The sequence below is a fragment of the Nelumbo lutea genome, chromosome 1, assembly GCF_056320005.1.
Source record: "Nelumbo lutea isolate HS-2025 chromosome 1, American lotus-T2T, whole genome shotgun sequence".
Taxonomy (NCBI): domain Eukaryota; kingdom Viridiplantae; phylum Streptophyta; class Magnoliopsida; order Proteales; family Nelumbonaceae; genus Nelumbo; species Nelumbo lutea.
Genome location: NC_142684.1, coordinates 102,078,090 through 102,150,178, shown reverse-complemented (window position 1 = coordinate 102,150,178; position 72,089 = coordinate 102,078,090). Strand labels below are relative to the sequence as shown.

Genomic DNA, 72,089 nt, shown 5'->3' with positions numbered 1-72,089 from the left:
TCCGACCTCGAAGCCTATAGGGAACTTCATCGCTAGGTGGTAGGTGGAGACAAATGCTTGTAGGACATGGGTGATGGGTCGGCCCACTATTGCGTTGTATGGAGAGGGGGTTGCAACCACCAGGAACTCATGGTTGAGCCTTACCACACTGGGCCAAGTACCGACCTCCACCGGCACGGTGACTTTCCCTAATGACCTGACCTCCTCGCTGCTGAATCCCACCAGTGGAGTGCTTGCGGGATTCAGGTCACCCTCTGGGATCTAAAGTTGATCGAAGGCTGTCTTGAAAAGGATGTCTGCCGAACTGCCTGAATCCACCAAGACACACTTGACTACGAAGTCATTAACCTTGATCTTGATGACAAGCGCGTCATCAGGGGGTGGTGGACCCCTCGCGCGTCGTCTTTAGTGAAGAAGATTGGCTCCTCCACCTTTGGCCGCTTCGGGGGGTTTAACTCTTCTCTGGCGGTTTCGTGGGCTGATGACCGAGCTGCTGTCGAGGTACAGCCTGTGACAATTGATCCTCCCACGATTATGTGGATAGTCCCTCGGACTGGTCTCTCGTCTGGGGGTTGTCTCTACGGTTGCTCCGCCTGTCTGCTGGACTCGGGGGTTTCTTTATTCTACGCCCCGTGCCGACTTGGTTTATTATTATTATTGACATGCTGTACAAAATTTCTTAAATATCCACGATGGATGAGCTCCTCTATCTCATCGCGGAGGTTATTACAATTTTCGGTGTTGTGACCGTGATCTCTATGGAAACTACAGTACAAGTTCTTATTCCTAACATTAGGATCGGCCTTGAGCCGAGGTGGCCACTTTACATATGGGGCGTCCTTGATCGCCATGAGGATCTCTGCCCGCTTTGTGTTGAGGGGTGTAAACACCCTTTCTGCTGCTAGAGCTCGGAAAGGCTGAATTGGGCTTGCCCCCGAGCTTGATCTTTCTTCTCCTTGTAGTCGTTAGAAACCAGGGGTTCCGGTTCCCTTCTCCTTTTTTTGGGGGCAGGCTCGCCATTCTGGTTGATCTCTTCCCTGTCCCTATGAACCGATCTGCTAGTTCAAGGAACTCGGTCGTGGTCTAGGGTTGGTTGACAACCACATAACATCTAAACTCCTTGTGGGTGATGCCCCGCTTGGCCGCAGTGAGCCGAACTGCAGGGTCTAGGTCGGGTATCTGCAGGCAAGCATCATTAAACCATTTGATTTAGTTCCGGATGGACTCCTCGTCTCTCTGAACTACGCTGAGGAGGCTTTCTTGGGTCCTCGAGCACCTCTTACTAGTGGGAGGTGAAGACCTTCATGAACTGCACCTAGCTCCTTACCGAGCCCGACGAGAGGTTTTGGTACCAAGTGCGGGCCACTCCTTTGAACGTAGTGGAGAAGGCCACGCATATGCAAGATTCACTCACCCTAGCCAGATGCATCTGGGTCTGGAAGGCGTTGACGTGGTCGTTGGGGTCGAAGGACCCATCGTATTTGTCCAATGGTGGGAGCTTGAAGTCTTTGGATAGGGGGACCGCAAGGAGCTCTAGGGACAGAGGAGAGGGGACCAAGAGAAGTGGTGCGGCCCTTACCTCTCCCGAGCTTATTTCTATTTTTCCCTTGAGCTCGGGCAGATTGTAGACGGTGGTGGTTCGGCGAGCCCGACGATGCCTCCGTTGCTTCTTGGCCGGCTCGGCATTGGTGCTGCTGGCTTCTATATTGCTGAGCTTGATGGGAACAGGGGGAGGCAGGGATGGCTGCTGGTAGCTGTGGATAGAAGGACCTTGTTCCAGGTCGTCAGCTAGCACCTCAAACCTGTTCCCCGCGAGTAGAGGCTCGAATTGCGAGTGCTGGGGTGACGCCGGCCTAACCGGCTGGGAAGCCGCTTCGGGGGTAGGGAGTCTTCCCTTCCTTCCGTGAGATGATGCTGAAGTCTCTCCCCGGCGGGAAGGGAGTTAACTGCAACGCTGAGGTTTAGCTGGCTACGTCGCCAGATGCCGAGGAGGGAGTGGTGGGAACTCTTGCTGGTATTGGTACTAGGATGCTTGGTGCAACACTTGCTGCTGGTGAAGCTGGAGCTGTTGAAACTGCTGCATCTGGGCCTGCATGGCCCGCATGCACTGCATTAGGTCTTTGAATCGGCCTTGGCCGACCACCGGAGGGAGAGTGGTGGGTTCGGCGAAGGTCGTATCGACTGCAGGGGGCAACGGTATAGTTACAGGTGTCACTGTTGCAGGCATGTTCAGGCTAGGAACCCCGTCCGCAGAGAGGGGGACGGTGATCTGCTCGATGCAAGCGGTGGGCATTTGGAGCTACTCCTCTGGGGTGTTTCGGCGTTTGGAGTTGCTAGAAGAAGCCATGGACGTCGGTGAGTAAGAAAGAGAAGTTTCACAGAGATTAAAGGGAGGCTTTCCGAAGCATTTCCCATAGATGACACCAAATGATGCCACACGATTTGGGCACTCCTAGCTAGCTATGACCTGGCTTTTGACTGGAACGAATGACACCTAAGAGGAAGGAATAAGTGAAGGGTTCCCGAGGAGTTGCTTCATTACCTTTTCTCTGTGTGGGTTCGAGTTCTTTTATGTTGGAGTTAGGTCATATTTGGCATAACCGCCACCGCTTTAGCCGTTACCGCCATGACAGGCGTGGTAGGTGCAGGTGGCCGCCACACGCTGCCATCGCCAGGTACGGGCTTGACAGACATGTCAGGCTTCCTAAAGGCGGCAAACAGAATGTCGCCTGGCAGGCAGAAAGCCGCTTGGAAAGGGATCAGAGCCCTGCCACCTGGTCTAGAGAGTACAGACGTCAGGTAGTGCTCCCCATAGCCCACGGGGTTGTTAGGCACCGGACTGTTTGGGGTAGGCCTATCCCGGTACTGAGGTGCCGAGGTGCCGGCACTGGGGCGAGGCTACCCCGAGGTGACCGGGGTACTTAGCCAAGACCAGGGGTGCTTCTTCCTTGGGAGGGAAGAGCCCCGAACTCCTCCTTAGGGGGAGTTCGGGCTCTTGGGATAGCTTGGGACCTTCCACACTTGGTGGGAGTAAAAAATGGGCCAGGTTCAATCCCCGGCGAGTTGCTTAACTCCCCGAGTGGCCAGCGTTGGACTCGGCGCGTCTCTTCCGCCGAGTTGCGGTCGTGCTGTCAGGCTGAGCTGCTCACTAGGCCAAGTCACGTACACGTGTCCCCGAACTACAAGGTCGGGCCAAATCACCCTTCATCAAACAACAAGTGGAAAAAGCGATGTGCTTTAGGAAGTTTCTCGGGGTGTCTTTACCAGTGGACCAAGAAACCCACGTTCGAGATTGGTTTAAAGTTTTCCGAAGAGTTGAAGACACCCCTCTCGGATTGACCCCTGTATCGAGACATACATAGAAGAGGAGATCAAAAGTTCATGGTCAGGTTACATGTTTGAACCTGTCATTTCCTTTCGGGAGTAGAAAGTCCAAGCTAAGGTTCAAAGTATCGACACATATGGGCTCGTATCGGCCGATACGTATCATTTTGGGACCCCTCCAATACGCCCCTAGAATGGGTGTATCGGAGGTCTGACCGGTTCAGGGGTAGAGGAGACCTAAACTGGTCCCCTGAACTGGTTGCGAAAAAAAAATAAAGAAAAGACTTGAAAAATTGTATTGATTCGCCCGATGTTCCAAGCTGCAGATGGACTGTTATGACTTACCCTTCATCCATTCTCCTTCTTTTGGGACTTGTAGCTAGGAGTGATCATTTCAGCCTGGCCCGGCTCAGCCCGCACATTCCTGGCTTGGAAATCCTGGGCTTGGGGCTGGGTTTTGTGTTCAGGCCCGGCCTAGGCTCGGGCCCACATCAGGTTTGCAAATTTTAGGGCCAGGCTTGGGTTTAATACTTCAAGCCTGGCCTGGCCCGCATATATTTAAACTTATACATTTTGTGTGTAATGTATACATATATATACATGTTATTTTACATTATATTATATATTTTCTATATAAATATATAACATGACATGTATAATTTATATTATATAATGTATAAAATAAGCTTATATGCATGTTACGTCATTTAATATATAGATATATAATGTTTTATATATAAATGACATTGGCTCGGAATCAGGCCCGGCCCGACCTTAGCCCGTATAAACCTGGGTTAAGGCTTATATTTCAGGCCCTGAACCCCAAACTGAGCCAGGCTTAGGCCTAAGCTGTAACCCTTATCATAAGTGTAAAGCCCGGCCCGGGCCCAAACTGGCCCGGCCTATGATCACCCCTACTTGTATCACCAAAGGGAGAGGTAGGTAGAACCATAGAAGAGGCAGAGGTAGAAGCAAAAGCAATTAGGCTAGCCAGCGAGGTTTTAGTTGCCTTTTCGTGTTTTGGGCCTCTATAGGTACGTTAGCCGACGTCTTTGTGTTTCGGTTTTCTTGTTTAAGTCTTGCTCTCATGACCTCAGGCTGCTCATTTTTGGAGCGGCTTATGGGGTCTGCTTATCATATACGTCTTGTATACTTTGTTTTTTCTTTTTTAATAAAATTACTGTCTTATTAAAAAAAAAAAGAAGCTCACACAACCAAGTAGAAAGGCTTTCAATCAAGTGGGACCCACTTATAATTTTTCACATGTTTCTGAATTCACAAGTGCCTCATCAACATTTCTTATTATGTTCCTCATTTGTTTAATGAATTTGTTAATGGCATCTCTAACATCATGTGTTTTTGGATAAAGTTGGCATTTCCAGCATATTTTGAGGTTCAAAATAGCCCTTTTAATTCTTTAGGGTCTAAATTGGGTTGTCAGAACCAAAAATCCAAAATAATAGTGCCCAAGTCTCCATTTGGAAAAGGTACAAATAGAAATTTACATTGCAAATACATTAAAAATAATACAAAATATAGGGTTTTACACTCTACATATTTGTATTTATACTCCTTCCAAACTGAGCCTAAAATCCTAGGCATCAAAAGAGTTTGTGATTAAATATCAACAATCCACTGTTTTTGCTTTTCAATCACATATTGATATTGGGTTTATACTAGGTGAATCCAACCCAAGTGAGCTGCTAATAATTCTCAATTTCTATAACTTAACCCTTGATCCTATGAGAGGTTGTTCGAACCCCTCTCGACTTTTTAGTTTTTTATTTTCATTTTATCTCCTTATTATTTGTTGATTGTTATTAGTATAATTTCTTCAACATATTTTGTTTATTATTATTTTCCTTTTTTCTTGAAATTGTCTATTATTCTTGTGGTTATTTTATGCTATTTTGTTTTATCTTTATTAATTTATATTTTGTTTAATTTTTCTATCATTTTCTTCTATTTTATATTTCACTTTATTTTCAATTATTTTCTATCTTATTTTTATTTTTAAATGTTACCATTATCTTTTTTTTTTCCATTTCTAATTATTAACTTTAGTGGAGATTTTGGAAAGGTCAAAATTAAAAAGGGGGGTTTTTGTTGAAAACATTAAGGGGAAGGTTAAGTAATTAAAATTATCTAGGTACCCGTATTTTCTATTGGTGGTTCGAAACCGATAATTCTTTTCTTGGCAAAAACAAAAACAGGAGGAGTTGCACCAAGGTGGGGGGTAGCTTGGCCCCAATAATCACTACAATATATAAAACTTAATGCACTAGAAAGAGAATGAACACAGAAATTCAAAGCGGTGGGGGAAAAGGATAGAGCTTGATGCGGCAACCAATCCATTGCTTGATTTGCTTCCCTAAAAGTGTGAGCGTAAGAGAGATTGCACCCCAAGCATCTGGCCAACTTCGAACAATCTTCAATAATGGTCTTCAAGCATGAAATCACCAACAAAGAGTCACCTTCAATACAATGGGAAGATTTCTGAAGGGGCTCCCCAGTCTGCCCATGCTTCAACAACATTTATTGTGGAAGTGCCAAACTGCCAATATATAACATGCTTTAATCTTAATCACCTGCCCTAAATGATCTCTAGCAATGCAACCAATTGCACAATCATCACTTTCATTTGTAGAGGCATCAAAATTAATTTTAATGACACCATCACTTGGTGCCTTCTAAAGAATAGGCTTCTATATTTTTTGAGTGTTTGAGTTTGTTACATTCGCACTTCCCTCAATAAAATTAGAGAAAGAGGAAAGACTTTTTTCAATGATGTTTTTAGGGTGAAGGCACCTAATATTAAACACTTTTTCATTTTGGTTTTCCCAAGTTTTTCAAAGGATAAAGCTAGCTTTTTCAAAATCAAATGGTTCCACTGGTGTGGTTTTATCTACCAAACTTGACCGCCACTTTTGAATTGATATAACATTCTCTTTAGGACCCATAATGGTAGGATTTAAAATATCCCATGTTTGACAAATGAACAATTTTAAAAAATATGATCCACATCCTCCATTTCATCACAGAAATAACATACCCATCAATGGGAACACCCCTATTCATAAGGAAAGACTTAGTAGGCAATCTCGTGTTTAAAAGAAGGAAGACAAAATCTTTTAATTTTGGGGGGATTTTGAGCCCTAGATTTTACCAACCGACATATTTGGACCACCCTCACCTCTGTACATCACAATTGCCTCTTTATAGGCTGATTTAATTGTGAATACACCCTTTTGGGTCCAATCTCCATATATCAGTTTATCCTCCCCCGGGTTGGAAGGAAAGAAAAATAGATCTAATTCTGTTCCATATATAGGTAGGGACTAAGTTGTGAATCAAATTCTCCTCCCAAACATTTCTATCATGGTTAATTACATCACTCATGAGAAGCTCATTGATATTAATTGTTTCACCTAAAAGTTTTTTATTAAACTTTGTTTCAATCAGGGTGGAGTCAACCTACTTATCTTTCTAGAAATTGATATTTCTACAATTGTTAACAATCCATCCCACACCCCTCTTGAGCAAATTTCTCGAATTCAAAATTCCCTTCAAGCCCAAGAGATTCCATTCTTAAGAATGGCACTCCATAAATTTTCTTTCCTTAGGTATTTGTGAGTCACCACTTATACCCACAAATTTTTCCTTTCATTTAAATTTTTTCATACAAACTTTGCTAAGCAAGCCTCATTAACCCAGTGAAGATTCTTAAGACTTAATTCCCCTCATCTCTTGGGGTAACACACTCTATCCCAACCCAATAAATGTAAAGGCCTTTTACCATTACATTACTTGGAATTTTAAACAATCACATGACAAACTGAGGCATAGAATTGATTGTCGAATTAAGATGGGTAATTCTACCAGTAATAGACAATGTCATTTTCTTCCAGTTGGTGAGCTTATTGTTATTTCTATCTCTAATATCATTGAAGCTTTTTTTGGACATTCTACCATTTAAAATAGGAACTCCTAAATAAGTGGTTTCTTTTTTCTCTAAGGCCCCGTTTACTTTGGGTAAGTTTTTCTTAGGAAACACTTACCCGGGTAAATGCATTTACCCATGTTCTTTTATTTCTCATGTAAATAAGGCAATGACCATTTTATCCATAAAAATCCATTATTAAAAATGGCATTTTTGTCACATTCAAGTGTTGGCAACTTTCCCCTAGGTGGGAAAGTTATTTAACCACCTAGGAGATGGGCATCATTTACACAGGTAAACGATACCCAGGAAAATAAAGTTTCCCTAGTCCCCACATAAATCTGAAAAAAGAACATGAGATTCTTGGTCAATAAAAACCAAAATCCTATTTACCAACTTCCCCCCTTCTCAAAATCCGAAAAAAGAATACTCTCTAAAGGAATTCTCATCATTCTAACAATAATTTTTTTGGAGCTTGGTAGGAATGTTATTTGAAAATTTTAGAGAAGAATTAGCAAAATTAGGGTTCTGACCTAAGGCTTTAGCAAAATTCATAAGGTCCTCTTTAATTTTCACACAAACTGGGATAGTTAGATTTTGCAAAGATCAAACAATCATTTCGGAATTGTAGAATTAGAACACAGGGCCTACCCTTTTGAAGCAATCTTCGGCAAATCGATAATTCACAATCAGTGTCAATCATCTTCTTCACTCAATTCAGAAACCAGGTTACTAAGTTTGTTTCTTTACATCGGTTTTGGTGCATAAAGGAGAAAAGAAGATGAAAGTTGAACGCAGTTAGATGACTCAAAATTAAAGTAATCATCACTACTTGCCAACTAAGTGAAAGAATTCAGATGCTTGGTAAAAAGATCATTGTTTGACATTGTTATTTAATTCTAAATGGAGCATGCATTACAAAACTAATAAAGTATGTGTTTGGTTCCATTGGCTTTAATTGATAGGCAATTTACTTGTACTTTTTCACTGTAAATGTTTTTTCACTTTATAAGTTTTCTTTTTTTGTTGTTTAGTTGAACTTCACTTTAAATGTTTTTTATTCTCCACCTTAAATAAACACCCATTAAAGTGTGCTACATCAGCATTTAGTTTTAAAAAACTTGGGATATTGGGAGAAACAAGAATTTAACATTTCCCCAAATATCCTATACACAAAAATCAAATTATTCCAGTTTTCTACCATTTATTTGATAAACAATGAAGCCAACAATTGTTTCATTATATTTCATCTGCAATAAACGACAACGTCTATGTGACACTGATATGATAACGTTTTTTCAATAAATTCTCACGATATCAAACACAACCAAAAAAGAATGCAAAAGATGCACCTAACTACTTAGAACCGTGCGTGATGAATCTATCTCCTTTAATCTTACGTCAAAACTGATACACCATAAAAAGATGTAAAATGAGGAAGGGAACCAAATCTAACAAATATGTTTGATGAACATAACCGAAAAAAATAAATAATTAATCACACTGAAACTCTCTAGAAGATGGCAAAGGGGAATGGTGGAGGTCCATCTCTTGATGATTCCAAATAGAAACATAACCCAATTAATCAAGTGCTGAGAACAGTATTTAGCCAATTAAAGAAAAGGCCAAAAGGCAGCTAGAACGTCATCCATTACCAACACATGCAGCTGACAGCTCAAATGTTGTGGTTGTTGTTTGTTTCTTTTTCTTGAATGAAATTCTGGCTTTACCAAAAAAAACAATGTAATTTTGGTCTTAGTTTTGGAAACAAATAGAGAGTTGTAGGCAGGAAATTGGGATCAGTACCCCTCCTTTCAAGTCGAGTGGGTTGGGCCAAGTTTTGGTAAATCCAAATCCAGGCCCAATCTTAAGATTTGGGCCTAAGGCCTGAACCCGAATCAATCCTGATGTCAAGTTGATCTTTTCAATCTGAGTCTAATCCACATTATAAATTGATGTATTCAGGTCAGGTTTGGGATCAGACTGGTCTCAGGTTGGTCAATAAACTCACTTTATATTTATATTTATGCAAGTATATATACATTTATAAAAATATATATATATATATATATATATATATATATATATATAGATGTATGTATAAATGTGTATATGGGACCGGACTTGGATTAGGGAAGTCAAACTGGGCTCAGACCAAGTTTGGATTATCATAGGACTAGCCCGAACCCAACCTGAAAAAAAAAAAAAAAAAGCCTGAATTCTTGGCCCGTACTCATCTGAATGACCCAAAATCCAAATTCAGCTCATATAAAATTTTAGACTGGATCAATTTGGACTTGGGTTGGGCCCACCCAAATCACACCCTTACGTATTTGACATTTGAAAATAGTATGACTGAGTTTGGAGGTGTGGAATAAGCCTGGAAAGTGGGGTAATACTTGGCTCATACTGGGTCCGAAGACGTACTTCTGGTTTGGGATTTAAAATTTAGGATTGAGATGTGAAAATCCAAGCGGTGGTGCTGCCGGGGCTTCCCATTGGTCTGGTGAAGCAAATCATGATCTCATGATCATGGACCTTTACTCGATGCAAGTGGATAATTTTGTATGTGGTTTGGTGAAAGGTGGTTGAATGAGTCTACCTGAGTCGAGTTCTTCCCCGCTCATTCAGACGCAATATCTAAAGAGCGACTTATTAGCCAGAAAATACTAGCAAGGGCCAAGGAGGCAATTATACCTTGTTTATTTTATTTTATTTTTTTCTTTAAAAATTTCAATTGTCAATTGTCATATAGACCATGTCGGTTCTTTCCGAATAAACGGTGCATACTCATCTGATACCAGAGATCAATGTCGGATTTTCCATTTTTTTTTAGAAAGAAGGGTATGTAATCCACAATTTTTGCTACGTGATGTGAAGGAATCCTGTAACAGTAGTTGATTTCATTAGATGGGGGCCTTTGATTGCAATGTGCAGACCAATGTTTTAAAAACATGTGGAGTTGGAACTGTTCAATTCGAATAAATGATTTATTTTGACAAAAAATAAAAAAAAAATAAAAAATGACTTTTAATCAAATGGATTGATAGTTCAATTATCTGAATCAAATTATTGACAAATTCAATAGTTTTTGGCTAGAGACTGGATTTAGGATAAAATTATAAAACGGAACTAATTATCTGAATAGTCCTGAGCCAAACAATTCAACCGTCCTGACCAATGATAGTTCGAAAACATTGGTGCAAACATCTCTGCTTAGACTCTTGAAACACCTCAAGAATCTTCGTTTGCAATTCAAACTCAAGACCTTTTATCCTTTTTTCTGGGTTTCAAATGAAGATAACTGACAAATTAATTCTATGCGTTAATTACATTTACACTTTCTTTTCAAACTAATAAATTGTTAACTGTTAATATAATATTGCCAAAACGTGCATATAGTGATATAGAAACGGTCTTTGTGAATTGTGATACATGGTAGAAAGTAGAAGCAGGTTGAAGGGGTAATGCATTCCAGGCTGTTGCTTGCTCGTACAGCTAATTCTCTGAGCTTCTCTAGCCAGTTGGGGTTGTTTAGGTTACCTTCCATACGTATGCAGGTCGCTTTCAGATTTCGACTAATTCGCCTACTATATGCATGAACCAAGTCTACTCTACCAGGCGTGCCTAATTCTGTTTCCTGGGATGGAGAAGAGTGGGACTTAATTAGTCGAAAATAGTCGGTCAGTCAGCTCTGTTCAAAGCTAAAAAAAAGGAACAACCTTATCTAGCTAAACACTACGACTGCTTCTAAACTTGCCAGCTGTTGTCCCATTTGTTCTCATTTTGACATTGTTATTTTATTACGCAGGTTTGATAAACAACTCTCACATAATTTTATGATTGGCCTTTCATGAATTCTCAGGGATAGTGTTTGATGAGTATCACACAACAGTTGAAAGTTGAAACTTCAAACCATTCCTTTGGCTAGAGGTAGTTTAGTTGCAAGTTCAATATTTTTACTATATATTACAATTTTTTCCTGGTAAGGAAGATTCTACAATGTATTGGCTGAGAAAGAGAAAGAGAAAGATTAGATTGTTCACCAATTAAACAAAGGTCAAATTTTTTAAAGTATTCCTAAGGTTTAGTTAATTAATTAACTTGACTCTTGTGTTAAAGTATTTTTACAATTTGTAATAATTGACTAACACTACTTAATACCACATGACATATAAATATTTTTAAAATCCAATATTACCCTCCATCCCTCTTCTCTTCACCTCCTTCTCTTCTTTGACAACACCACCGTCTGAGTCTTTCTATCTCTTTAATTGATGCCATTCTCAACGTTTGAATCCAGGGGACTGGGCTCGCCGGCACTTATAATGGCTTCAGCGATGGAAATCCCACAATTAGTTCCAGTGTTAGTCACCCTTTTTTCTCTCTACCCCGCTGAGTAACAAGAAACTAGCCAACAAGCCCTCCGGAATCAAGATCACTGCCATTACCGAACCCAGCAACAACAGCAATAAGGAAGCTGACAGGTTACGAATAATTGGAGATAGGTTGGGGAAATTCGCCGAAATCAATTTCAGTCTAGCAACTCTATAACTTATTTAAGTAAAAATATAGTCCATTTCAATATTTAAGCTTTCAACCTAATTGGATCCTCTGATTGCTTGAAGTTCAAATGAAGAAAAGAACACAAGAAACCTATGAAGAATAGAAGAAAAATGTAGCTCTAGCATCGCAACTCACTCCCCTTGTTCCTTGCCATTTAGAAAGCCGTCAGCAGTTCCCTGAAACATCGGTCTGACACAGATGGATTCCATCTGCTCGGTAACCAGGACTTTTGATTATTCTCCAATGGGTCTTGAATCTGGGTTCTGGCGCTGGCATTGTCATTTGGCCTAGAACATAGTGACTGAAATGGCTACCAATGACCGAACACCTGGCCGAACGAAACCAACATCTAACTCTCTCCCTCCCAAGGTTTCACCATTTTGCTTTCAAATTCAATACTCTAATCCCCGTCCCCTGTCATTTGCTCTCTAGTTCATTCCTCCGAGACCTACAACAACATCCTAGCTTCAGTTTTGTTAACTCATAGATTTCACAATAGGACCCTTAAACTGAGTAGAAAATGTTCAAGGGTATGGATTATTTATTTCAAAAGTGTTCTTACCACTTTTTTTTTGTATAAAAAATAAAATTGATCAAATAGGGAAAAATAGGGTGGTAATCTGTATTTTATTAAGGGAAAAAATAGCATTTTTATTTTTAGTTTATTTGAATGGACATTAAGGTTAAAACTGTCATTTTCTATTTTCATCTAATGGAAGGTCAATTAAGTAAATTGATTGCAAACTATAGGGGATATTTTAGTAAAATGCAAAGTATAGGGTAGGTCTTAGTAGATTCATGAAATTATAAGGGTGTTTTAGTAAACAACCCTATAAATAATTATTAATTATTTAAAAAATTAAAATATAAAAACAATTGTCTAATTTTATGTGTCTATAATTGCACTTTCACTTAACAAAACCCATGCGTCAAAACCTTATTGTATATACATGATATATGGATAAATATACCCAAGCTGGGCTTGAACACAACCCAGGCCCAAGCCCAGAAAGTTCTGGGCCAGGCTAAGATGACATGGTTGGGTTTGATCTCAGGGTCATAACTTCATCGAAACCTGATTGAACTGTTGAACCATTTCTGTGGAGTGACGACACCAACCTCTGTGACTATTAGACAAAAATGAACAGTAATGAACAAGCAAGCCAATAGGTTCATTTTGCTGTGCTTAAATCTAGATTTCGATAAATCATGTTAAAGATTACTTTTTTTTTTTACTTTTTATTGATTCACACTTTCAGAAAGTGTATATCCACTTTTTATATTTATGATCAAGAGTTTACCAACGTAAAAGGACTTGGCTGTGACATTATTTTACTACTGGTTTACGTACTTCAATTGTTTTTGGTGCACCATAGACTTTTGTCCCATTACTAATATTATATATTGTTTTCTTTGTTTAAGCTTGCCGGTTCAACAGGTTAAATCGATCTGCCTCATTGACCGGATTTAACCTCCCATATTCAGTTTTGAAACTTTACATATAAAACATTTTTTTTTTTTTGGTAACATCTCATGAGTCATGACGCACTCTATTATGTAATATTTGGATACACATAGTACTATTTCAACCAATGAACCTTCTTTAGTCACTATATATCTCAGTGTTAGCTCAAATGTCTTAGTTACGAACTATTCTTGGTAGTGGATATTGAAAAAAAATATACCTCTTTAAGGTCAACGAAAAGGTGCATCACAGTATATAAGCAGAAGGTATCCTCCAGCTTTGTTCCACAGCTGAGATAGTTGAGTTTTATTTACTGATCAATAACTTCTCATAATAATGAAGACTCTGGCATTTCTCTTTCTCCTGTCTTCTGGCTTTTGGGCTCTTGCTGCCACGGCTGATAGTTATGGTCTAAGCTATGATTACTACAGCGAGACGTGCCCCCAAGCTGAGACTCTGATCGCTGAAACAATGAAGAAAATAGTTAAGAAGGACGTAACAGTTCCTGCGAGGATGATAAGGATGCATTTCCATGATTGCTTTGTGAGGGTAAGTTGTATATATAGATGTCTCAGTACGTAATTGGTTTCTATCAGATAGCTAGTGAGCGTGCAGGTAGTCACTCATGAGTAATTCATCTTGTGTTTAATCATGTAGGGTTGTGATGGATCAATTCTACTGGACTCAACTCCAGGGAATAAAGCAGAAAAGGATGCACCCCCAAACAATCCTAGCCTCAAAGGATTTGAGGTGATTGATAAACTTAAAGCTGTTCTGGAACACCATTGCCCTGGAGTTGTTTCCTGTGCTGATATTCTTGCATATGCAGCTAGAGAATCTGTTTTTCTGGTAAGAAACAATTGTAGCTAGGCCATGATCAGTTTCTTTAATTACTCAGATCGATCGGGTCTGGGTCTCATATAATTCATTCATTCATTCATGGTGCTGTATTCTTCGTTTGTTGATCGATGGATGGAACAATAGTCCGGCAACGGAAAGGTCGAGCACTACAAGATTAGAGGAGGAAGGAAAGACGGAAGAATCTCGAAGGACATCGATGCTCTTAACCACCTCTTACCTCCTACTGCGGAAGTTGACACACTCATACAAGGTTATGCTGCAAAAGGCCTGTCAGTTGAGGATATGGTTACTCTCTCAGGTAATATTAAAACCATGACAGCTGCCAGCAGCTTATATTGTATCAAAAAGCTTGCTTAATTTGATGATGGCTTATGGCTCTCTGCAGCTTTACAAGTAATTGGCTTTAATTTGAATGCTCTTGCTGCGGCTTAATTAATTGCAGGGGGTCATACTGTAGGAGTCTCGCATTGCTCTTCGATTAATGGCAGACAAGACAACTTCAAGAATACCGGAAAGCCTGATCCCACGCTTGACTCCCATCTAGCCTCAATGCTGAGGGGTGAGTGCCGGAGTAGCAAGGGAGCTGACCCCATAGTTGTCATGGACAGATTTACACCGCTCGTCCTGGACAACAAATATTACGTTGGTTTAGTGCAAAACAAAGGGTTGTTCACATCAGACCAAACCTTGCTCACTAATGAACTTACCCGGAAAGAAGTAATGGAGAATGCTTATTACCCAGGTGTTTGGGAGAAGAAGTTTGTTGCTTCCATGATTAAGATGGGAGAGATAGAGGTCAAAACAGGGAACCAGGGAGAGGTTAGGAAGATGTGTCGCTATGTGAACTACTAATTTCATCAATTAATTCCTTCCTAGCTAGCCAAGGTGCTAGTGCTTAAGCTAAAGGTTTGTAATATGGGTTGCTGTTGGTGAAAGTGGGCATGTCGTATATATGTTCTTCGGGGGATGTAGAAGAGTAGAAGGATTCCCAGACTTTGGAATAATAATAAAGGGAAATTCTTGGAGGAGTCATCAGGAAACAATAATTGTTTCGTTTCTTGACAATAAGTTGTAATTAGTTAATTTCTCAGAGTGATATATATTATTATATTGTCGTTGGATTGTGTTGTGCATCTAATAATTACACTTTTGAATGAAACATCTACTGGTTTTACTTAAATGGGGGCAGGGTGACGATAATCCATAGTAAGTAACTAGACCATTGGGTCAAACAGGCTCCCATAGCATCCCACCCAAAGAACCATTCAATAAAAAAAAAGCTTAAGTTATTAGATGAGGTCTCCGAATAGGTTTTTATTCTTTAACACAAGAATCTAAGTGATTTATCATAGTGGTTCGCATAATAGGAATTAAATGATGTCCGTGCCTTTTTTTTCTTTTTTTGTATATAAGAAAGTGGGTTTGAATGTAAGATCATCAGCCATTTTGTGCAAAGAATGCTAAAGTAAGTCTACATCCGATTTAATGTTTGAAAAAAATAATACCCCCCAAAAAACTGCTTTTCCCTTGGGCCAACTAGTTCAATTCTCTAGGTTAGATGCTCAACCTAATAAGTCATCTATTACCATATACTAAAAAAATTGGGCCACCTCAACAGATCTCTCCTTTTTTCCTTTCTCATTGAGTGACATATCCTTCATCTATTTACCCTTCTTAGGTCTCTCATATATAGCCACCTCATAAGGCTCTCCCCCTCCTTTTTCCAATCCCACTTCATTCTACAGTCACACCTATTCACTATTTAGAATCATGATGGAGAAGGAAAATATTCAGAAACTCCCCCCTTTGCTATGGAAACCTCTTTTTTCCACTGTCTCAAACTCCAACAAGATTTGTTTCCTTCTCAGTCCATTATTTTATCTCTTTCCATTCTCTTACCTCCATACAAGGACGAATTTAATAGGTTTCTATTTTGCAATGAAAACAAAATAAGTTCTGTTCCATTTTTATATTCTGAAGAAATGTTTTCATATTTTTAAATTCCATTTTTTGAAGTGATAAGGCACTTTCATTTCAACTAGCAAAAGGATTACATCTCATCTAGAATTAAAGACTTAATAAAATTAATAAGCATTATAGACCATGTCATAGGGCGAGGATGCCTAACCACAGAATGGGCCACCCTGTTGTAGGATGGATGGGTGAGTGAGCACAGAGAAAGGGAACTCCCGTAGCAATTTAGAACTGACGTGTGCCATTTCCACGTTCGAGGGTCCGAGTTAGAGGAGATAGTCTTGACTGCCAGCTCTGAATCACTTTCAACAATGAACTTCTGGAGTGACAGGCTTTTTGCTAATCCAGAAGCCCCTCCGGCATTTCTATGATTTCTGCTTCAAGTATACTTTGCATCTGAATTTCCAAATGTACCACGTACATTGTCAAGATTCCTCTTGTGAGCAAACTTATGTAATCGAGTCCACTGGTCTCTTGGCCATCCATTCTTACCCACTCCTTAAAACAATTAAAAATGGGGTCCTCTATTGTCATTGTAGTCTATTCTGATTCCCAGAGTCACTAGTTAGATTGAGAGAACTCGCGGGCAACTAAAGAACAAGTCATCAACGGTGTCCTCTATTGTCGCTTTTGAACAAGTCATCATTAGGGTCAAAGTGAGTAGTCCTTCTAGCCAATTCAGAGCAAGTGGGTAGGGATTAGGGGTGCTCATGATTTGGTTAATCTAACTGTGGGCTGATTTTTTAAACCAAATTGGGGTTAAAACTGAACCGAAGCCAATTGGTTAACCAGTTGACCGGTTTGGTTCATCAAAATTTTGATTTTTTATTAATTAAAATATTTATTATAGAAAAATATATAAATATATAATATTATATTTTAAATTATATTATAAAAATATATATTTATATATAATGCATATTTATTAATTTATAGTGTATAGAAAATAATGTATATATGTATGTATATATGTATACTGGTCGAAACCGAACTGATACATACCTTCGATTTTTTTAAATATTGAACCAAAACCGAATTGACCAATTTAGTTAACCGAATTTTTGGTTCGAATTTGATCGATTCTGTTTTTTGGTTTTTTTTACTCACCCCTAGGAGGGATCCCTTACAACATTGCCACAAAAATATCTTAACCCATGGTATAAATCATTTTAGCTCTCCAGAAAATTTTCTGGCATAGCCTATGACATAACCACTCAGCATTCGAAGTATCACAAGTATCTTGGCACAAAATCTTATACCCTGAATTGCAGGTGTATTTCCCATGTGGGGTGAGAGTCCACACTAGTATGTCATCGTGTAAAAATCATTAGTTGGGAGCCGAATTGCCTTAATGGCTCTAACAGCCTCTTCATTTAGGTACAAGTCCCAATCACCATCTTGTTGACTTATGAGCATTGAGACTTTGTTGCAAGTTAGTTGCCAATTTTCTGGTTTATTTGTTGATTTGTCCAATTGGTAACTATGGATCATCAAAGATGTTCAGCTTCCAAATGTTGGAAGCTAGCCATCTGCAACCTTTAGCAAGATTGGATCTACACTCTCTAAAAGGCTGACCCATAAACCCAGAGTGCATCTTCTTCTTTAAGAAATCTCCAAGCTAGCTTTAAGATTAAGGCCTTTTTCATTAGCGCTGGTTTTTTGAACCCGAGTCCTCCCTTCTCCATTGGTGTTGTGAATGATTCCCAGCTTTAATTTCAGATAAATGGGTTTTTTCTTAATGGATCAACCCCACCAAATATCCCTACAAGTGGCCAAGATATCCTTGTACATTGATTTGTGCAAATTGTATGTTGCTATTTGATATAGAAGCATGGCCATCAAAGTCGATTTGATAAGAACAGTGTTCCCTACATGTGATAAAACCTCAACTTCCAACCATTCAGCATTCTTTTAATTTTGTCAACAATGAATTACCAAGTGGAGATCCTCTTGTTTGCCTCCAGAACTGGTCCTCCTAAATAAGGATACGTTTTTAACATGTCCATGCCTAGAAAGTCCTTGATGGAGGTTTTGAGCTGGTCACAAATATATTTTCTGAAGTAAATAGATGATTTATCAAAATTAATAAGTTTCTTGACCAACAACAGGATTGTTCAAGAATGAGTTTTAATCTTTGCACCTCTATGATATCAGCTACTCCAAAAACCAACAAATCATCATCAAATAGTAAATGGTTCAGCCTTACCCCAGAACTATTAAACTTGAAACCTGTAAAAGCAGAACTTTTCTGGATTTTCCTTTCTTATTATTTTCATTCATTGAGGAGTCAGATACATATATACAAACTCAAACCTATCTTTCCTATCTCAACTATACAAGATAAGGATTAGAAGAGAACGGAGACTCCTAGTCCGAATTCGATTCAGCGGAGTCTCCTAATCCCGGAGACTCCTAATTCAATCCTAACAAAACCTTTTAAATGTCCATCCTTTAGAGCATGGGAAAACATCCGTGAGAGAATTTCAAGATAAAATGATGAATAAGCATGGGGATAGCGAGCGCTCCTGCCTCAATCCTCTTTATCGAACAAATGGTATGTTGGGGTGCCATTAATAATATAACTCTCATGGAGCTGGCTTCTATACAAGAATGGATTAAAGTAATGACCTCATCAGAGAAACCCAAAAGTTTCATATAGTGGGGTAGGAAGAGCCATTTGACGCGATCATAATCCTTTGCAAGGTAAATCTTCAACAAAAAGAAACCCATGCTTTTTGAGTTCTTGTTCATAGAATGGATTATTTCTCTTCCAATGATGATATTATCAACAATTTGCCTTCTCAGTGTAAATGCATTTTGGTAGACAAAAATGAAATGATGGAGAAAATGTTTTAGTCTACATGCAATCACTTTTGCAACAATTTTGTATGTTATATTAGAGAGTCCAACTGGCCTGAAGTCAGATGCCCTCTCTACATTGTTTTTTTTTTTTTTTTTGAATTAAAACGGTGTGTGCCTGTGACAGATTTTAGAGAGGGTAGATCCATAAGTAGGCCACTGATGAATTCACAGAGCTCATTGTCAACCACATTCCACCCGTTTCAATAAAACATATCATGAAGACCATCCGGCCTAGGTGCCTTCAAAGGGGCCATACCGAAAGGTGTCTGTTTTTACATTCTATTGTGCCTATATTTTGGTCATTTTTATTTTTTCCCATTTTCTTGCATTAGGCTTCTATTGTTCCAAGGTATGGTTACGAATGTTATTGGGTTTTCCTCCTCATGAGTGGGACCCACAAGTAAATAAAGGAAAACAAAAGTAAAAAGTTCCAAAAGACAAAAAAGAAGCAAATTAAAGAGAAAGGTGGCTTTTGTTTTTGTCTTGTCTCTCAAGCCAATAAGTCTTTTGGGTTAGACAAGCCAATAAGTCTTTTGGGTCTCAACAAATCGTGTTAAGCTTTTCTACGTCTTCTATTCTCCAAGAAATTTTGGAGGAAGAAAAAGGTTTGGAAGAGAGGTTTTTGACATGGGACAGGAAGAAAATACAAGGGTTGTAGAAGAAAGAAGGAATCCTACAACATTTCTTGGCTCTCTCTCTCTCTCTCTCTCTTTTGCTTTCTTATTGATGAGGTTGTGAACTTGATGTTTTCATCTATTCGTAACTAGATAGAACTTGTTGTACTCTACTATTTGGTTAATAGTGGAAATTGTGAACTTTAGTCCTGTGATTTTTACCCTCACATTGAGGGGTTTTCCACGTAAATCCTGACGTCTTTGTTATTGTTTGCATTGTGTTTGTTAAATTTCTTCTATATATTATTACTTGCTATTTGCTTGTTAATCTCTTTGATTTGTACAAGTACAAAAGGGTTTGTTTCTTTAACAAAGTGGTATCAGAGCAAGGTTCTTGTACAAATCATGGAAGGAAGATTGGTTAGGATGATTTCATTGAATGGAAGCAATTAGTCTCTTTGGAAATCAAAGATGAAGGATATGTTGCTTTCTAAAGACTTTTATGCACCATTAAAAGGTGAATAAGACAATCCCAAGGATATGTCAAGTGACCAATGGAAATTCTTAACTTGAAAGCCATTGCATGTATCCGACAATGGTTGGATGCTAGTATTTATCATCTTGTGGATGAAACATTAACCGTTCTACTTTGGAACAAATTGGAAGAGCTGGAGAAGAAAATCGTTAGCAAAAAGGCTTTCTTAATAAGAGATCTCATAAGTTTGAAGTACAAGGAGGGTTCATCCATTACCGAATACTTGAACCAAATGCAAAATGTTGTACATCAGTTGGCTTCAATGAAAATGATGTTGGATGATGAGCTTCAATCCTTATTGTTACTTAGTTCATTATCAGAAAGTTGGGAGAACTTGTGGTGTCTTTTAGCAATTCTGAACCTAAAGAAAAGTGACAATGAGCATAGTAAGAAGTAGTTTTCTCAATGAAGAAATAAGAAGAAAATCATTGGACACTAACAAATCAAATGCAATTCTTACAAAAAGTTGGGGTAAAAGTCAAAGTCAAGGTCTAAACAACTGTGACAAGTCTAGAGGTAAATCCAAGTCAAGAAAGGATATCACTTTCTATTATTGCAATAAGTCAGAACACTTCAAGAGAGAACACACAAAATTAAAAGGTAACAAAAAGAAGAAAAATGAGAAAAGAAAGAAGAAAATGAAACATTGATTGCAATTGTTTTAGATGGCAAGATTATGATTTTTGTAGATTGTGAAGAGTCTTATTTTAGCCTTACATGCCAAGACATAGATTTGATCATTGACACCAGTGCTTTATACAACGCTACTCCACACAAGGAATTTTTTGCTACTTACTAATTAGGTGATTTTGGTGTTGTAAGAATGGGTAACGGTTACACATAAAAAATTGTGGGGTAGGTGATTTACAGAGAAAGACCGATGTTGGTTGTAGATTGGTTTTCAAGGATGTGAGATATATACTAGATCTTCACTTCAACATAATTTCTACAGGAAAATTAGATGAAAAAGGCTACAACAACAATTTTGGTGAAGGAAAATGAAAACTCACCAAAGGATTTCCTGTAATGGTAAATGGGTGAAGTTGTTGTACTCTTTACAAAATGAAAGCTCAATTATGCAAGAGGCAACTGAATGTTATAGAAAATGACTCCTCCAACTTATGCCATAAGTGGCTTGGTCACGTGAGTAAAAAAGAATTTCAAGTTTTTGCAAAGAAACAACTCCTCCTTAGCTTGAAAGGTATGCATTTAGACTCGTGTGTTCATTATTTTTTTAGCAAACAACATAGTATTTCTTTTCAGAAAACCCTCATCATAGAAAGCAAAATGTTTTAGAATTTGTTCATTTTGATGTATGTGACATAAAAGCCAAGTCTCTTTGCGGTATCTCTTATTTTGTTACATTCATTGATGATACATTTAAAAAACTATCAGTATATAACATGAACCATAAAAATGAGGTCTTGAAGATATTTAAATATTTTCATGATAGAGTTGAAAGGGAAACAAGATAACTCTTTAAATGCATTCATACAGATAATGGAGGTGAGTACGTTGGCCCATTTGAGGGATATTGCAAAAACCATGGTATTCGGCATGAACATTCCATTCTCAAGACACTAATGTACAAAATATTGGTATGGCTAAACAGATGATCTGCACCATCGAGGAAAGAGTTAGGTGTATGCTTTCATATGCTAAATAATATTTTTGAGGAGAGGCAATGCATACTGAAAGGCATTTGTGCATGAAAATGTGTGGACAGGGAGAGATGTCTTATATGACCACCTACGGATGTTTGGTTGTAAGGAATTTGTGCATATTCCCAAAGATGAAAGGTCCAAGTTTGATGGAAAGTATAAAGAATGCATTTTCTTAGGTTATGAAAATGAATATTTTATGTACAGTCTATGGGATCTAATTGACAAAAAGCTAATAAGAAGTAGAGATGTGATCTTTCTTGAAGACCACGCATTTGAGCTTGAGAACATTACAAATTCTCAATCAAAGACTAAAAGCTTTATTGATTTGAATCTGATTCCTTCCTCTGTTGTGCATGGTGAAAATAAAGAACATTTACAAGATAATGTGATTGATGATCATAATGCTTCAAGTGGTAACTTAGGTAATGTTGATCATGAAGAAAATGGGGAGCAACTCGTACAAGTTCCTCAATTACCATAAGAGCAATATCAAGTTCAAGAAGAATCATAACTAAGAAGGTCTACTAAGGAACGAGTGCCATCAAAGAAATATCTCCTCATGACTATGTTATGCTCAATGATGCAGGTGAACCACGGTTTTATGAGGAAGTTGTAGAAAGTCAAGAAAAAGAAAAATGGTTGAAGATGTCATTAATCAGAGTAGTGTTGGGCCTATTAGCAAGTATGAATTTAGAGGTTGATAGTTTGATGTCAAAACAATATTTCTTCATGATTATTTAGAAGAAGACATCTACATGGAGCAACTGGAAGGATTTGAAGTTAAGGAAAAAACACATGGTTTGAAAGCTAAGAAAAATCTTGTACAAGTTAAAACATACACCTAGGAAATGGTATAAGAAATTTGAGTCCTTCATGATGGACAATGAGTACAAGAAAATAGCTACAGATCAGTGTGTATTCACTCAATAATTTTTTTAATGATGATTTTATTATTCTCTGAGGATATATTGACTGTTTGATTGTTGGGCATGATCAACAAGTTGAATGAGTTAAGCAAATGTTTTGCTATGAAAGACTTGGATTTAGCATAACAAATATTGAGAATGCAAATCTCTCGTGTTAGGAAAGTTGATAAGCTATGGCTATCATAATAAATAGGGATGGAAATCTTGACCCCAACCCATTTGACCCACCCATACCCACCCAATCTATTGGTGAGTCAATATGGGTCCAGTAACCCATTAGGGTTAGTGGAAAAGGGTCAGGCTGGATTAGGTCGAGGGTACACATTAGGGTCAGAATGGGTTGGGTCGTGCAGGTCAAGATGGGTTGGATCAAAGTTAGCTCAATCTATGCTCGCCAAATCTCAAAAAAAAAAAGAAAAAAAAACAGCAATTGTAGTTACTTGAACTCAAACCTCCTAACACATTTACATCTCTTGATGTATTCATCTAGCTGTAACTAGAAAGACATTGTTGTACCCTACTATTTGGTTGATAGTGGAAGTTGTGAACTACAGTCCCCTTGTTTTTATCCTCACATTGAGGGGTTTTTCACATAAATCTTGTTGTCTTTGTTATTGTTTGCATTGTGTTTGTTAAATTGCTTCTATATATTGTTGCTTGCTATTTGCTTGTTAATCTCTTTGATTTGCACAAGGAAGTACAAAGGGTTTTGTTTCCCTAACAAATGTTACGCTTAAAGAAGGATATGGATGTCACATATCATCCATCATTATCCTTTACCAAGTATGACAACTTTTCTTTCCATTAATTTTGAAGGTTTTTTCCTTAGTTTTAAGATTCTCATAATTGTATGTGTGTGTGTTTTATATTTTCATCTCAGTTTTCAATAAAAATAAGATGGAAAGAAAGTTTTGATTTGAACATAATGTCTATATAGCTTTTCTGGCTAGTTACATGTTGAAAATAGCCAAAAAAGATGATGTCAATATGCTCTAGGTTACGTAGACCCATTTTTCACAGGTAAGTGAAGAAGACAATAAAAACCAATAAACCATTGCCCATTTTTTATTGATTTGCATTCAGCACTCGGCCGATATGGATTCTATTAATGCAATTTATCACCACATGGCACCAAATGCTCCTTACCCTATTAAAAGATTACTTATAATACTTAATCCATTTAAAGACCATTAAATATATAATGTTAAAGAACATTGGATAATGATTTACCTTATTAATTATGTTATTCTCTTAATTTAAAAAGAGTAAAATTACATCTATTATAAATATGAACTTCATATTTATTCCTTTGTGTGTGTGTGTATATATATATTAGGAGTGCATAAATCAATAGCTTAGCATGAGAATCAATTGATGGTGGTTTAGTTGGCAAGTTCTCTGGCTAGTTGTAGTAGAGACCTAGGATTAATTCCTAATACCACCAAGATTGGGGGTTAAGGGTTTAAGGGATGGGTTATTCATAAGTCTGTATTTTGATGCCTTAAGGGCATCATTTCAGGGGTATTTTAGACCTTAGACTAGCTAATCTATACCCTTTTTTCAGTTAAAATCAGTATTGTGACCTCTAAGGGTCCCTGTGCAAATTCTGGGTAAAAATTGGAAAAATTACAGAGTTTCATACAGATTTTGGGAAGCTGGTGCAAAGTCCAACTGAGAAAAGGGGTATTTCTATGAAAAACTGAGTATAGGAGGGAATCTCCTATATGCTAAACCCATATAGGCGCCTTTCCTATGAAATAACTCTCTCTTCAAAGCCCTAGGTGCCTCCCCACTCATTCTCTTCACCTCTAACAAACCCTACCCGCCCATAAATGCTAAATCTCCATCATCCACTCCTCCCTAACATCTAATCTCAACAATCCAAGCCTTAGCAACCTCTCATACCCTTAGATCTTTCCCTAGACAGCATCCTAGCCTTACACCCCACTCCTTAAACCTTAACCAATCACCTTAGGGTGTCACATCACACCAACCAATCACATTTCTCTAGCTCTAGGCGCCCAAATCTACTCCCTTCATTCTAGGTGCCCAAATCTCAATCCTACATAATATTGGGCACCCTCTCCTTCTCTTCTCAGCCTTAGGATCAACTTAGAACAATCCTAACACTCCATTCTCAACCCTAGGGCACCCATATTTTTGTAAAAAAAAAGCCCAATTTCTGCCCCTCTCTTTCTCTTTAATCCCAGTTTTATCCATCATTCTCTATAAAAAGGACCCCAAGGGCCATGGAGAAGGGGTATGTTAATTCACCCAATTCACAAGGCTAAGGTTTCTTGAGGAGTTCAAGGGTTGTAGAAAGAAATGATAACTAGATCTTGTTAGGAGGGGTTCTTGTAAGCAGTCCATCCAATCTGCAACTACCACCACTGGATTTGATCAACCATTCGTTTCATTTTCTTTATTTTCTTTTATGTTATTTTTATTCTGGCAATCTTTTACATTTAATTTCTACTGGATTCTGCCCCCAGGTAAGATGGAAGGTTGTTCTTGAGAAGTTCAAGGATAGAGGAAGAGGAGAACACCAAGCAAGAGGAGGGGTTCCTGCTTGCAGTTAACCTAGCCACTACTACCACCTCTGGATCTGGATCCCAACCAGCTTCCCATAGTTTTAGATTTACTTTTTACGCGTGTTTTTATTTTCTATTCTTTAATTTATAGTTTTTATTTTATTTCTACAATTTATTTTTATCAAATTTAATTATTGTCTTCCTTTCTGCAGATCTGAAATTTGGCCAGATAATACAGAAGGCTCGGCTCGAGGAGTTCGAGGGTCAAAGGATAGATCCGAAGGCTGCTACCTTTGACCAAGTTGTAGATTTTTTATTTAGTTTATTTATTTATGTTATTTATTTATTTTTCTGCAATTTTCACTTTCAACATTGTTAGAATTTTATTTTAATGGATTCCAGTTCAGTTAATTAAATTTTGTGTTTCTACAATCTCAAATTTTGTTATTTTGTTTGGATTGAAGTACGTAACAAATTTTCCCTCACTTCCCTATGGATACGACCCCTTTCTCACCACTAATTGCATTTTGTAGTTATTTTGAGAATTAGAAAATTTATAAATATTGAAATCGGTGTTCCAAAGTGGTTAACGACACGCTTTTGAACACACCAAGTTTTTGGCGCCATTTCCAGGGAAGCAACGGAGAAAAAATTTTTATTTGCTTTGTTTGGATCTGTTTCACTATTTTTTTTGTTTGATTACTTGATCTATAATCATATTTTAATTCTTGTTTCTCTTTGATTTTGCAGGATGTAATAGTTAAAGGTGGGGTACCGGAGCATTGCCAAACTACTAAAGAAAAGAGAAGAGAAGAGAAACAGGGATTGTGATTAAGGTGTAGTTGTCCCAATTTAATCCTATTTTTTAGGATTTTAGGATTGTTAGGTTCTGTTTTTTCTTTATTTTTAGATTAGAAACTCATTTCATTTCTTGGATTTTTGTTGCTACATACTCTTATTTTTTTATTTAATATTTAATCCTTAGAGTAGCGATCTCCCTTGTTAGTATTTATTTTTGTAGTTGTTAATTGTTTTTTTTTAGCATAATTAATCCTTTTATTTTCTATTTGCCATAATTATTTGTTGCTTTACTTAATTTCCCCTTTAATTAATTAGTAATTTAATTGAGTAATTAATTGTTAATTAGGAAATTATTAAAATTTTTGACTTTGAGTTTAAATTTCAAATTTTGAATTTGAATTTGAAGTTGAATTTGAATTTGAATTTAAATTTCAAATTTTGAATTTCAAAAAAATCAATATTTTAAAATTTTTGCATTTGCTTTCCAACATTTAGGGTTTGATATGTTCTAGACCATGCATCATATAGGATTATTTAATTGCTGAAATTATCCTGTTAGTTGTTAATGTGTTAGGGTTTTTCATTTTTAATTGCTTCATTTGCTGAATTAGTTTGTTTTATTATTTTATGTTAAATTGCTGAATTGCATATTAGAGATAATTGTTCATGCATTGCAATTAGTTACATTTATTTTGTTTATTGTGTTTTTCTATTGATCCATTTAAGGGCAATCCAATTTAAATAAAATAAGGTGGGGATTTTATCACCCTTCCTTGGCCCAAAAACCACCACCCTTTCACGTGCGGTTCACCCTAAACCTTAATTTAAAATTTGGATAGCAAGATTATTTAGGGGGACTCACACATTTGGTTCAAAAGTATTGAATTTTAGGGAAGCTTGTGATTACTTTCCATAACCAGCAATTGGTGTCTAAGGAAAGAGGTTAACCAGCTAAGCCTAAGCGGGTTTTGTGGTTACTTAAGAGGATTCACATTGGTTGAACCACTAGTTTAGGAAACCTTAGTTTAGCCCCTAGGTCGTGTATTTTACTTGTTTGTGCTTAATTAAAAAGAAATCAAAACAAAACAAAATGAATTCAATGGTCGGAATTTGTGGAATGAGAAACAACTTCCAACCTAAGCTATGGATAGATTGGAACCATGTGTTTCAACAACTAGATAAGATTAATGAGATAGCTCAAAATCTTGATCAATTCTTCAACTATAACCAGCAATCGGGCCCATCTACACCTTATCTTGAAGTTTGTTCCATTTGCGCCAGCCCAACCCACCAAGTTGATGATTGTCCAACGGCGGCCCAGTTTCTACTGTTTATTCGAGAATAGGCTCAGGCAACCCAGAGTTTCTCGAGGCCTAATAATGACCCATTTTCAAATACTTACAACCCTGGGTGGAGAAATCACCCTAACTTTTCTTGAAGGACACATCAACCTAACACACAGTCCCAGTAGTACTATCCATTTAACTCCATGGCCCAGCAATTTCAAAGGCCACAAGTGCAGAGCCAATTCTATAAGACTTAACCTAGGAACCAACCAATCCAACCTTATCAAGTTTACCCACAATTTCCTTAGATCAGTATAGTTGATGACAAATTCATGTAGTTTTAGTAGCTAATTCTAACTTAGTAGCAGCCCATCGCTAGATTAGAGAACCAAATAGGACAGCTAACCAAAGCCAATGTGAGGAGAGAAGTAGGACAACTACCGAGTCAACTGGTTACGGATCCTAGAAATCAGTCATCGGGTTATCCTCCACAGCAGGTTCAGAAGTAGGACACCTCCTACGAACCCTCGGTTTGAAAATGCCAATGCTATTATGGCCTTAAGGAGTGGGAGGATTCTAGAGGACTCGTATGAGAAAAAGAAATTTGAAAACATCAATGAAGAATAAAAGGAGCAAGAAGACCATAAGTTGGGGGGTGGAGAAAAAGGAAAGAACAATTTAGAAAAGCCTATAGTTAACCGACCTGTAATTCCCTTTTCAACCACATTCATAGTCGGGCCATTGTGAAAGATGAAAGAAACTCGCAATGAGGAAATCAGGGAGTTATTCAAGCAAGTCCATATTAACACCCCTATCCTTGACACAATACAACATGTCCCGGCCTATGCCAAGTTCTTGAAAGAGCTGAGTACTGAAAAGAGGGAGCCACGATTGGCCCCATAAAAAATGATGCTCTAGGCAGATGTTAGTGTGGTTCTCCTAAATCAACTCCCCCGGAAAATGAAAGACCCTAGTGCTCCTCTAATAAGTTGTCATCTTTGGAATCACTTTTGATCGGGCCCTATTGGATATTGGGGCTAGTGTAAATCAGATCCCCTCTATTATTTATGAAAGGTTCAGGATTGGCAAGTTAAAACCTACTCCAGTAATTCTGCAATCATCAATCATTCAGTCAATACTCCTTGAGGTGTTATTGAGGACATCATTGTCAGAGTAGAGGATTGTTACTTCCTAGTGGATTTGATCGTCCTAGACATGACCCCAACTAAGGAATTGAACCATAACCCAATAATCTTAGGACGTCCATTTCTACCAACGGCCAATGCAAACACTAACTATAAGTCGGGAGAAATGGACATTTCATTTGGGGAGCAGAAATTCCGATTAAATGTATTTAGTGCCACTAAGTATCCAAGCCTAAGGGAAGATGAGTTCAATGTAGGGGTAGTGGACACTATCTACCCTTTGGTTAGCCCAATCTAAGCCCTGTCTATGTAAAGAATAAAGTGAGTCTGGAAGTATTGATGTGAGAAGTGAGTGAATGTGTCTAGCTGAAAACGTTAAATTTAGCGCTAGTTTAGAAACAACCCAACGTAATTTTCAGTTGTTTTTGTTTTTAAGATTAGAGTTTTTGTTTCTTTTCTTGATTCAAGACTAGTTGGTAGACCTTGAACCCCTTGGGAAAACCCTCATAATTGTTCCCTTTGGCCCAAGTCCCTTTGCAACATTCTAGTCATGCCATTAGGGACAATGGCACTTAAGTTGGGGGGTGAGGAAAGATATAGAAAAATTGAAAAAAAATAATATTAATAAGAGCTAAGCCTTTAGAAATGTAGAACTAAAAATTTTATTGTCAAATTTTTAAGTTTTTCCATTAAAAGAAATTCCCAAACAAAAAAAAGTTAAGGAAACTGATAAAAGAATATTGAATTTTGTAGAAATTGGTAGCAAGTGATAGGAGTCAAAATTGGTATTATTTGAATATTGTCGGAACCGTATAGAAATTGAAAAATACTCCCAAGTTTGCCTCCGGTAGGATAAGAAGAGAAAGATTAAGAAATTAGACAAAAATTCTTTAAGTCATTAGAGACATTGGACTACCTTGAACAGTGTTCGCCAAAAAAAAAAATAGAATAAAAGGTCAATAGACACCTTGGACTTAGTAACCGGGTCTCTTCACCTAAGTCAAGTATCGAGATTCGCATCAAACAGAAAAGGAAATTCCAAAGACAATCGCTTAGCACTTAGTAACTGGGTCTCTTCACCTAAGGCAAGTGTCAAGATTCGCGTTAAACGGTGGAAGGTAGTAATAAAAATAAGTGTGTGTCTCAAAGTTCAAGGATAGAAATCCATTGTCAGAAATATTAAGAAGAATACTTGTTCAATTTTGAAATGAATCTCAGATTTTTGTGACAAACTACAAATGGAAGAATACAAGATTTTTAAGCTAAGTTTATGAAATATTCAAAGCAAGACAATTTTATCCCTTAAGCCCAATACTGGTCTATAAAAAGTTTGAGTATTCTAGAATCAGGATACTTGGCTGATTTTGTCAAGAATGTGGGAATGACTTCTTTTTATACTCAATAGGATTTTAAGGCTGCATTGCTAAGGGACTAGTAATGGTTAAGCTGGGGGGTGTGGTAACTCTGTATTTTGATGCCTTAAAGGCATTATTTCTGGGGTATTTTAGACCTTAGACTAGCTAGTTTGTACCCATTTTTTGGTTAAATTCAATATTGTGACCTATGAGGATCCCTATGCAAATTCTAGGTAAAAACTAGGAAAATTACAGAGTTTCCTATAGGTTTTGGGAAGTTTGTGCAAATTCCAGTTGAGAGAGGGGGTGTTTCTATGAAATATTGAGCACAAGAGGGCGCCTCCTATCTGCTAAACCCAAATAGGCGCCTTTCTTGTGAGATAACTCTCTCTTTGAAGCCCTAGGCGCCTCCCCGCTCATTATTTTCACCTCTAACAAACCCTAGCCACCCCTAATTGCTAAATATTCACCTTCCACTCCTCCCTAACATCTAATCTCAACCATCCAAGCCTTAGCAACCTCTTATAGCCTTAGATCTCTCCCTAGACAACATCCTAGCCTTACACCTCACTCCTTAAATCTTAACTAACCACCTTAGGGTGCCACACCACACCAACCAATCACATTTCTTTAGCTCTAAGCGCCCAAATCCACTCCCTCCATTCTAGGCATCCAAATCTCAACCCTACATAATATTGGGTACCCTCTCTTCTTCTCAGCCTTAGGATCACCTTAGAACAATTCTAACACTCCATTCTCAACCCTAAGGCGCCCATATTTCTACAAAAAAAAAAAAAAACCCAACTGCCAACCCTTTCTTTCTCTCTAATCCCAGTTTTGTCTCCACCCTTTTCTATAAAAAGGACCGCAAGGGCCCTGGAGAAGGGGTTGGTTAATTCACCCAGTTCACAAGACTAATGCTTCTTGAGGAGTTCAAGGGTTGTAGAAAGGAAAGATGCCTAGATCTTGTCAGGAGGGGTTCCTGCAAGCAGTCCAACCAATCTACAACTACTGCCACTAGATTTGACAAACATCATTTTCATTTTCTCTATTTTCTTTTATGTTATTTTTATTCTGGCAATCTTTTACATTTAATTTGTGTTGGATTTTTCCCCCAGGTAAAATGGAAGGTTGTTCTTGAGAAGTTCAAGGGTAGAGGAAGTAGAGAACGCCTAGGCAAGAGGAGGGGTTCTTGCTTGCAGTTCGCCTATCCACTACTGCCACCTCTAGATCCGGATCCCAACCAGTTTTCCATAGTTTTAGATTTACTTTTATGCGTGTTTTTATTTTCCATTCTTTAAATTTTCAACTTTTATTTTATTTTTGCAATTTATTTTTATCAAATTTAATTTTTGACTTCCTTTCTGCAAATCTAAAATTCGGTCAGGTAAGACAGAAGGCCCAACTCGAAGAGTTCGAGGGTCAAAGGATAGATCCGTAGACTACTACCTCTGACCGAATTGCTGATTTTTATTTAGTTTTTTTTTTCTGTTATTTATTTATTTTTCTACAATTTTTACTTTCAGCATTGTTAGAATTTTATTTTAATGGATTTTAGTTCGGTTAATTAAATTTTGTGTTTCTGTAATATCAAATCTTGTTATTTTGTTTGGATTAATGTACGTAACAATTTTTCACTCGTTTCCCTATGGATACGACCCATTTTTCATTTCTTCCTGATACCCCAGTTACTCCCTGTTGTGGACCTATAAAGTCAAAAAATGTGCTTAACATGAGATCAATAACAAAGTTAAAAAAAAAATCAGAATTGAACAAAGATAACCAGAGGCTCACATTAAGTGATTTCTTACTACATTTTATTATTAAACCAAAACAATCAATGAAACAAATATATGTTAAATTAATAAAAAAAGAAAAAAAATTGATTACCTATGGAAAGGAGCAATGGTTTCTTTAGACATTTATAGAAGAAGAAGATTGGTTTACCACTTCACCCCATGTGTTGGGTGAGAGAATTTGGTTTCTAACATTAATTTGGTTCCAAGTTAGGGTTCCTATTTAGAGTTGGCCCTTAACCTAACCCAATTTATGCGGTTTACACCCCTACTTTATTAGAGAGATCAAAAGGGATTAAGATAGATGAATTTAAGGCTCCGTTTGTTTTGTGGGATGATTCATTTTTCTCTCATTTGTTTAGAGGGAAATAGAGGGATGGGATGAGAAAAAAGTGGGATGCAGGATCCCAAAATTGTGGAATTGTGATCGCGCCAAAATAGTGCAACCTCGGTGGAAAAACTCGAGAGCAGCAACGAATCAGCGGTGATAGCGAGATGAACTAGCGATGGTCCCTTCCCCTTGTCTCTCCACTCTCTCTCTCTCTCTCTCTCTCTCTCTCTCTCTCGCTCTCTCTTCCTCTCTTTCTCTCTTCTTCTCCTTTGTTTTCACTTTTGAGCTCCCCTATTACCATCGAACCAGACACTGTTCATTGCCTTCCCCGTTCAAATAGAGGAGGCGACGGTGGCAAGAGAACCAATGTGAGGGGCAGAGGAATGGCGAAAATCCATAAAACAAATCTCCCTCTCTTCGAACAGGGGTGGCAAAGGAATGACAATCTCCTCTCCTAATCTATTCTCCATCTCTCTGCCTCTCCCTCCATCTTCCTCTTCTCTCTTCTCCCTCACATTCTTCTTCTTCCTATTCTTCCCATCTTCCTCCCCATTTCATTTCTTTCTTTCTCTAATCGTCGTTGCAACTCTTGACAGCAGCGATCTACTTTCTCAACCCTCCTATCCTGATCTACTCTCTTGATCTGCTTTCTCCTCTCCCAATCTCCTCGCCTGATCTGCTTTCTCACCATCGGCAATCCGATGAAAAACCAAGTCGTGGCAGTAGTTTTCCTAAAACTAAACAATGAAAAGTTAAATTTTTACACGTTTTCATCCCATCCCACCTCAATTTTTCCACAAGTCAAACAGACCCTAAGAGAAAAAAGAAGAATTTAATGGGAAGAAAAAATGTTACAAATATTAACTATTAAGGAGGGCGGGAGCAATTGGTGGTGGCTTAATTGGTAGTTTTCTGATTTGTTAGAATAGAGACGGGGATGGGCCTCCTCCCTCGTTGTGTAGCCGAATGAAACAAAGAAAAAGGTGGGTGGGTGGTTGAGAGAGAAATACAATTTCCAGTGAGTCTTGGGACAAGAGATAATTAAATGCCTCTCCTCTTTGTCTTTATTATTATTTAACATATTTTCATCTCTCTTTCTCTCTCATCTTGTCATCTCTTAATTAATGCAATTATCCAATTAAATGCGTCTCTTCTTTCTCTTGCATGAAGGGGGTCATACCGTAGGAGTCTCGCATTGCTCTGCGATTAATGGGAGACAAGACAACTTCAAGAATACTGGCAAGCCTGATCCCACGCTTGACCCCCATCTAGCCTCAGTGCTGTAGCAAGGGAGATGACCCCATAGTTGTCATGGACCGATTTACACCGCTTGTTCGGACAACAAAACATTAGGTTGGTTTAGTGCAAAATAAAGGGGGTTATTCACATTATAACATCAGACCAAACCTTGCTCACTAATGAGCTTACCAGGAAAGAAGTAATGGAGAATGCTTATTACCCAGGTGTTTGGGAAAATAAGTTTGCTGCCTCGATGATTAAGATGGGAGAGATAGAGGTCAAAACAGGGAACCAGGGAGAGGTTAGGAAGATGTGTCGCCGTGTAAACTACTAATTTCAATTAATTCCTTCTTAGCTAGCTAGGTGCTAGTACTTAATTAAGCTAAAGGTTTGTAATATTGGTTGCTGTGGGTGAAAGCGGGCATGTCGATCCTATGTTCTTCGGGGGATGTAGAAAAGTAGAAGAATTCCCAGAATTTGGAATAATAATAAGGGAAATTCTTGGGGCAGTCGTCAAGAAACAATTGTTTCGTTTCTTCACATTAAGTTGTAATTAGTTAATTTCTCTTACTGATATATTGTTCGATTGTGTTGTGCATCTAATAAAGACACTTTTGAATGAAACATCTATTGATTTTATTTTTTTTTTAATTTCTTTTTTCAAAAATTGGTATATATTATTATTATTATTATTATTATTATTATTAATAAAAAAAGGGATCCGACAAAAGAACTTAATATGAGGCATATCATATCAAAATTTTTATCCTTGGGGAGTTGGTTCTGACTTTAATTTATTGATTTTAATTAGATTTCTTTTGACAGTTTTTCTTGCTCCATCGCCTGGAGGACTTAATCTTGCTCTTGTCTCCTAATTCAAGTGATTGTTTGGTCTCTGTAAGCTCTGCTGGGTTATATTTCTTTTAAAATTATACACCCCTTTGATGGACATTGAAATTAAGACTAAGGGGTCTGTTGTTTTTCTCTTCTGATTGCTCAAATCAACCTTTGTTATTCACTTGTTCAAGAAAATGAATAAGTGAATGATAACCCATTTAAAAAAAAGTGAATCACCTTTTTAGTGGGGGTAATTCGATAAATTTTCATTGCGACAAAACTTTTCAAGGAAAAAAACAGAAATTTTTAAAAAGTTAAATTTTCGTGCCAGCATTTTGTCTGATATACCTCATGGTGATGAGAGATGTGTAGTGTAGGATCAAGTTGGAATGAATTCTATTGGGAGCATGTCCATGCCCCTGCCTTGGTGCTGGTTGGGAGTTTTGATCTACTCCCAACAAACACATCCAAAATCCAAAACCCTTCCAACATGATCTTACATCACATTTATTAATCATGAGATGGGAATCATTTGGACTAAGGACCTGGCTAAGCTGACGATTTCATCTAAGCTTCTGAGGGAATTCATAGTGGTCCGTTGAGAGTTGAGAGCATCTGAACGATAACATATAAATATGGGAGATGTTTAGGGCTGAAAGAATTTAGGTAACATAGATTTTTCATCAAACAAAACTTATAGACTATCTATGTGAGGCCTACCTTATAGAAAGCTAAAATCTGCTTTTATTCCCAGTTTGGAAGGTTGAGTTCAACATCTGATTCACCAGGCACTTTTAGATAAGCTATCTAAGGTGTCTAAAGCATACAACCCAAAAATTTATAATGACTAACTGACAGTCAATTTGGGCATATCCGATTTTTCACCAAACATGGCTTAAAGATTATCTGTTGGGCGCATCTCAGAATTCTAGAAGACGCTGTTCTTCGAACTTCAACCCTCTCAAATGGGCATTATTCTCGGCTCCCATCCAAACTGACATACAAGACACAACAGATGTGGTTCCAACTTCCAAAATGATAAATCCTTTTTCTCTTTTATTTTGTTTATAAAATGAACAGTTTCTTGCATCAGCGGAAAACCTCAGCCTGTAATTTCATGGGACCCAGTGTCATAAAGAGGAACACATGCCAATACAAGGCGAGTTGTATGAGCAGACATAGACCCATTCCCATATCATAAATTCTACAGTGGTTTTCACATGCTAGCATGTTCCATAATTCTTTTTCTTTAAAGACCATAACCAATAATTTAATACTTCATTTTTTTATTCACTAAATTTTATCTCAGAGAGTTGATAAGATTCATTAGAATTACATTGGCTTTAATTGAGGCAATCTACTTTATCTCGTTTAATGTAGACAAAGTACAAACATTAATTTCGATCTAGGGTTTGTATAGCTCGGAGGCAAATGAATCCTCAGGAAAAAGTCACCATATGACATAGAAACCGTTCAGACAACTGATTCCCTTTCACCCCAAACTCGGTCTTTCACAAAAAAAACATTGATTTGGTCAACAATTCATGTAAATTTTTGTATAGAACCGTACTGCCTTTCTCCAAAAGAGCCATTGTTTGGTGTAGTGGTAAAATCTCAAACTGATAATAAGCATGAGAATTTGTATTTGAATGCCATAGCAGCCATTTTGTGCAAAGAATGTCAAATGTTAGGTCTATATCTGGTCAATATTTGAAAAAGTAACCAAAAAAATCGTTTTTTCCTCGATCACCAGTTCAATCATCAGGTCAAATTGGTCAATCCATGAATCATAACCTATAAAAATAGATAACAATGTAAAAAATACATGAATAACAAAAATTGGCCATGCCTCTAATATATTCATCATACTGAACAAAAATGAGTATGATAAATGAGAATTATTGCAATTAACGATAGAAATGGCTAAAATACATGTCAGATACCAAAAAAACAGAGTACTAATATCTGAACCACGACCAATTCACTGGATTAAACAGTTATGAGTGGCTGGTTCACATGAATCATTGACTCGGTCAATATTTTTCTTGTAACTAAATGGGTTAGGGGGCTAAATAGACCTGAAAACCCGGTCGGGTGACCGATCAACTGGGTCAATAATGGATTGAGAATATTGTATCCAGTCAACCCCTCCCAAAACCCTAGATAGTAAGAACTTACATAAAGATTGGTAATGGCCCTCTACTGTAATGTCTTTCATGGTTTCTCTATGCTTGCAGTCATGCAAGAGAACCTAAACATCTCTCTTTCTCAAATTTTCTCTTATAATCTTGCAACTCAATAACGCAGGCCAACTCTTCTTTTTCAGCTACATTTAATTTTTCCAGTTAATACCAAAGTTCCAGAATTTAAAGAGCTCTATGCCTGTAAAGATAAGCTGCTAGATGAAATGATTTTATTTTCAATATTTTCCAATTAAATGTATATGAAAAACCCGTTTGCATTTAGAAGTCTCCTTGTGCTTGTAGATCTTTATGCCACTTTCTTAGATGCACTCCTTTTAATCAGTTTGTATTTCACCATCCTAGCAATCTTGTAGAACCAGAAAGTACTCACTAACTGCAATCCCAAAGCCATTGCCTGAAAATCAAAACAGTTGAAATTAAAAATAAAGTAACAAATGCTAATATCACTGGGAGTATATAGGCATACATACTCTTAACTAGCTTCAGGTGTTGCTAACTGTAAAACTAGGCTCTAGTGATGGTATTGTGAGGTTGCTTCTACTGTTATCAAGAAATAAAACTTCAAATTTTTCAGAAGTACCTAGGTTTTTAGTGTACAGAGGAGCATGATTGATCAAAAATCTGTACTTCATAACCATATGAACCTTATGCATCCAATCTCAGTCAATGGATGAATTCATATGCATAACATAGCATTCATTTTCTTCCCTAAAAAGGAAAAAAGTTAAACAATTCTCTTATACCTCCTTTTCTAAAGGGAACTGCATTTCCTTTTATACTAATAAAAGGTTGCCCAAAAAAAAAAAAAAAAAGACTTTGGAAGCCAATAAAACTCTGAAATTTTTAAAATTAGATAAGCCTGTGATGTAATTTTCTGCTTTTTTTTGGTATCCGGTGCTATGCACCATTAATAACTTCCCCCTGACCCCTTTTTCCTCAAAGTGCTGGTTGTGGGATTTGATTCTGCGTCAACGCTGGAACAAACCAGCTAACACATCAATGAGACAGCCCTCCGTTGGTTGATGTAATTTTCTGCTTTGAGACTCTCTCAGAAGACCATGAATCTTATGAAACAGTTTTATAAATTGTATTGTAGTTTTTAATATGCTTTCTAATTTTCCAGCACCCCCTTGTAATATGCATTCCTATTTTGGTTTTCTTCTTGTAAAATTTCCTAAACTTTTTAACAAAGAACCAGGGAAATATAGCTCCTGGAAATATTTCTAAAGAAGGATTCTTGTTTATAGAGCTGAGACTAGGTTTTTGGGTATTTTGGTTGATGCACCCTCCCTACTGCAAAAGGTCGATTAGGTAGTCTTCATCACTAGATTGCATTTATATCATGGCTGTTGGTGACTCAACTAAAGCACAGCACATAGAACCTGTGGTCACAGCACGATTGAGTTACCTTTATAAGTAGTGGGTAGTCAGCAGAAAGTGTCACACAAGTGAGATATGGTCCACCAATCATCCTTGCAAATGTGAAGATGAGTGCAAAACAGATCTGTTAAAAAATCAACATTAGTGAAATCCTGAAAGGAATAAGAGAAACCAACTAAAATCTCTGCCAGTCATGTTAAGAGCAAAACATTTCTGAGGAGAAAAAGAAATGCGTAATTAAGAGACTGGACTAACATCTGCTGCCAAATTAAGGTCAGTGTCCCTGTATCCTAGTTCTTTCAGAAGCTCCCTCATGTGGAGGAAAGGGCTGGAGATCTCTGTTATCCACAATGCTGCAACCATCTCGGATCCACACTGTTAGAAGTAACAAAAATTCTATAATTATGAAAAGCCTGCCACAAACATGCATATTTTTCCAAGGTAAAATACTCAGAATTCATACAGCACAAGAAGACAATATGAAATTAGTACTATATTGCACAGGGTGCAAGTTGAAGAGAGACAAATATTGTAAACACTGTTGTTAAAGGTTCCTGCCTTCCTGGTAGATGAATCTCAACATGATTTCTAACAAGCAGTAAATTGAATAATTACAATTATACCATCTCCAAAATGCATCAACAAATGAATTAATTTTGCAGTTTGTAGCTAGTTGACAATGGCTTGTAGTAGAATGAGTTTTGGACATTGGAAAAGTTGATTATCTGATCTGATTCTGAATTTTCAGAGCTCAGCTGAACTCCATGAAGAAGGTGCAATTCAATATATAATTTATAAATCTGAATACCCCAAGGAAAAAAGCTTTCTGGGGTTGGGGGAAAATGAGTTTCCTTTCACCTTTCTCAGGTTCTCCATTAGGTAATGGTTTGAAGAAGCCAACTCTGCAGAGTGTTGTACAGAATTAAGGAACAAGACATTCATGCATTCTGCCATTATCATGTAATTCAAAGCATGTGTTACAGAAGCCTATGTAACCCAAGAACCATCAATGACCAATATCAAAGTATCAGCTGAAATCTGCCAAGAAAATCAAATGGAACAGTCCACTCACAACTTGATGAGCAAGGCCCGATCCAAGACCAACAATGCTAACCAGATGATGGATTGAATTGTCAAGGTTGACATGGTTGTCGAAAAGGCAACACACGAGATCGTAGATGAGGTAACCAACGCTCACTGCCAATGCCTTCATCTGCAGGTTTTCAGGACACAAGTCCAACAATCAACAATTGGAAGAAAGAAAAATCATTGATCAAAGACAAGAACCAGAAACAAATTGAAGAATCATTCATGGCTCTTTTTCCCTTTTTTCTAGTAGATGAAATCCAATGAGACATTGAGTTCTCACAAAGAATCTGGATTCTGGATTCAAACTATTAACAACATAACACATGAATTACCTGAGAAGTAGACGACTTTGGAGCCAGGGGAACTGGGTCCCTCCAATCTTCCACAGAGAGAGAGGCCAAAGTGACAGCCGAAAAGGCGTGGATTGTAGAAACAATGCGGTTGCAGAAATCAAACGAGCGATTAGGGAAAATCTTTCTTACTAGTAAGAAAAGTGAAGTCCATGAAACAATTGACACAAGAATCAAGTTCACAATGTAGTCCTCCATCTAGACACCGCCAGAATCCCTTTGAACTGGTTCTGTTTCTAACTAAAAGAGACAATAGAAGAGGTGCTGGATCAGATTAACCGCTTAAAATAAATCCGATAAGCTTCAATTAGATGATAAGCAGAGAACTCCCGGACTCAAAAAGAATGGAGATTTGCAGAGCTAGAAACATGGAAAGCTACTCAGAGACCTGTAACTAAGAAATGGGTTTTCTTTCTACAAGAAGAGAAGATCTGTCAACCACACCAATCAGATCAACTACCTAATTCTAGTTGAACATCATTAAATCCTTGTAGATGTGTTTAGGTGGGTTAGGTCGGAGGTAACTTGTATAAACTCAAAATCTTCTCTGGGTCTCTTGCTGCAAGGCATTCATATAGACCAGTAAACAAAAAAAAAAAACGAAAACTAGAATTCGTTTTCCCATTAAACGAACTTTCGTTGTTATTTTATTTATTTTTTTTTTTTTTTGGGGGGGGGGGGGGTTTGAGATTTTGATTCTCACGGTTATTGGAAAGGAGAAGAGAAGATTAACAGTGGTCCTGACGTCCTGAGTGGTCATTCGTCGTAAGTCGTGACAGCACGTTGACTCCCCTCCACAAATTGGGCAAATGCCAACTGTGATGAAAGCTCACCTACGACCTGGTTAGCATTAGATCGAAAAGATTTATAATTCTCAAGTTCTTGGGCCAAAAGCTGTTTTTTTATCTTTCTAATTTTTAATTCATTGTTATATTTTGACTTAATCAAAATAGATAGATTGATTATGTTTGAAAGCAAGTGGTTGGAGGCCTGAGAGAGGACAAGGATGAAGAAGCGTGAAAGAAATGACGGCTTTAGTAAAACACGAAAACGAATATCCTCCCCCCGAACTGAAATCTTTATATGCTTTCAAATTCTCCCCTCCCCCCAATGAATTTTCGTTGGTTAGTTTATACCTTTCCGAATCCGAATCTAAGTGGGTATCTGATCGGCCGATCCATCCGTTTGTATCCCCATGAAAGGGGCAACAATGGTGATCTTTTCCTGAACTCAAAGTTTTTCGGACATATTATATGTTTTTAACATATAATATGGTTTTAATGGACAAACTGTTTGCTAACCCACCACTAGACCTGTTCATGGGCCGGGCCGGGCCACGCTCAGGTCGGACTTTCACTCTAGATTAATAGAATTTTTTAAGGCCCGAGCCCAAGCCCGGCTTGACCATTGGGCCTACAACTTGAGCCTGAGCTCGGCCCTTATAAAAAGCTCAAAGCCCGGGTTTGGGCCCAAGCCCCCAAAGCCCGAAATTTAGCTCATACTGTTATCGGATGAATAGAGAGAGAGAGTATAAAGAAAAAAATAAAAATGTATATATTAAATTATAAATATATTTTTTAATAAGTATTATATTATTTATATATTTAATATAATATATAAAATACATATTATATATTTTATAAAATATATAATATTGAGTTGGGCTGAGCTTTTTTAACAAATCCCAAGCCCGGCCTAAAACATAGTCGGACTTACTGTGTTAGGTCGGAGGTCAGGTCCATGGGCCTAATTACATGACCAAACCTAACCGGGGTGTGGACTGGGCCAGGCCCATGAAAAGGTCTATCCATCACCCTACTGATTCATACCGTTGAAGAAGTATATGTTTAATTTCGTTTATGTCTTTTTATTCAATATTTGTATTTTATTTATTTACAAATTTGAGAAAAGTAATAATTATAATCGTATATAATAATTAGGCGCCATTAGACAGGGGAAAAAATATCTAATCATTTGTAAAAATTTTAAAAAATAATTATTTTAAATGATAGACATGCACAAAAACCAAAATCAACTTTTATCATTATTAATGCGTACTTAAAAACAAGAAAGGAAAACTGCTGAAATTACGCGTATGTGGAAACATTTATGAATAAACACATGCGGAATCTCATCACGTAATGTATTGAATGGATGTAGGTATTTATAGATACATCTCGTTGCAAAACGTAATTGACTCATAACTAATCTAATACATGTGGCAATTAACACGTGGTTAAGTAACCAGCTGTCCAACACTAGAATGTTCTATTAGCATTCTAACACTATTCAAGTCCTTTTCCATCTGCCCATTGAAGTAGACTCTTCAACATTCCACCCTGTATCTTGGACAAGAAGTGGAGGAAAATGTAAGACATCCATACCCTTGTGAGGGACCTCATGGGAGTCCATATCAAAGGTAAGCTAGCAATCAACGGAGAGCGAGTCCTATTAATGCTAAGTGTAGTCATCTATATATATATATATATATTAGGGTAGAATACAAAAACCTCCCTTCAAGTTTTTGACAATTATAAAAACCTTCTTTATAGTTTCATTTTAGCAAAAACCTCTCCGTTATTTTTAAGAAATTTGGCAAAAACCTCCCTTCCATCAATAATCATGACAGAAAACATTAAAACCATGATCGAATCTTTTCAAATACCTATTTTATCTTTGGATACGTTAATGATTTTCCTGTTCCTATTGAGATTGACCTAGTTCACCCTTTCAAATACCAATTTTACCTTTCCCACAGCAAAAGACACCCTCTCCCGATGGTGACGGCATGGTTCACGTTGTTAGCGTCCAGGAATGATCCCCTGTTCAAGCCCGTAGCAGTTAGATACGCTTGCCGCTTCACTGAGCGCAATCGAACCTCCTCTTGGCGAAGAACAATGGATCCTTCTCCCACTGGTCAAAACTCAAAGCCATATTCTATTAGTCGAATTCCGACCGTTTTCCAGTTAAATCGACCTCATAAGCCAAGGTTTCGTCCGGATTAAGCAATCCCTAGTGCCGTTCAGTTCCCGGTCCACCTTTCTGGTTCTCTTTGTATAATGCGAAAATGAACGTTGGTATTACTACACCTGGTCAGGCCGGAGTTCCGATTGTTGGTTTGGACGTCATTCTCTAGATTAGATTCGGGTTGTATGTAGCTATGTTGAAGATGTTTGTTCCGATCTAGTCGATGTCTTCGGCATTAGGCCACCCTGTTTCGACGATTGCCAGTCGAACATTCGGGAACCCAAGCTTGATTGTGGCGAAGATAATCGAGTCAAGCATCTGGTGGAGGAGGTTGGTGTAGGTTAAATTGAAGGGATGAGAGATCCATCATATGGATAGCCAAACCCTACAGGTAGGTAGGGCGAAATTTCAAAAAAATTTCTCTCTCTCCCATATGGGAATCACATTTCCTGTTTTAGAAAACTACATTTTCAATGATCAATCTTGAACCTAAACCAGACCAGATCTGAAACCAAAAGGTAGGAGAGGGATGTACCTGATACGGAGTAACAGTAACTCCCAACGAAGGTGTTCACGCCCAAGGAAAACGCCAAAGACTACTCCTACTAAATATGACACAACGTAGAGTGGAGCAGAATTAATAGGTGGTTCTTCAACAAGAATTCGATGGAGGGTGTGTGAGCACGACTTCAGATCAGCTTTTCACCAAAAACAAATATCAAAAACCTTTATTGATCACTCCTACATGTGGAGATAGAACTGGCAATGGCGGTAGCAGTAGGAGGAGGAAAGAGCAGAAGATGGCGTCAGTCTAACTGAAGTTGTCTTCTCTCTTGAATCTATAATCTGATTGGGGTAAAGTAGGGTTCGCCTTCCTCCTCTATTTATAGCCTTAAAGAAAGCTTCTCCTAATCATATTAGGAGTTTCCTAATCCAAATCTTATATTTGGATCTAGACTCTCTTTAAGAGATAAGGATAATCCCTTATCTTATCTACAGATAAAGATCAGCCCTCCTAATCTAATTAGGAGTTTCCTGATCCAAATCTCTATTCAAATCTGGACTCTCTAAGTGGATAGAGACATTCTCTTATCATATCTGCTGATCTAAATCCCAGAACCACCCCTCTTTAATTAATCATATTAAACAAGTTCGAATTGGACTTTAGGCCCATTAAGTCCATGTGCTCACTTATCCTCCAAACTGTTGCCCAGTTGGGTATCCTTGTATGGTGTAGAACCCAAACATTGATCTACACATCAACCACATGGGTTCAGCCCAGCCTCTATTACAAGGCCTGGCCGAATTCACTGTAAGAAATAGTGAACCCCTGAGTCCATCACCATGGGCTCTTAATGGGCCCAACGTTTACACTAAATGGTCCTTGGGTCAAGCCACCTTATAAAAACCCAATGACTGTGGGCAGATGCAAGATTAGCTCATCAGGTATTATCCTCAATGATCTTACACTTAACCTCTCATCCCATAATGATCAAACATTGCCCGGCAAGAGAGGACCTCTCCCTCGGTTGCAAGGAACAATGTTGCACTCTCTACACACATGAATCCCGAGAATTAAAAACTTTTGCAAACATTTTGAAACCATAATATATATATGTATATCTCTATATAAATATATTTTTTGAAACAAATTTCAACGGTTGAAATCGGCTACCAGCAGCTTGGTTTCCATCAGAGAGAGTGCATCCCCGATCATTCACTTTGTCCGACAAAGGGGCTGATCCTGTCACTATGATCACCCACTCAGATGAATTCTCAGATTGTCCCAACACACCTAGGTTTGACCCCCTCTAAGGATCTCCCTGATTGGCATATCAAAGACAGCCCAATCCGACACCTAGTACAGTATCATAATCGAGTCTAAGGGTCAGGTGTAACATTCCAGGTTTGTCCATCTATCTCCAAGGTCCAGGGCAATACTGGAACTCTGGTCCGGTTCAGGGTTTCAAGAAAACCCACACTACATGTACCTCAGGTCTCACCCTGGTAGTTGAGACAAGGTACCCCAACCAACTTGGCGATACATCAATGTTAGCCTTGGCAGGATAAATCTCCCCAGATCTATCCAACGGCTGTGAAGATTCTAAACTAACACAAGTCTCATATGTGTCCAGTTTAAGGTAATTACACAGAAGCACACCACAATAACATGAATCAAATATGTACTTTATTCATTTACATTAAAAGTCATAAGGTACATCATTCTGATTGGAGCTAAGGGCATACGCTGTCTAACAGCTCCCACTTGCACTTAGGTCCAATTTTGTATAAGTCGAAGTCCCATGCTTTCCACGTGTTTCTCAAACACTTTCTGTGTCAATGGCTTATTCAATGGGTCTGCTACATTATCCGTTGATGCTACCTTCTGAATCAGGACGTCCCTTCTTCCAATTATCTCCCGCAGTACATGGTACTTCCTCTCGATGTGCTTCGACTTCGAGTGGGCTCGTGGCTCCTTAGCCTGAGCGATAACTCCAATGTTGTCACACAACAGTGGAATGTGTGATATGCTGGATGGAACTACTCCCAATTCATGAATGAATTTCTTCATCCATACGACTTCTTTGGTAGCTTCACTTGCGGCAATGTATTCGGCTTCGGTTGTGGAATCCACCGTGGACCCCTATTTGGTTCTTTTCCAACAAACAACAAATGATCCTATCGTGAAAACATACCTAGATATAGAATTTCTATCATCTGGATCTTACTGGAAGCTGGCATCAATATACCCTTGGGTCTGTAGTGAGCTACCATCGAATACCAGGCAAAACTCTTTTTCCTTTGAAGGTACTTAAGTATCTTTTTCACAGCAATCCAATGCTCCTGCCCTAGGTTGGCCTGGAATTTGCTTACCACGCTCACTATTTGAGCGATGTCAGGACGAATTTACAGCATGACATACATGTCTGAAAGGAACATTTCCTCAGGAGTCTTGGCATCTACCTACAGCTGAGGCATAGGGAATGTCCTCCATGCCCTCAATCTCCTCAGGAGTCTTGGGAGACATGCCCTTGGAGAGAGTGACTCCATGTCTGAAAGGAACATTTCCTTTCTTGGAGTTCTCCATGCTGTATCTCTTGATTATCTTGTAAATGTAAGCAGATTGGGATAATCCTATTATCCTCTTCGATCTTTCTCAATAGAGTCGAAGACCTAATATATAGGAGGCTTCTCCAAGATCTTTTATGGAGAATTGCTGTGAAAGCCACACTTTCATTGTATTCAACATTCCTACATCATTCTCAATGAGTAGAGTGTCATCTATATACAGAACCAAGAACATAACCTTATCCCCACTAGATTTCCTATAAACACAGGGATAATCCGAGTTTTGCTTAAAGTCAAACCTTTTGACAGTAGAGTCAAACCAGATGTTTCAACTCCTAGAAGCTTGCTTAAGTCTATATATGGATCTATTTAATTTATATACCATGTGTTCCTGACTTGCAGCTATAAAACCTTGCGGTTGCTGCATGTAGATATCTCCACTAAGATCTCCATTCAAGAATGCAGTTTTGACATCCATTTGCTAAATCTCATAATCATGGTATGCTACTACAACTAGCAGGATCCTAATGGATTTAAGCATGGCCACCGGCGAAAAAGTTTCCTCATAATCGATTCCCTCTTTTTGAGTGTACCCTTACGCCACAAGATGAGCCTTGTAGGTCTCAACCTTACCATCGGGGCCCTTCTTCCTCTTATAGATCCATTTGCAACCAATTGCTTTTACCCCAGGGGGCGGATCTACTAGAGTTCAGACTCCGTTGGTCTCCATCGAGTCCATCTCAGCTCTCATGGCATCTACCCACTTCAAGGAATCTATGTCCAACATAGCTTTTGCATAAGTCACGGGATCCTCCTCACTGGTCGTAGCTTTCACCAGGTAACTATCCTGGTCATAGCTGAAATGAACTGGAGGCCTGGAAACCCAGGTAGATCTTCTAGGTTGGTCATTACCTAGAACTTTTGGGACATCTTCCACTAACCCTGAGCTCTCCTCATCAAGAACAACTTCCTGATGATAATTGTTCAAGATGTAATCATCTTCCAAGAAATGGGCATTTCGGCTACAGAACACCTTCCGTTCTCCTGGATCATAGAATAGGTAACCCACAAAGCCCTTGGGGCAGCCTACGAATAGGCAATGACTGGTCTTGGATTCCAATTTTTCCGCACTCGTTCTTTTAACATGTGTCGGACAACACCAAATCTTCAAGTGTCTTACACTTGCATTCTTTCCGGTCCAAATGATTCAGACTTGTGTCTCATTAGGTACACGTAACCATACCGAGAGTAATCATCGATAAATGTTAAAAAATAAACGTGCTGGTTACGTATCTTAACACTCATGGAACCACATACATCAGTATGTATAAGGTCAAGCGTGTCTATACATCTTTCAGGCTTACCGTTAAATGGCCATTTCGTCATCTTACCCTGAGGGCAAGGTTCACAAGTTGGAAGATTTTCTACAGTTAGAAAACCCAAATGATCATCCTTTACCAACCTTGTGATATTATCTATGTTAATATGGCCAAGTCGATAATGCCACGGGCACGTGAGATTAACAGTATCACGGGTTCTCTTTTTGGGGATGTCATCCGATGTAGTTTTGGTTATGTTAGTTTTCAGAGAAGGATGAAGAACATAGAGACCATTCTCAAGTTCTCCGTATGCGAGGAATTTGTTATTTCTTTTAATAGTAATTGTATTACTAAAAAGAATAGAATATCCATCCGCATACAACTTTGAAATAGAAATCAAATTTCTTCTCAAATTCTGTACATAAAGACAATCTTTTAGTACAATAGTTCATTCTCTGAAAATTAACTCTACAGTTCCTATATCTGTAGCTGCAACACATGCAGAAGTCCCCAAGTAAAGAGTCAGTTCTCCGTCACTCAGTCTTCTACTTATCCTGAACCCCTATAGTGAGTTACCCGCATGAGTCGAAGCCCTGGAGTTAATACACCAAGAAGCAGAAGTTACCAACAAATTGGTTTCTATGATACAGGATTCGGAATTACCTTGTTTCTTAGATTCTAGTTACTGAGGACAATTCCTCTTCTAGTGGCCGGTTTGCTTGCAGAAGTGACAAATATCTGTTGCCCTGTCTTTCTTCTGCTTCTTAGACTTAGTAGCTTTTTTCTGAGGCTTTCTCTTTGCCTTCCTCTTCTTCTTTCCCAACTTGTCGGCTTCAACAAGCATGGAAATGGGATCATCCTTCTTAATCAGATCCTCGGCCCTCTACAACATATTGCTGAGTTCCTGGATGCTAACATTTAGCTTGTTCATGTTATAGTTCATGATGAACTGATTGAAGGAAGGAGGCAAAGAGTTTAAGATGGTGTCTGCCTTCGTGACATGGTCAAGTCTGATCCAAGAGCCTCAAGTTCATTAATATAACCCATCATCTTGAGACAATGGGCATGACCCTATTGGTTCTTGGACATCTACGCGGTCATGAACTGCTTCAAGACCTTCTGCCGAGTAGAACGATTCTGCTCTTCGTACATCATCCTCAGACTATCCAAGATATCCTTGGACAATTCGATCTGATTGAACTATCGCTGTATTGGATTATCCAAGGAGGTAATGATGTAGAAATAGGCTAGGGAATTTTTCTCTTCCCATTCTTGGTAGTCCCTCCTACTAACCTTAGAAGCCCTATCACTCGGACGCTTCGGGACAGGATTCTTAGCTACTTTGTTTAATTTCTCTGACGTGAGAACTAGCATAAGGTTATTGTACCAGTCAGCATAGTTTGGGCCCTTAAGTTTATTGTCGTCCAACAGTTTAGCGAATTGTCCATTTTCCATTTCTAATAAAAAGCAAACATTAGTCCACAACGTCATTTGATTCATGTTCTACATAGATATTGCTTTTAACCTATGTTCCATTCCCATTTATTTATCTCTGAGATTTTTCTCCTATCTCAGTGACGGAGACTATGAAATATGTCTCTAGAAATGTGGGAAATTATATAGGGTGCATGGAGCCAACTGTTTCAACTACATAACCCCACCACCTTTCTGTGAAGGATCATATCCACTCATCGTATGAGTTTTCCCTTTGGCCTCTGTCAAACAAGGTTCATTGTCATTTTAGGTTAAACCTTTCTGTCTAGTGATTGCTCACCCATCATATTTGTGAACGCCAAGGTATTGTGAGAGAGTCTTCCATTTTAGGATAGGCTGCTCCCACATCGGTCTATGGCGCCCCTATCATCTTATGAAACATTCCAACAAATACAACAGCAAATGGATAGCCCAATTTTATGGTGCATTTCCTCATTACCGAAGGACCCATCTTCATGCTAATGATGGAAGGCCTTTTAGAGAGTTCATCATATGAATCTCCCTATCACATGCACTCATTTTTTAGGAGGGAACAAAAATTATGCCCTAGTTTAATTTAGGTCAAACCAAAATGGCTTCTACACTTTCATAAAGCCAGATTTAGGTGGGCCCTAAACGGCTAGGGTTCCACACGATTCCTCTTGGGGAGGTGTGGGGCCCACCATGAAGGGAGGATCATCCAATGATCTTAAGGACACCATGGCAATGATGTGCATTCAGCCATGGTGTACGCAAGAGCCACACATCCATACATCACGTGTAGGGATGAAATCGATCAAATCAATTAATATCTGTAAAACCCATTATTAAGGCCCATAATAATTCATAATATTACTAATTAATATTATGTAGGTATATGGGCTGAATAACAAAGAGCAGTTCGGCCCATATAGCTTTTATGCAGTTAATGGGCTTAAGCAGTTTTAACACATTAAAATTGCGCCTTACAGGTGTGGGCCGAATTAGATATTGCAATTAACTATCAATCCCTTGACCCAAGAGTGAAAAATTAGGGCTGAGAACAACCCCCATCGAACCACAGATTCGGTCCAACCAGTTTGGTCCAATCTAGTTCGAATGGGTCTAGGGTTTGATCTTTAATTCAAGATTTTAATTCAATATTTGATCTGAAATTAAATTACTGATTAAAGACAATCAAGAATCAGTACTAGGGTTGTTCACAAATCTGCTACCTACAAAACAGATGTTAGATTACGGTTTGCAGTTTCACAAACTGCAAATCACAGATAGCGAAACCCTAATCTGCAAAATCTCCTTCTACGCGATCAACTTCGAACTTGATTGAAATAAAATAGAAAAACCCTAATTTTCTTTTAATATTACATCAAATCGAATTCATATACATTCAGTCTAGAAAAATAAAAAAAAATAATTACAGACTAGAAATGTAAAGAACTGTAAATCGCAATTTTCTTGCGCCATTAAAAATGCGATCTCCACCATACGAACAACCCATAAATCAAGATAAACAAAAAGAACTGTTCTAAATATAAATCAGATTTAAAAGATTTAATTTCAGATCAATCACCCTTAATCTGGGAACCGATTTCCCAGAAAATCTCTTATCTGCGCAAATCGGGTAGAACGCCTTCTACACATTTGTGTAGTTTTAGATCTGATCAATTTTGGTTCAAGATTTGAACCTGGCTCTGATACCACTAAACGGATGAGAGATCCATCATATGGATAGCCAAACCCTGTAGGTAGGTAGGGCGAAATTTTAAAAAATTTCTCTCTCTCTCATATGGGAATTACATTCCCTGTTTTAGAAAACTGCATTTTCAATGATCAATCTTGAACCTAAATCGGACCAGATTTGAAACCAGAAGGTAGGAGAGGGATGTACCTGATATGGAGTAACAGTAACTCCCAACAAAGGTGTTCACGCCCAAGGAAAAGCCAAAGACTACTTCTACTGAAGATGACACAGTGTAGGGTGGAGCAGAATCAGCAGGTGGTTCTTCAGCAAGAACCAAACTCTTCAGCAAGAATTCGATGGAGGGTGTGTGATCACGACTTCAGATCAGCTTTTCGCCAAAAACTGATAACAAGAATGTTTCTTGATCGCTTCTACAGGTGGAGATCGAACTAGCAATGACGGCATCAATAGGAGGAGGTAAGAGCAGAAGATGGCGTCAGTCTAACTAGAGCTGTCTTCTCTCTTGAATCTGTAATTTGATTGGGGTAAAATAGGATTCGCCCTCCTCCACTATTTATAGCCTTAAAGAGAGCTTCTCCTAATCCTATTAGGAGTTTCCTAATTCAAATTTTGTATTTGGATCTGGACTCTCTTTAAGAGATAAGGATAATCCCTTATCTTATCTACAGATAAAGATCAACCCTTCTAATTTGATTAGGAGTTTCTTAATCTAAATCTCTATTTGGATCTAGACTCTCTGAGTGGATACGAACATTCCCTTATCCTATCTGTTGATCTAAATCCCAGAACCACCCCCTTTAATTAATCATATTAAACTAATTCGAATTGGGCTTTAGGCCCATTAAGTCCATGTGCTCACTTATCCTTCAAACTACTGCCCAGTTGGGTATCATTGTATGGTGTGGGACCCAAACATTGATCTACACACCAGCCACATGGGTTCAACCCAGCCTCTATTACAAGGCCTGGCCAAATTCACTATAGGAAACAGTGAACCCTTGAGTCCATCACCATGGGCTCTTAATGGGCCCAACATTTACACTAAATGGTCATTAGGTCAAGCCACCTTATAAAACCCAAGGACTGTGGGCAGATGCAAGATTAGCCCATCAGGTATTACCCTCAATGATCTTACACTTAACTTCTCAGCCCATAATGATAAAATACTGCCAACAAGAAATGACCTCTCCCTCAGCTACAAGGAACAGTGTTGCACTCTCTACTCACATGGATCATGGGAATTAAAACATTTTGCAAACATTTTGAAACTATAATATATATATATATATATATATATATATTATTATGACATTTAATGTAAATGAATAAAGTACATATTTGATTCATGTTATTGTGGTGTGTTTCTGTGTAATACCCTTAAACTGGACACATATGAAACTCATGTTAGTTTAGAATCTTCACAGTCGTTGGATGTGCCGCCAACTTGGTTGGGGTAACTTGTCTCAACTGCCACTAGTGCATCCCCGATCATTCAATTTATTCGACAAAGGGGCTGGTCCTGTCACTATGATTATCCACTCAAATGAATTCTCAGACTGTCCCAACATACCCAGGTTTCGACCCCCTTTAAGGATCTCCCTGATTGGCATATCAAAGACAACCCAATTCGACACCTAGTGTAGTATCATAATCGAGTCTAGGGGCCAGGTGTAATATTCCAGTTTTGCCCATCTATCTCCAAGGTCTAGGGCAATACTGGAATTCTGGTTCGGTTTAGGGTTTCAAGAAAATCCACATTGTATGTACCTCAGGTCTCACCCTGGCAGCTGAGACAAGTTACCCCAACCAACTTGGCGGCACATCCAACAACTGTGAAGATTCTAAACTAACATGAGTTTCATATGTGTCCAGTTTAAGGGTATTACACAGAAACACACCACAATAACATGAATCAAATATGTACTTTATTCATTTACATTAAATGTCATAAGATACATCATTCTGATTGGAGCTAAGGACATACCATGTCTAGCATAAATTGCTTCACGGGTCGGTGTGCGTTTGGTTTCATTTGAAAAGCGCATAGTCGAGATTAATGTTCGTGGGATCGCCAGACTAGGGGAAGTAAGGGTAGGCGTTGAGGAAGAAATAGGATTCGGTCCGGTTCAAGAACTGTAATGTTTGTCGATCTTGGTCGGTGCATTGCTTGGACGAGATCGTACCATGTTTGTCGATCTTGGTTGGAGGAGAAGCTAAAGATTTCATTGCCGACAAGGAGGTAACGAATCATGGTTTTGGGGTAGAAAGGAACGACTTTGGTTCGAACCCATTCGCTTGCGAGGGACTTGCTTGAAGAAATGTTGGAGATTAATTGATTGGGAACCATGACTAATACTTGGATGCTGGCCCTTGGAGGGCCTTCAAAATATCTGGGTTTGCATCGTAGAGTTTGACGCGACCTTCAAGGGCTCTCTTCTCCTCTGCCCCTCTTCTCGCCGTCTCCTCTGCCCCTCTTCTCAAAGACTCGAGTGTTGGTTCTAGTGCACAAGTATGTTGGAAGCATCTTATGAGCGAGCGGCTCTTTTGACGGCCCTCTTCTCGCCTTCTCCTTCCAATCGGGATCACAAGCACCAACGGCTGGTTCTTTTTGACGTATAGGTAGTGCACGGGCACCGCTCTAGTCCCGCGAAGGAATAGCTCCGTTGTTGATATTTTGCCTCCACATGCCCCTTTGTTCGCTATCTCTATCATCAACCCCTTAATTTCATTGATTACGAATCTTCTCCTCACACCAAAGTCACAGCATGTTCTAGCTGCACGGGAAAATCTTTCATATAGGCAAGATCTGCCTCCCTATCCCCACCATTTTAGACTCAGAAGAATCATCTAGGTTTGAAGAACAACATCGGCAGCGACTCGTGTTCGTGGTTTCGGTCAATCCGTCGACCAAAGTTCGCAGTTCATTGGAATTCCGTCTGACGGGAGTGAGAAGGTGTTCTACCCGTTTACCAATTACTTAAAAAGTAAAAAATATAAAACAATTGTATACTCTTATGTGTTTCTATTAGGGTCACTTATTATAACACACTTTTAGGGATGACAATTTTCCCCATCCCTGACGGGGACCTGATTTCCCTGACCCAATGGGGCTGGGGATGGGGATTGTTTTGGCAGGGCGGGGTGGGGATGAGGATTAATAGGAATCCTCGACCAAGGTCAGGGGTTGAAGATGGGGATTGAGGTCCCCGCCCACCCCGATATATATATGTGTGTGTGTGTGTGTGTGTGTGTGTGTGTGTGTGTGTGTGTTTGTTAAATGTTATTTATATTAAATATACTATTATATTATATATATCAAAGCATGTTTAAAACATTATTTATAATTTAAAATTTTTATTTATTTAAAAAAATACTATTATCTAAAAACATTTTGGGGATTCGGGTCCCCAAGGGGAACCCATCCCCGTTAGGGATCGAGGATGGGGGTTAATTTCAGAATCGAGGTCGGGGCCTTAGGCCCATGATTTCATTAAGGAGTGTTTGTTTTGCCCTTAGGTCCATGATTTTTTATTCCAAAAATACCCCTAACACTTTTTTTGTATAAAAAACAAAATTGAACAAATGTAGCCAATAGAGTGGTTGTCCATGTCTTATTAAGGGCAAAAATGGTATTTTTATTTTTATTTTCTTTTGAGTAAATTTATTTAAATGAACATTAGGGTCAACCCTGACATTTTCCATTGTCATCTACAGGAAGATTGATTAAATCCATTGCAAATTATAAATGGTGTTTTAGTAAAATGCTAATTATAAGATAGATTTTACTAAATCAATGAAACTATAATGGGTATTTTAGTGTATGACCCGTTTTATTATTTAACTTTCTCTTAATAAATCCCATGCATCACACAGGTCCCCACTAGTTATTACGTAGTTACGTTTCATGCATCTAGGTGGGTGGAAATGAATGATTTCAAATTCAATTAACTCTTACCTTGCAACCAGTCGACACACTGTACCGACTCTACAACATGATGTTAGATTTTGCAAGTTAGAATTTAGGCCTCATTCACTTTTCAGTAAGTAATTTATTCAGGTTAATGCAGTTATATAGGTAAGTTTTTTCTGAAAAGCACTTATTCAAGTAACTACATTTATCCATGTCCTTTTATTTCTCATGTAAATAAGGTAATGACCTTTTAGTCATAAAAGTTCATTATTAAAAAGGATAATTTTATCTCACTACCCAGGAAAAATAAACTTTCTTGGGTCCCCACATAAATCTGAAAAAAGAGCATGGGATTTTTGGTCAATGGAAACCAAAATCCCATTGACCAACTTTCCCCCCTCTCAAAATCTGAAAAAAGAATGCCCCTAAATGATATGATGCAGACAGTGGAAAACAAAAAAAGGTAAATTCATATTGATGCAACAGAAACTAAAATAAAGTGAGAAAAAAGTATTAACAGAGCTAAATACAATATAATTTTCATTGCATAGGCACCCAAAAGTCCAGTTGGGTCGGGTCAGGTTGAATTCGAGTCAGGGTTTGGGCCTTCGATCCAATGTAACCTGAACTCGACTTTAGTTTTCACATTTATATGTATAAATATTATAATAAATATATATTTATGTATTATAATAAATATATATTTATGTACATAAGTATTCATTATATATATAACAATATGATAAAAATTCATCTAGACTTGAATTTAGAAAATGAGAACATTTGACGAGAAGAAGAAAAATCGGACCAACCCGGAATCGTCAGGGTGAGGATTAAGGGTTCCACAGCTAGGGTTAACATCAACCCGAATGATTTTTGGGAAAGATTAAGGTTGAAGGAGGGTTTGGTTATAGGAAGATTCCAAGCCGATGTCTGCAGAGGGGAAATCCGGCCATATTATTCCATGGTGTATCTGTTGACAATGACACCATTGGTGATTGCAGCAATTGTAGGACTTAGGTTCCACCTCAAGAGGAAGGGAGAGCGAAAGTTCTTGGAAAAGCTTCAGGCTTCTGTGGTATATTTTTTTTCTTTTTTGTTTTTTCGTGCACACAAAAAAGCATTGTTAAAATACTTTTCAATGCAAATTATGCCTTAGATACAGGTTTGCAAGTTTTCTATAGGGCTAATATTGGTCAACCTTATCTGATCCAATATGAATCCAACCTTATGTCTTAGATACACCCCTATTCTTATCTTTGTGGATTTATTGATTTTTGTTTCAATTCAACCCAGTTTAATATATATAAATCCATTACAGATGCACCGGATACAGTCCAATTTGATAAATACTTTGTGCCATTAGGTCTGAACTGATCCAATTCAATATGTTTTATTGGACCATTCAATCCATTCAAATTGATTTTGATTCATAAAATCCAACTCAAATCTCATCAATTGACACCTCTACTTTAAAGTAATCAACATTGTCTGATTCAAAAATCAACATTAGAGGGAAAATTAGTAGTGTTTTCGAACCATCATTGAACCAGATGGTCAGACCACTCGGCCTGGGAATCGTCCAGACAACTAGTTCTGTTTCACTCTCAACCCAGTCCTTGGCCAAAATCCATTGATTTGGTCAGCAACCCACTGATTTGGGTGGTTGAATCGTCAACCTGTTCAACGGTTTTGACTATTTTTCATTTTAATTATTTTTTTAATTTTTTAATTTTCAGTTGGAATGGGCCATCCATTCAAACCAGACAGTTGAATCGTTGACCCAAAAACCAGTAGCCAAAACAGTTCCAGTTCTAGGTTGGTTTTGTCTTAATATGAAGTGTTTCAGCTATTGCTTTTGCCCAAGATAATGGTTTTCTACCCGATATTACCACAGAACAAATCCATCCAATTTTCTAGGGTTTACTATTTACAGACAATTTGAGTAGGTATTTGGTGCCAGTGCTGGGAACATGAACATCACCATTTTCTCATAAAAATGGTACTGGACATGTGGAGTTGTAAGCAGAAAATGCTGCTTATTTTTTATTTGGCTGGTGCTGCTACATAGGCATTTTCTGATAATGCAAGTTTATGGCAAGAGTTTACTTTTGTTATGACAATGTTGTAGTGTAGGCGTAAAACTGAAAATCAATGTTTTAAAAACCAACCCAGATTTGGAACTGTTCTGGCCACTGGTTTTCGGGTTGACTGTTCAATCGCTTTGTTTGGATGGATAGTTCATTCTGATGAAAAATTTTAAAAATTAAAATAAATAATTAAAATAAAAAATGACCAAAAACTATTGAACGATTCAACCACCAGAGTCAATGAATCATTGACCAATTCAATGGTTTTTAGCCAAGAACCAGATTCAGGGTAAAACTGAACTGGTTGCCTGTATGGTTTTTGGGCCAAATGGTCCAACCGTCTTCAAAAACATTGCTGAAAATCAAGAACTTAGATTTATGGCTGTGGCCCCACCAAGAAGTCATTTCATCTAATTCAAGGTGGACTTAGAGTGGGATTAATTTTGCTTCTCTTGTTGTCTTCTACCTTTTGGAGGAGAACATAAAATGAATATCAAATAGAAAGTTCATCTTCCTAATGTTTGTCTCAACTTTCTCTGTTTTTTTCCTAATAAGTAGCCAAATAAGGAAAGTCGTTTTCTTTTAAATTTTCTATTAATAATGTAAAAATTCGCAAATATTCAACTCAAAGCTTAACTTGACTCATATCATACAGTATTTTGCTGAGTTGGTTCATGCAAACTGAATTAACTTGGCCAGATCAACTCAACCTAATGGCTTTTAACCCCCGTTGAGAGTGCTTTTTTTAAGCACTTAATTGAAAAAAAAAAGTGTTTTTTTATTTAAAGATATGCCACTGAATGCCGTGAAACTGGACCTGGACTGTATGGTCGGGCTAGACCCGGGAACCAGTTAGGTAATATCAGTTCCATTTCACCCTAAAATCGTTTTTTAGTAAAAAACCATTGATTTCGTCAATGACTTGTTGAATCAGACAATCAAACCATTGACCCAAACAATGGTTTTTGGTCATTTTATTTTATTTATTTTTAAGTCAAAATGGGCCATTCTCAACTCTAACCCCAAGTTATGAGTTCAGATCTGCTCTTCACAGTGTGCACCTCATATCGACCTCACAGAACGTTTCAGCCGTGCATCTAGAATATAATATCTCCTTCATTGTAAAATTTTATTCATGGGAAGATATTCCTAATGCACATCTGAAACATGTTGCAAGGTCGGTGTGAGACGCACTCTGTGAAGAGCAGATTCGGTCTCCCAAATTATACCCAACTAACATTGTACATGGCATAAAGTCTGATTTTGTAATCTGGTTGTTTGCCTTCCATGCATAATAGCAATAAGGGCAGACAATGCTAATGGGGCAGGCCTCAAATCCTGGCATTGATACCAACATGTCACAAGTGACCACTTTTTCACGCCATCAAATGCCTTTGCCATGCTTGTGACATGTCATCAGAGTGCCATCAAGTATGTTTTGGGTGGGGTTATACATGTATTTTGTATGGAGAGAATGCCTATGATATTATTGTAATTTTATCATCTTTATTCCCTTTTGTATATTATTGTTTGCTTTCGTAGACTTATTTAATCTAATCGAATGCCAAATGGGGCCTCACCGACTAATCCGATGATAAACTGATTGGTTGCTCAATTGGTACAGTCTCGTCTACAAACTAGTAGAGATGCCGGTTTTATTCCCCTTCTAATTAAGAGATGGGGTGGGGGACCCTGTTATGTAGGGATCTGAATTTGTTCTTTACAGAACTCGTCATACACAACCAACCTCATAATACATCTCTTTACTTGTAAATTGTCATTCATGAGAAAATGTTATTCTCAATGCACAACCAACCTCATAATATTTTGAACTGTACATCGGAAACATCTCTTGTAAATTGTCGTTCATGAGAAAATGCTGTTCTCAATGCACGACTTCAACGTGATATGAGGTTGATATGAAATGCGCACTGTGAGGATTGAATCCGAATTCCAAGTTCAATCACTTATTATTTGCTGAGTAACAACGTCCATAGAAGGCATCGCATCTTATTGGCCAGCCAAATTGGTGTGCATATCATGTCTAATGTAAGGTATTTGAGCAGCCCTATCATGATTAACTCCCATATGCCGTATCGTTGACGGGGTGGCATTTCAATGGATACAATCAGATCCAATTTTATTGGATCTAGGGCCATTTTGGTCTCCCCAAAATTTAAAATACGACAATATAGTAATCAACTTTTAAAACGTGACAATCTAGTACTTGTTATTAATCAATCTGTTAATCAGCCGTTAAGTGTCATTTGAAAAGATACAAATATCCTTCAAATGTAATCTAATTTTCTTTGTCAATCATTCAAACATTGACAAAAAAATGAAGTTTTAAATCCTTGTCTCTTTTTTTCAAGAAAGTTGACCTCACCATAATGCCCATTGAGACGTAACCCCAACTTTCTTGAATATAAGAGGCAAAGATTTGAGACAGTTCATTTTTATCAGCATGTGGATGATTAATAAAGAAAATTACATGACACAAAAAGGGCATTTGTGTCTTTTCAAATGTCACTTAATGGCTGGTTAACAGATTGGTTAACGATATGTACTAGATTGACACATTTTGAAAATTCCGGTACTAAATTGTCACATTTTAAAGTTTGGGCACCAAAGTGGCACAAGGCCCAAAGTATAGGGTACCAATCGGGAATTTTCCCATATATTGTTGCTGCCTAGGATGGGGGTAAGGGCAACAAGGTAACTTTGCTTTTGGTCGAGGCCAATGAGTCCAACCTGAGAGTAAGAGGAGACTACACGTCAGAGGCCCAGGGTGTTATCCCAGGGGTAGAGACTTTAACAGTCAAGTTAGTCAAGTGCTTGAGAGGGGTCGGACTAGGCTTAAGACGAGGGTTCAAACGAGGACATTCGAAAGCAAGTATGCAAGAGAGCAAGAGTGGGCAAGATGACTTTACCTTGAGCTGGGCACCCCCTTTAATACTTGACCTTGCCATGGAGTGGTTGGAGGTAGTTAGGAGTGGAAGGCCAGGATCTCATCCAACTGATGCCACATGGCATGATCCTGGGCCTTGCCATGTGCGCATATATCACTTTCCCCCCACTCTCGAGGCCGTAATTGTCGAGGTCGAGCGGTGTATGGGGCAGAGACCTCGGCTTCAACCAAAGAGAGTATTACGATGCCTCATTGAGGCGTAGGATTGCGTGTTTGGCAAAGGCCTTGACTTCGGTTGGAGAGAGCGTCATATGGTGGTGCAAAGGTGTCGGCCTCAGCTGTTGAGAGCTTCCTTTGGTACCCTGTGGTGACTGCCTCCTTGTTGACTTCTTACCTCTTTGGAGAATCACAGTGGGCTAAGAACGTGAGACCGTGTCTGACACGGGTATGAGGTGTACGTGTTCGTCGATCGTGCTCTGTATAGGTGTCGCCGTGGATCTGTGCACAGGATGAGCATTGGCGTCGATCAGTCGTGGCCATGCACAAGATAGGAGGTGGGTCGCCCAATTTGGGTCGCTCTTGACCCAGAGTAAGGGGACCAATTAGTTTTTTCGGCATCATTTCGCATTCCTGAGGTCGATGCCATGTGGCACATGTCAATTCAGGCTGTCAGGTCAGCAACTCCACGGCCGTTGGATTTAAGCAATATGAGTTGTACATTTTCCTTTAAATAGGGCCATTGGTTGAGGCAGCTCCCTACCATTTGCTCACTTCCGCTTGTGTTTCCCCAAACCTCGGCCACCAACCCTTTGATCCCTTAGTTTCCTTCTTTAGACTCAGTTTGCTAGGTAAAGGACTTCTCCTAGAACCATGTCGTACTCAGACTCCAGTCATGAGTGTTACGACCTTCCTGACTTAACTAACACTAGTACTCCTTGTTCCACCTCATCCAGTAGTGAGGATATCATCAATGAATCTAAGAGCTCCCTCAGGTGCCTGGAGTCCATGTACTAAGAGAGAGGGATGCCCTGAAGGCACTGGATGTGATCAGCGGGGCAGAGAATCTCCCGATGAAAGTATCAGCTCTATCAGGCCAAGGGGTGATGCCATTGGGAATGCCTTGGCATATCCTGAAGTCGTGGAGCTGGAGGAAGCCAAGGACCCAACTCCTGAGGAGCTAGCTAAGGGAAAATGCTGAGGTGTGACGTTGATGCGTTATATGTGCTCTAATCAGAACAGTGAGCTCGGTAAGGAGCAAGTGAAGGCCCTTGCCGAAATGTACCATATTTCTAGGGGCTATAGGATTAGAGTCCCCAACGTTGGCGACAGGTCATGATAGCCAGCCGAGGGGGAGGTGTGTGTGCATGAGCACTACCTCCACTTTGGCCTCTAACTCCCTATTCCTCCACTTGTCTTTGGGATCTTTAACTACTATAACATGTTCCTCTGCCAATTAGCTCCGAATGCCATTAAGACCATTATAGCTGTACTGGTGATGGCCCACCTTCAAGGTGTGTACATTATCGTGAACATCTTCTGAGGTATGTTTGCCTTAAGGAAGCATCTAGCTAGGGCCTGCTTATGGAACTTCTAGGGCCGACGGGGTAGACTAGTAGACAACCCCTCGTCCATCCAAAGTTGGAAGAAGTATTTCTTCGTGTCCTATCCGGAGGGATGATGCTTCAGATCTGATTGGAGGAAACGAGATATCTTGGCCGAGAAGATAAGGCCATATAATAACGACGAGGAATCAAACGTGATGACTCAGATTCGACAAACCGGGATGATTCGCTCCGAGCCCTTGGTAGCGGAGGAAGCCTTGGTGTGGGCTGGTCTCAACCCTGATTGCCTCGGTATGGACACTCCTAGCATCAACTATCTACATTGTCTTCCTTCTCCATTTTGTCATTATTCTAACTTGTTTCTGTTGTGTACAAGAGATGGACAGTGGCATTAAAGAATGCATCATGCAGATGGAGAAATCCACTAAGAGGGGCTCGGGCGAGGGGTCACCGAAGAGGTCTGCCCCGAAGGAGCTACCTCGGGCGAAGGCCCTTACTGAGGTTGAGAGAAAGAGGGCCGCCACACCTAAGAGACCTATTGAAGCCCCTCAAGCTCTAAGGGGGAAGAGACTACCAGTGAGGGCCCACCAAGCCGAGGGCACTGTTGGGGGCTCTCGGCAATCCGAGCCCCACCCTTATGACCATCGCAGTGACATGTCGCTAGTGGCTCGTAGAATCTTTTGCCCTAGTTGGAGAGTCAAGGAAGAAGACACCCTTAGCAACCCTAGGGTCGGCCGAGCCCTAGTGGCCGGGATGCTCCCAGAAGGAGATAGGCAGTCCTAGACCTAAGTGATCATCCAAGGGGTTCAATGGGCAGATGGATCTGCTACCAAGGTGAAGCTTCTTCTCTTTATACTTAGTCATTTTTTCTTTCACTTTGCTTTCTCATCTAATGATGGTTTTTTCCTTGTAGACGTCTTCCACCATCATTGGCCTATGCAACAAGGTCGAGGTCCTTCTTCAGCAGCTCAGGACCTCGCAGGAGGAGAACAACCAACTGAAGCATCAACTGGATGAGGTACAAACCGGCCGAGAAGCCTTTATTCTGGAGGCTCATGAGGAGCGTGACCAATGGAAGGAGATAGAGGCCGAGGTCTCGATGAAGAGGGAGCAGCTGACGACTACTCGAGCTTCCTGAACGAGGCTGAGGAGAAGCTCAAGGAGGCTGGGGTGAAGCTCCAGGAGGCTGAGACGAAAGCACAGGAGGCCTTGGCTCAGGCCATCGAGGAATGGAAGACCATCGAGGCCTATAAAGAGGAGATGGCCCAATTCGGTATTACTTCATACTTGGAGGGCATCAAAGATTCGAAGGCCAATTGCTAGCGCTCTAATCGGACTTCAATGTCAGCCTATTGGGGGTTCCACCCGAGAGTGATCTAGCGGCCGAGGCAATGCGTTAGACAATTATTCCCTTAGTTCCAATCAGATTGGTGTATCTTTTGACATTTATTGGAAATGAATAAATTACATAATTGATTCATGTCATTGTGAAGTGTTTCTATGTAATACCCTTAAATTGGACACTTATGAGACTCGTGTTAGTTTAGAATCTTTACAGCCATTGGATAGATTTGGGGAGATTTATCCTGCCAAGGCGGACACTGATGTGCCACCAAGTTGGTTGGGGTGGTTTGTCTCAGTTACCAGGGTGAGACCTGAGGTACATGCAGTGTGGGTTTTCTTGAAACCCTAAACCGGACCAAATTCCAGTATTGCCCTGGACCTTGGAAATGGATGGCCAAAACTAGAATGTTACACCTGACCCCTAGACTCGATTATGGTACTGCACTAGGAGTCAAATTGGGTTGTCTTTGATATGCCAATCAGTGAAATCCTTAGAGGGGGTCAAAACCTGGGTATGTTGGGACAATCTGAGAATTCACCTGAGTGGGTGATCACAGTGACAAGATCAGCCCCTTTGTCAAATAAAGTGAATGATCGGGGAATGCGCTCTCTCTGATGGAAACCTAAACTACCAGTAGTTGATTTCAACCATTGAAATTTGTTTTTGCAAAATATATTTATATAGAGATACACGTGCACACACACACACACACACACACACACAGAGATATATATATATATATATATATATATATATATATATATATATATATATATATATATATATATATAATGGTTTCAAAATGTTTGCAAAAAGTTTTAATTTCCAGGATCCATGTGAGTGGAGAGTGCAACACTGCTCCTTACAACCGAGGGAGAGGTCCTCTCTTGTCGGGCAGTGTTTGATCATTATGGGCCAAGGGGTTAAGTGTAAGACCATTGAGGGTAATACCTGATGGGCTAATTTTGCATCTGCCCACAGTGTTAATGTGGGGTCCATTAAGAGCCCATAGTGATGGACTCAGGGAATCATTGTCTCCTATAGTGAATTCGGTCAGGCCTTGTAACAAAGACTGGCTAAAACCATGTGGCGGATGTGTAGATCAATGTTTGGGTCCCACGCCATACAAAGAGAGCCAACTAGGCAGCAAGTTAAGGGGTAAGTGAGCACATAAGTTTAATGGGCCTAAAGCTCAATTTGAACTGGGCTTACGTTAGTTAATTAAAAGGAGGCAAGATAAGATTTATATTCTGATTATGATTAGCTGAAGGGTAAGATAAGTCTTATCTGTTCAAGAGTCCATATCCAAATATCAGATTTGGATTAAGGAACTCTCTCCTAATTAGATTAGGAGGTTGATCCTGAGAAGACTATAAATAAAGGGGGCGAATTCCTCAGTTACATAACACAACAACCTGTAGAATTCTCTCCAATTCTTGCCATCCCTACCCAGTTCGATCTCCTCTTGAGGAATTGATCAAAAAGGTTCTTGATATTGTTTCTTAGCTGAAGAAACAATTTGAAGTCGTGGCACCAGCCCCTGTTCGATTCTTGCTGAAGGATCCTGGTTCTTGCTGAAGAGTCATCTCGCTGATCCTGCTTCATTACACACTGTGTTATCTTCGGTGGAAGCAAGTTTTGGTATTCTCCTTGGGTGTGAATAGTTTCATTGGGAGTTAATGCTACTTCATATATCCCTCTCCTCTCTTTCGATTTTAGATCTGGTCCAATTTTGGATTCAAGAACGATCATTGAAAATGTAGTTTTCTAAAATAGGGAATGCAATTCTCAGATGGAAGAGAGGGAAATTTTTGAAATTTTGCCCAACCTTCCTGCAAGGTTCGGCCATCCATATGATGGATCTCTTATCCCTTCACAATGGAACAAGCTGAGGGGGTGCAACTGCCCGAGGGCCAAGTCGGCGAAGAGCAGCCCACACAGCTTAAAGCAGCCAACGAGTGTGTGGACGTTGAGTCTTGAAGTTGCTTCACATAGGGTAGGGACCTCTTCTAAATAGTTTTTTGTCTTTCCTCCTCGTACAACTCTTGTTTTGCTTTTTGTTTTGCTGACTTTTTGTAAGGGGCTCGGCCTCCCCCATCCAAGGCCAATTTTTTGTAAAGTGCAAAATTCAAATGAATGTTAATAGAAATACATCAAGTTTCTTGCAAAGTTTATGTCAATTCTTTCTTTTTCTATCTTTCTGCTCTTTTCTTTTTTATGCAAGGGGTCGATGTCCCCCTTCGATGAGGCATGAGTTGCAAAAACTTGTCTACTTCTTGCTTACACTTGCTTTAGGATTTCTTGACAAGATAGTTAGGTCGAAGCCGATTCTTGCTGCCAAGAACTCGAGCACCATTCCTTGGCGAGACGGAAAGGGAGGTGATTGCCTTAGCTTACCTGACCTATTCTTCTTTCTCGTTAAAGCTGTTAGGCCAAGGCCGAGCTCTACCGCCGAGGACTTGGGGTCCTTTACCTTAGTGAAAGGAAAGGAAGGTGCTTGCTGATGAAGGAAGATTTGGCCCGACCTCTTTATTATGTGACACGTGGCAGAAACGACAGCTCGGAAAAAGGGGCCAAGCCTAGGCGGGAACAAGGGCACACTCTTCGCCGAATGACCCACCTTGTAACAGCTCGGGATGGACTTCGCCGAACTGACCCACCTTGTAACAGCTCGGGATGGACTTCGCCGAACTGACCCACCTTGTAACAGCTCGGGATGGACTTCGCCGAACTGACCCTTGTAACAGCTCGGGATGGACTTCGCCGAACTGACCCTTGTAACAGCTCGGGATGGACTTCGCCAAACTACCACCTTGTAATAGCTCGAGATACACTTCGCCGAACTGACCCACCTTGTAACAGCTCGGGATACACTTCGCCGAACTAACCCACCTTGTAACAGCTCGGGATACACTTCGCCGAACTGACCCACCTTGTAAAAGCTCGGGATACACTTCGCCGAACTGACCCACCTTGTAACAGCTCGGGATACACTTCGCCGAACTGACCCTTGTAACAGCTCGGGATGGACTTCGTCGAACTGCCACCCTGTAACAGCTCGGGATACACTTCGCCGAATTGACCCACCTTGTAACAGCTCGGGATACACTTCGCCGAACTGACCCACCTTGTAACAGTTCGGGATACCTCCGAGCTCAAGACCGCCTCGCTCAGCACTTCGCATCATCTTCTGGGCACCAAAGCCAAACAAGTCGTACCATGCCTGACACTAGGGAAGCCCGTGCCCGAGGGCGCCATGCCTGACTGACTTGGGATCTGACGTTTGGCAGCAGCACTCTAAACGGCCACCTGCGACCGCCACTGACGCCGCCATCTCCAGTTAGACGGTTAGGTAGTGACGGTTCTGTCCTAGCAGAAAGGACGATGACCGAGTTGACAAGCACAAGGGTAATCATACCCGACCTGACAAGGGCCTCGGGACGAGTACACGAAGTGACTATAAGAGCCACCTGCCCCCCGACAATGGAGGTATGCAAACTTTGCGCTATCTGGTATTACCTTGCTTTTGAAGGATTCTAACTTGAGCTTCGTAGCCTCTACACCGGGTTCCCCCTGGAGCTTTCCCATCTCTTCCGTTTCAGGTTCCCTGCTACCCCGTTCAGAAGCAAGGCAGCGGACAGCTAAGACCAGCCGGATCGCGCTCCATCAATTGGCGCCGTCTGTGGGAACCCGCTACACAAAGCTAAGTTCTCATCCTACCAAAGCTAAGTTCTCATCTTGCCAAAACTAAGTCCTCACTTTTTAGAAATTGAAGCTATCGCTTTATAGTTTACATTTTTTATGAACTCTGAGACTATGCAGGGAGCTAACGGACTAAGTAGCTCTACCAACCTTACTTTCAATTCAGATAATGCCACATCAGTCCTCTCCGCAAGGTCCCCCCTACAAAGATGAGCTCTTCGTGGCTTCCGCGGAAGTTGGCGGCCAACTGACTACATAGGCGCCCTTACTGGTCGAGCCTTCCAAGGCTCCCATGTGAGCTGGCAACCTAAAGTTTGTGGTGTTGCCCCCGAAGGTCAAGCCCCTAGTAGCTTCTTGTAGGAGTAGGTGACCGGCATTACGAAGCTGATGCAGGCCAAGCCTACGGGCCACCTCACTACTTAAGACTCGGTTGCCTCTCCGGCACGGGCAAAAGTCAAAAAAGAGTAGACTACGAGTTGCTCCCAAAAGCCTACGGGCCACATTACTTCTTAAGACCCGGTCACCTCTCCGGCATGGGCAAAAGTCAAAAAAGAGTAGACTACGAGTCGCTCCCAAAAGCCTACGGGCCACATTACTGCTTAAGACCCGGTCGCCTCTCCGGCATGGGCAAAAGTCAAAAAAGAGTAGAATACGAGTCACTCCCAAAAGCCTACGGGCCACATTACTGCTTAAGACCCGGCCATCTCTCCGGCACGGGCAAAAGTAAAAAAAGAGTAGACTACGAGTCGCTCCCAAAAGCCTACGGGCCACATTACTACTTAAGACCCGGTCGCCTCTCCGGCACGGGCAAAAGTAAAAAAAAAAGAGAATAGACTACGAGTCGCTCCCAAAGCCTATGGGCCAGACTAGTAATTGGATAAGCACTTACTAGCTCATCGACTTACGGGCCAAAAGAAATCTATTCCCTTTGCTGAGTTACTATCAGCTCGGGAGTGGGGGGCTATTGATGAGGGCAGATTTGTCCCTCCAGTAAAATTGTGAAACGTGGCACCTCGTGACAACTAGGAAAACACCCAGCCAACAAACTTATGAAGTTGGTGACCCACCTGGGCACCTGTCTGGCCGGCCTGGCGCGACCTGCGTGCGGCCTGACGCGCGCCTGCGCGGCGCGCATGAACTACAGGGTGCGCGCGCGGCCTGCGCAAACTGTGCGCGGCCTACGCGAACTGCGCGCGGCCTAGCGCGCGACCTGCGTGAACTGTGCACGGCCTGCGTGACCTGGCCGACCTGGACCAGCCTAGCGCATGATCCGGCCAAGGTGCCAGCTTGACGACCTGATCTAGACACTGACCCGCCGACTGACACAGGTGCCAGCTTGACGACCTGATCTAGGCACTGTCCCGCCGACTGACACAGGTGCCGACCTGACGACCTGGCCTAAACACTGACCCGCCGACTGACGCAGGCACCCCTCTGACAACCCGGCCCAGGCGCCAACCTGGCCGCCTGACACAAGCGCCAGCCTGACGACCTTGAGGAGTTCACCACCGTACCCCGATTCTGACCGGATGCGATAGGTCTTACTGTTTGGAGGCTTTTCACCCACCTAACCCGCGAAGACTCCGGTATATAAAGACCTCACCCCCCAAGGGGAAGGGGATGGAAAAGAAAGGGAAGTAACCCTGCTCTCTAGCTCTCTCATATTATCTTCAAAGCTCTCTACAATAAGAGTGCTAACTTAAGCATCGGAGAGCCCCCACCGGGAAAGTACCCCCGGGACCTATGATTCAGTTCTCGCAGGTCCTTCAGCTCCCGCCGCCTATGAAGAGGAGGAAAAGATGCAGTTCTCGGAAGTCCCTCAGCTCCCCCCACCTACAAGGAGGAAGAGATGGAGTTCTCGGAGGTCCCTCAACTCCCGCCACCTACAAAGAGGAGGAAAAGATGGAGTTCTCGGAGGTCCCTTAGCTCCCGCCACCTACAAAGAGGAGGAAAAGATGGAGTTCTCGCAGGTCTCTCAGCTCCCGCCACCTACAAAGAGGAGGAAAAGATGAAGTTCTCACAGGTCCCTCATCTCCCGCAGCCTACAAAGGAAAGAAGACCGCCTCATGCTCAGGGCAGTTGGATTGCGCCGCACCAGGGAGCTCCAACATTCTCTAAGGCATCGACCGCCTACTAGGGAGTTCGCCACCAGGCAGTTCACCCCCAGGCAGTTCGTCACCAAGGCAGTTCGCCCCCAGGTAGTTCGCCACTAGGGAGTTCGCCACCAGGCAGTTCGCCCCCAGGCAGTTCGCCACCAAGGCAGTTCACCCCCAGGCAGTTCGCCACCAAGGCAGTTCGCCCCCAGGCAGTTCGCCACCAGGGAGTTCGCCACCAGGCAGTTCGCCACCAAGGCAGTTCGCCCCCAGGCAGTTCACCACCAGGGAGTTCGCCACCAGGAAGTTCGCCTCCAGGCAGTTCGCCACCAGGGAGTTCGCCACCAGGCAGTTCGCCACCAAGGCAGTTCGCCCCCAGGCAGTTCACCACCAAGGCAGTTCGCCCCCAGGCAGTTCGCCACCAAGGCAGTTCACCCCCAGGCAGTTCGCCACCAAGGCAGTTCGCCCCCAGGCAGTTCACCACCAAGGCAGTTCGCCCCCAGGCAGTTCGCCACCAAGGCAGTTCGCCCCCAGGCAGTTCGCCACCAAGGCAGTTCGCCCCCAGGTAGTTCGCCACCAGGAAGTTCGCCCCCAGGCAGTTCGCCACCAAGTAGCTCGTCACTAAGGTACGCCACCACCGGGTCGAATAACGAGGTACTTTGCCAAAAAATTTTACATCACAAAACATTGGTACGTGGCCGAAAATGGTTACATCAATTGGCGCCGTTTGTGGGAACCGGAACTGACGCCGCCTGCCACCGCCACTGACGCCGCCATCTCCAGTTAGACGGTTAGGCAGTGACGGTTCTGTCCTAGCAGAAAGGATGATGGCCGAGTTGACAAGCACAAGGGTAATCATACCCGACCTGACAAGGGCCTCGGGACGAGTACACGAAGTGACTATAAGAGCCCCCTGCCCCCCGACAACGGAGGTATGCAAACTTTGCGCTATCTGGTATTACCTTGCTTTTGAAGGATTCTAACTTGAGCTTCGGAGCCTCTACACCGGGTTCCCCCCGGAGCTTTCCCATCTCTTCCATTTCAGGTTCCCTGCTACCCCGTTCAGAAGCAAGGCAGCGGACAGCTAAGACCAGCCGGATCGCGCTCCATCACTTACCTTAGCCTTCGTTAGGGACTACAAGAATTAACTCGCACGCAGCCGAGGTCATGGAGTGCATTTACCTTAGTAAAGTAGTGTTACTCGTTTAGTGTGTTTGTTCATCTTAGTTTGCCTTAGGTAGTGGGCCAATGTCGTGGGCCATTACCGTGAACGAGGTTCCATAAGTTCTTTGCCTTAGTTAAAATGTGAGTACGCGTAGGACTCTTCAAGAGTCGTACGCCTTGGTTGTCATCTAATTTGAGCGTATAACCTTAGAGAAGGTTGTGTGCTACGACTAGTCGTGCGGCCGAGGGGTCTTGGCAATCAGATGGTCCAAGAACGTTTACACTAAAGATTTAAGTCAAGATGAGAGGAACTTTGCACATTTCATTGGTAAAGGTTTCACAAGTGAAATTACATCATTAGTAGTAAATTCGGAGGTTCTCGGAGTTCCAAGTACAAAGTAATGGTCTTCCACTCAAGTACTCCAGCAGAAAGGTGTCGGGACCGACCACTTTCCTAATTTTTTAGGGCCCTTACCAATTAAGGATAAGTTTTTCAATGCCGGGCTCAGGCACCATGACTTTTTCTAAGGATGAGGTCACCTTGGAAGTGCTACTCTCTCACCCAAGAGTTGTAGTATATGGTGACCCTTTGATGATAGGCTATAGCCCTGACTTGAGCCTACTCTCGGACACCTTCCAACAAGTCCAAATTGTTTCTCAACTCTTTGTCATTCTTGGCCTCATTGTACGCCTTAATTCAAAGCGTCAATTGGTTGACCTCTATTGGGATGACGACCTCGATCTCATATGTCAAGTTGAACGAGGTCTCACCTGTGGTAGTCCAAGGTGTCGTTTGGTAGGCCCAAAGGATGTTGTACATGTTAGATAGTTTTGTATGCCCTTAGCTCCAATTAGTTTTGATGTACTTTTGACATTTAGTGTAAATGAAAAAAGTGCATGTTTGATTCATGTTGTGTGGTATGTTTCTGTGTAAGACCCTTAAACTGGACACTTAATGAGACTCGTGTTAGTTTACAATGTTCACAGCCGTTGGATAAGTCTGGGGAGATTTATCCTGCCAAGGTTGACATTAGTGTGCTGCCAAGTGTTGGGGTGGCCTGTCTCAGCTGCCAGGGTGAGACCCAAAACACATGCACTGTAGGATTACTTGAATCTTTGAACCGGACCAGATTTTTAGTATTGCCCTGGAACTTGGTGATTGATGGTCAAAACTAAAAAGTTACACCTGACCCGTAGACTCGATTATGATACTGCACTAGGTGTCAGATTATGCTGTCTTTGATATGCCAATCAGTGAGATCCTTAGCGGGAGTCAAAACCTGGGTATGTTGGGACAGTTTGAGAATTCATCTGAGTGGGTGATCATAGTGACAGGATCAGCCCCTTTATCAGACAAAGGTAATGATTGGGGATGCACTCTCTCTAATGGAAACCAAACTGCCGATAGTTGATTTCAATCGTTGGAATTTTGTTTTGCAAAATTTATATATAAGATATATAGATATATACGGTTTCAAAATGTTTGCAAATGGTTTTAATTGTCACGATCCATATGAGTAGATAGTGCAACATTGTTCCTTGCAGCCGAGGGAGAGGTCCTTCTTTGTCGGGCAATGTTGGATCATTATGGACTGAGAGGTTAAGCGTAAGGCCATTTAGGGTTATACCTGATGGGCTAATCTTGCATCTGCCCACAATGTTCACAGCCGTTGGATAAGTCTGGGGAGATTTATCCTGCCAAGGTTGACACTAGTGTGCTGCCAAGTGTTGGGGTGGCTTGTCTCAGCTGCCAGGGTGAGACCCAAAACACATGCACTGTAGGATTACTTGAATCTTTGAACCGGACCAGATTTTTAGTATTGCCCTGGAACTTGGTGATTGATGGTCAAAACTGGAAAGTTACACCTGACCCGTAGACTCGATTATGATACTGCACTAGGTGTCAGATTATGCTGTCTTTGATATGCCAATCAGTGAGATCCTTAGCGGGAGTCAAAACCTGGGTATGTTGGGACAGTTTGAGAATTCATCTGAGTGGGTGATCATAGTGACAGGATCAGCCCCTTTATCAGACAAAGGTAATGATCGGGGATGCACTCTCTCTAATGGAAACCAAACTGCCGATAGTTGATTTCAATTGTTGGAATTTTGTTTTGCAAAATTTATATATAAGATATATAGATATATACGGTTTCAAAATGTTTGCAAATGGTTTTAATTGTCACGATCCATATGAGTAGATAGTGCAACATTGTTCCTTGCAGCCGAGGGAGAGGTCCTTTTTTATCGGGCAATGTTGGATCATTATGGACTGAGAGGTTAAGCGTAAGGCCATTTAGGGTTATACCTGATGGGCTAATCTTGCATCTGCCCACCGTCCCTGGGTTTTTATAAGATGGCTTGACCCAAAGACCACTTAGTGTAAGTGTTGGGCCCATAAAGTCAATGTGATGGGCTCAAGGGGCTCACTAGGCTCTCCAGTGAATTCGGCTAGGCCTTATAACAAAGGTTGGGCCAAACCCATGAGGCTGATGTGTAGATCAATGCTTGGGTCCCACGCCATACAAAGAAGGCCAATTGGGTAGCAGTTTGGAAGCCTGTTGAGCACTTAATACATATTGGGCCTAAAACTCATTTCGAACTGACTGATTTAATTACCCACTTAAAGGGGCGGATTTGAGATTAGGGCAAACCAAAGGATTGGGTCTTGACCCTATTCATTCTTGGAGACCAAATTCAAATAAAGATTTGAATCTAGTAACCTCCTACTAAGATCAGGAGTGGGCTGACCTAATATGTAGATAGGATTAAGATAATTCCCTATCCAAATACAGATTTGGATTAGGATAACTCCTAATAGGATTAGGAGGTTTCTTAATCACTAAGAAAGAGGAGAAACCTTAATCTTGAATTACAAGAATTTGAACCAAGGGTTTAGCAGAAAAATCCTCCTTCAATTTGAGATAGGATCTTAGAAACCCTAGAGAGAAGAAAAACAAATATGCCAACTTCATCTCTAGAGTTCTCCTCCAGGTTAAGTCCTTATTCAAGAGGTTCCACATACCTCGATCATACACACTTAGGGTTCCTGTCATTAGTGAGTGAACGTGGATCCCCGACGAGATGGAGATCTGCGCGTACTAGCATTTTTTGGAGTCTAGCCTTAGGTTCTCCCCCATCCTTTGATCTTTGAGTTGCTGGAGTGGTACAATATCACTATCAGCCAACTCGTCCCCAACGCCCTTAGGACCATGATAGCTATGCTGCTGTGGGCTCGGATTTGGAATGTGGAGTTTAAAGGGAGGGAGATCCATCATATGGATGGCCAAACCCTACAGTAAGGTTGGGCGAAATTTCAAAAATTTCTTTGCTCCCATTCGGGAATCCTATTCCCAATTTAGAAACTACATTTTCAAGGTTCATTCTTGTAACCAAACTGGACCAAATCTGAAACCAAATCATGGGAGGGATATATCCGATACAGAATCTACACAAGAATGCTCCTCCCAACGTAGGTGTTAACGTCCAAAGAGTGTACCAAATCCTCCCTCCCCTGAAAATGACATAGCTTAGGATGAGGCAGGATCAGTAGGTAGTTCTTCACCAAGAACTAGTGATTCTTCAACAAGAATTGAATGGTATAATGAGCACAACTTCTAAACTGTTTCTTCTGGCAAGAAACAATATCAAGATCGAATCTTGATCCCCTGAAAATGACATAGCTTAGGATGAGGCAGGATCAGTAGGTA

General features: G+C 40.1%; 2 protein-coding genes and 1 pseudogene across 2 annotated transcripts; 1 reads left to right on the top strand and 2 right to left on the bottom strand.

The window, feature by feature from the left end:
- Positions 1 to 13,578: 13,578 nt before the first annotated feature.
- LOC148876470 (peroxidase 5-like) lies at positions 13,579 to 15,289 on the top strand. Its single transcript, XM_088965212.1, has 4 exons — positions 13,579 to 13,844; positions 13,953 to 14,144; positions 14,280 to 14,454; positions 14,599 to 15,289. The coding sequence occupies exons 1-4, from the start codon at positions 13,632 to 13,634 to the stop codon at positions 15,006 to 15,008; spliced, it is 990 nt and encodes a 329-aa protein (XP_088821338.1). The 5' UTR covers positions 13,579 to 13,631; the 3' UTR covers positions 15,009 to 15,289.
- Positions 15,290 to 35,882: 20,593 nt separating this feature from the next.
- LOC148876469 (uncharacterized) lies at positions 35,883 to 40,125 on the bottom strand. Its single transcript, XM_088966918.1, has 5 exons — positions 39,058 to 40,125; positions 38,709 to 38,849; positions 37,892 to 38,011; positions 37,665 to 37,760; positions 35,883 to 36,650 (listed from the first exon to the last, which is right to left on the bottom strand). Exons 1-5 carry the CDS (start codon positions 39,271 to 39,273, stop codon positions 36,543 to 36,545), a joined length of 681 nt encoding a protein of 226 aa, XP_088823044.1. The 5' UTR covers positions 39,274 to 40,125; the 3' UTR covers positions 35,883 to 36,542.
- Positions 40,126 to 42,015: 1,890 nt separating this feature from the next.
- On the bottom strand, positions 42,016 to 52,317 carry LOC148876468 (putative glucan endo-1,3-beta-glucosidase A6 pseudogene; annotated as a pseudogene).
- Positions 52,318 to 72,089: the final 19,772 nt, after the last annotated feature.

Excerpts from the sequence above, each read along its gene's own strand:
- LOC148876470 (XM_088965212.1), top strand. The coding sequence starts at position 13,632 with ATGAAGACTCTGGCATTTCTCTTTCTCCTGTCTTCTGGCTTTTGGGCT. Across the intron at positions 14,145-14,279 it reads CTAGAGAATCTGTTTTTCTG|TCCGGCAACGGAAAGGTCGA; the intron begins GTAAGAAACAAT and ends ATGGAACAATAG. Across the intron at positions 14,455-14,598 it reads GGATATGGTTACTCTCTCAG|GGGGTCATACTGTAGGAGTC; the intron begins GTAATATTAAAA and ends AATTAATTGCAG.
- LOC148876469 (XM_088966918.1), bottom strand. The coding sequence starts at position 39,273 with ATGGAGGACTACATTGTGAACTTGATTCTTGTGTCAATTGTTTCATGG. Across the intron at positions 38,012-38,708 it reads CGGGCCTTGCTCATCAAGTT|TGTGGATCCGAGATGGTTGC; the intron begins GTGAGTGGACTG and ends TACTTCTAACAG. Across the intron at positions 36,651-37,664 it reads ACTACCCACTACTTATAAAG|GCAATGGCTTTGGGATTGCA; the intron begins GTAACTCAATCG and ends TTTGATTTTCAG.